Below are 72089 nucleotides of genomic sequence, written 5' to 3' on the forward strand. Positions count from 1 at the left end.
CCCTCTGAGACAGGTCCTGAGGGTAGGGCTACCCTCTCCACTCAGTGTGAGCAGGCAGGTCTATGTCACCCCCCAGACTGGGGCCCCCTCATGAGCGGACCACAGAGGGTGAGCAAAAGAAACAGCCAGAGGGCTTCCCTGGTGGTGCAGTGGTTGAGAGTCCGCCTGCCGATGCAGGGGACGCGGGTTCGTGCCCCGGTCCGGGAGGATCCCGCATGCCGCGGAGCGGCTGGGCCCGTGAGCCATGGCCGCTGAGCCTGCGTGTCCGGAGCCTGTGCTCCGCAAAGGGAGAGGCCACAACAGTGAGAGGCCCGCGTACTGCAAAAAAAAAAAAAGAAACAGCCAGAGAAGTGGACACTGAGAATAGGGCTCATTTTATTGGGAAAACAGAAGGTTGGGTCCTTGGTCCCAAAATGGGACCTGGGAGAGGCAAAAGCCAGGTGTTTAAGTCAAGTTCATTTTGACATGCCTGCCTCCATCACCCCCAAAGGGGGGCAGCGCCAATTACAAACACCAGACCCCCAGGGGGTCTCTGGTTTTCCCCAGTCTCTGGGCAAATGCCCAGGGGATTTTACCAATAGATGTCTGCTTCTGGGATCAAGGAACATGAGGGAAATGTCTCTTTCTCTCCCAGGATGGCAGCACACTCAGAACCCATCAATTCCTGCCTCTGCCCCTCCATTGTGCAGAGGCCCAGAGAGGGACAGAGCCCTGCCCAGGGGCACACAGTCAGCAAGTGGAGGATGGAGAGTCAAACCCACATGCCCTGTCTCCTGGCTTGGGACTCATTCCAAGAGGAGATTCTAGAAGATGAGCCCCATCAGATGGATGTCACCTGCACCAACACCCGCCAAGCAACCAACCCCATGACTCAAACATGCAAGCCAAAAGGCCCAGGCCAGTGCCACCCGGGGACCTTTCTTCCCTCCCAGGTTGTGCCCCAATCTCGGGTCCCTGGGCGGGCAGCCCCGGTGAGGACAAAAGGGGACAGCTATGTAGAAGGTACTTGGAGAGAAGACATCCTCTTGAAATTTGCTTCTCTGATGCATGCTGTCCCCGCTTCTGAAACTCGAGGAGATGGTTAAAAAGTAAAGTTCTTTGCTCCTGACCCACCTACAGCACTTAAGAGACGGGGGTCAGAGCAGGTATAAGGTGTCACGTTAGATGACATTAAAAAGCTCCATTTGTTGAGCACTTACTATGCACCAGGTATAGTGTTACCAAACCAGGTCCCTCTGCCTGACACTCCTTCACCCACTCCGCAGAGTAACTGCCCTGTGCCAGTTGCAGTGTCAGCTGCCGAGGACACTTGTGTGACCCAAACAGACAGGTCCTTCGCTCATAGCCTCTTTGTAAATCTTCACAACTTCTTACCAGATAAGCATCGTCATCCACGATGGAGGAAATGGGCTCAAAGAGGGAAGTGACTTTCCCAAAGTCACAGAGCAAAGACATGGCAGGCAGTCAAAAAAAAATACTGAACAAGCAGGTCTTCCAAGGCAGGGAGAAACTGGAAGGGAGAGCGACCTGCCAAAGTCACAGCAGTTTCTTGGATGGCCGGCCTGTGCCCCTGCTGCCAAGGTGATGAGGCACAGAGCCTGGCAGAGGGATGCTCAGTTCACACCTGTCAGCCGGACACAAGGGTCTCCCTAGTACCACCAGTGTAATCACAGAGTGTCCTCTTGGGAGCCAGGAGGAGGAAAGCCGAGGAAGTGCACTCGACAGACCCAAAACAGCATCCTAGCTGGCCCAGCCATGGACAAGCCGTGTAGCCTTGGGCAAGTCATTCCCTTCTCTGAGCCTCAGTTTCCTCATCTGTAAAATAGGGGTAATAATGCCTACTTCACAGTCATGCTGTGAAGATGAAATGTTACCCCATGTAAACTGCCTAGAACAATGAAGGGCCTTGCATGCTGTATTACCTGTTATGCTTACACTGGCCTCGCACTGAGGTCTGTGCCTGGGAAGAGCTGCGCACAGGTGGGGCTCATGAAGGTGGTGCTCATGGAGCCAGAACCGGAGCGACCCCCAAGCCTAGCGCTCCGCTCCGTCAGGAAGGCACCTCACCAGCCCCTCTCTGGCCCCCATTTTGAATTTCCAAGCTGCCCGCCACCAGAGCCACACAGCCTGCTATTCTAGCCCCTGCTAGAGAGTCCTGACCCTCTCCTGTCACTCCCCCCAACACCCAGCTCTATGTGCTCAGTGCCCAGAAATGACATAAAGGAAGACATGATGATGAGAATATGAACGATAAGAGAAAGGAGTGTGTGTGTGTGTGTGTGTGTGCGAGTGTGAATGCTGGTGCCAGGATCCGGGGGGATCACTTCCTAGGTGTTTTGGAGCCTCCAAGCTGGCTCCCAGCCTGGATCTGCAATAGCTGCCAGGCTGGAAGGCACGCCGAGGCCAGGCTGAGGAGCTGCTGCTGCTGACAGAGGGGCTGGTCTTTGGGTGGAGGCCCAGCAGGGGCCCAGCCTGGACTGTTGTTCCTTGAAGTCCTCTCAGGACATAGTGACCCCTCTCCATCTTGGGGAACGTTTCAAGTTCCAAGCCAAACAAACCTCCTTAGACAGCAGCTTCTGGCACCCCCATTATTATTACAGGGGGCCTACTATGTGCCAGGCAACATCTCTATCCTTCAGAGAGAGTGCTTGGAAGTGAAGGGACTTGCCTAAGATCACACTGCTAGCAAGTGGTCAATAATCCGGCAAAATCAGGACACTTACTAGAAACTGAGCATCGTATTAGAGACTGACTCATTCCCTCGTCTTAAATCTAGGAGGAAACAGAAGCTCAGAGAGGGCAAATCCCTTGCTGAGGTCACACAGCCAGCCGGTTAGCATCACAGCTGAGATTTGAATCCATTGTTGGGGCTTCCCAGGCCATGCAGAAGATTGAACTTGAGGGCTCTGGTTTACTCCCATCACCCTCCTGCCCTCCCCACCCAACCTCTTACATTACACTTGACATTATCCACCACTCTCTCCCCCTGGGAACGCCCTCCTCCGGTTTCCATGGCAGCACATTCTCCCCCATCCTCCTCCTGCTTCTCTGGCAGCTTCTCACTCTCCATGGTGGCTCCTGAGCTTAAGATGCAGGGGGATCCCCAGTCTGGGTCCCCCATCTCTTCTCTTCATCACTACCTCTGAAAGCTCATCTCCTTTTCCATCTAGGTCTCTAGCTCTGACCTTACACTGCAGCTCCACTTTTAAGTAATAGAGGCTACTTACCACGTGCTAAGAACTTATGTGCTGGGCCCTATGCATACATTAATTCATTAAATCCTCACAACAATCCCATGAAGGAAGTCCATTCTACGGATGAGGAAACTGAGGCACAGAGAGGGAAAGCCAAGATCTGACTCCAGCCTTAATTAACCACTACTTCTATTACAAGAAGAGATATGAAATTGTAGGACATTTTGAAACCAGAGGCAAAAACTTTCCTCCCACCTCTTGAAAAGAGAGGAGTGGAAATTTTGGAGGAAACCAGACCTACCCCACCGCTTTGAGAGCTCTGTGATGATCCAGAACTACACTGCCAACTTGGAGCTTTAACATGCATCATGCACAATACACTTTGAAACGTGAAGATTTGGAGGGCTCCAGGAGGAACAAAAGTTCATGGAAAATTGCCCCTTTCCCTCAGATTTTTCCATTTAAGTTTTAAGTCTTCAAAAACCTCATCCCAGGATGCCAGCTACTAAGGCTCTTCCACTTCAACAATGCCTGGAATTCACTGGAAACTTGGACCCTGGAGTTCCACTGACTTGAGTTCTGCCACCACCAACGAACGGGCTCCGTGACTTAGGGGTAAGTGGCTTGACCTCTCTGAGCCTGACTACTTGTCTAAAATAAGGGCAATGCTGGGGCTTCCCTGGTAGCACAGTGGTTAAGAATCTGCCTGCCAATGCAGGGGACATGGGTTCAAGCCCTGGTCCAGGAAGTTCCCACATGCTGCGGAGCAACTAAGCCCGTGCGCCACAACTACCGAGCCTGCACTGTAGAGCCCAAGAGCCACAACTACTGAGCCCACGCACCGCATCTACTGAAGACTGCACTCTCTAGATCCCATGCTCCACAACAAGAGAAACCACCGCAATGAGAAGCCCGCACACCGAAACGAAGAGTAGCCCCCGCTCGCCGCAACTAGAGAAAGCCTGCGTGCAGCAACGAAGACCCAACACAGCCAAAAATAATAAATAAAAATGAAATAAAATAAAATAAGGGCGATACACTTGCCCACTGGGCTGTCATGAAGATCAGAGGGATAATGTGCATCAAGTACGTGGCATGGGGCCTGGCACACAGAAGCATTCGGCTAAGCCCCACACTCTGGCTACACACAACTTCTTGGGTTTGCCAAGCACTTGAACATTTCCAGCTTTTGCACACGCTGTTCTCTCTTCTCGGTGGTCAACTCCTAGTCATCTTTGAAGGCCCTCTGACCCTTTCCACCTCTTCCAGAATTCCTACAAATATAGGTTTCAGTAAAAAGCTGGGAAAGGCACCTCCCTGTGACACCCCCGCCCTCCCTGTCACGGAATGCATCACACTGAGATGCAAAGATCTGTTTATGCTCTTGTCTGAGCATGGGCTTGAACTTTCTGAGGGCAGGGCCGTATCTGACTCATTTCCGAGTCCCAGTGCCCAGTGTGCACATGAAGTAGTCAGCCCCTGATGACTCCAAGACAAATTTATATATAAGAAGTGGTAAAAAACAAACAACCAACAACAAAAAAAAACAGGCAGATCTGTTACAGCCACAGGAAACGGCAGTGAGTGGATCCAGAGCAGCCTCGAGACAGGCCTGTCCTAGAAGGGATTGAAGGGGACACAGTCTTTACATGGAGAAGAAACAGCCCTGGCTCCTATATCACCTCCTTCAGGAGTCTTCCCCCGTTCCTAAATTGTCCCCTTTCTATGACATCTCCACAAGGCACTAGCAGGAGGGGTCCCAAGTGATAACAAGTGTCCAGGAGTGTGTCCCCTGCCTTGCTGACACCCCGCCATTCAGACACAGAGATCTCTATAGTCCAAGGATCCATTTGGATGGTGAAGGTGGTCTAGGTGGGCTGGGACCCCAGGCCTTGGTAGCTTAGCAGCCTGGAGCTGAGTGCTGGTCATGGTCCCACATCTTCCAGGGTCCTAGTAGAGCCATTTCCTGAGGGAAGAAAATTCCCAGGTCTGGGGCTTCCTGAGAAGGGGGCTATGCTTTGCCCACTAAGGGCATCCCTACCCCTAATGTGTCCAAAGCCCACCTTGGTGCCTAAGTGCCAAAGCCCCTGAATGCTAGCTCAGCCCCTGCTAGAGTGACAGCCTCCCAGACAGCAGAAAGGCTTTTGTTCCAAGGAAATGACTGTCAAAGGGAGAAGAGGTATATCGTTTCTTTTTTTTTCTTTTTCTGTTTGAGACAAAGACGTCAATTTCTTTCCATCTGTCCCAAAAAGGGAAGAAAATTAAATTTGTTTTTACAAAGATGTCAGCACACTGCTTCAGTAGGGATTCAGGGGTGTGTGATAGAGACAGTGCTGGGGAGAGAGGGGAGAGAGGTGGGGAGGTGGGGAGATGAAGCATGGGGGAGGCACAGGGAACAGGCCAGACCCTGATACTGGGGGGAAGCAAAGACCTGGCAGTGGCTGAATAAAATGCCAAACAAACAAAGAGAAAAACTTCTATGCCTAGCTCTGGTGGACCTCGCCCTTCGCAGCTTGAAGGGGACAGCTCGAGCAGGTGGGGGACCTGGGGACGCACACTGATGCTGGCACTGCAGTTATAAAAATCTTCTTCCCCCGAGTTCCTTCAAAGTCAGGTCCCGGGGAGGGGATGTGGTTCCAGTTCACTGGACATGTTGGGTGCAGCCAGATGTTGGGAGGAGGGAGAGAGGATTTCCTGGAGGTTCTTATCAAGGCGCCAGAGACTGAGAGAAGGAAAATTCCACCCTGGTGCTTCAGATGCCCCCACCCAGTCCCAGGTGCCATCTACATTCACGGAGCTCTAACTAGTGTGGACATCTGTCCTCCAGCACCTGGGCCAGAGAAGCCAGGGCCGTGGGGATCCGCAAAGCATCTGCTCTCCAACTTGAGGACCTAACCTCAAAGCAGAAGCCCCCTCTCTCTGCCACCCCCACCAGCCCTTGGCACAGAGGCCGACCGGCAACTCTGGTTTTGGATCCGCAGGCCCTCCCTACTCCTTCCTGTTGGGACCCTACCCCATCTGAGGCTACCCTATCCTGGAGCCTCTGTCCTTGCTGCACTGTCTCATCCCAAGCCTCACAGGGACACAGTGCTGGAGACACTACTTCGATGCGGGGCATCTCTGCCCATTCCAGAGAAACGACTGTCAAGGAGAGAAAAGGTAGGGTGTTTCTATTTTCTCTTTGTTTATAAAGATGCCGAGTTGGACCTGGAGCTCGGCAAGCCCCGCCTCTTTCCGGAACTCGGGTTAGTACTCTACCGCAAATTGAGGCCCCATGCCCTGCACACAGGCCCTATCTCGTGGCCCAATCTGGAGCTGTAGACGCAGCCTCGCTGTCCTGTCCTTCGACTCACCCCCAGAAGGGGCCCCTCCCCATCACACAGAGGCCCAATCTTGAAGCTCAATTCCACCGTCCTCACCACTTTCCCTCCTTGGTCCTGGGCCCGGTCTCAGGCCAGACCCCAATTCCTGCAAGCCCAGCTGCAATTAGAACCCGTGGCTGTCTCGAGGTTGAGGCCCCGCCCCCCGCGCGGGGGCCCCGTTTAGCCGCCCAATCCTACAGCAACAGGTCCCACTCCCCTAGGCTCGCTAGCTTCCCCAGCCCAACCCAAAGCCTTTGACCTTGAGCTCAGCCTAGAGGCACCGCCCCACCATCCTTCCCCCCCACCCCGCCCCCACCCCGCCTTCCCCAGACCAGAGGTCCACCCCACTGCAGGGGCCCCATCTCCAGACCAGCGGCCCCCTTCCGCCCCACTCCGCGTCGTGGCCCCCGCCCCCATTAGAACTCGGCATGACCGCCGCCGGGTCACTCCGGAGGGCTGCGCGGCGGGCCGGCCCGGCGGGGTCAGGCGGCGGCACCACCGCCGGGACCGTCGGACAGGGTGCAGGCGGTGACCCGATCGCGGGCCGTAGCTTCGCGGGCGCGGCCGAAGCTGCCGGGTTCCGGGCGGCCGCAGGGCGTGCGGCAGAGCTGGCGGAAGCAGCGCTTGAAGTTCTCGTCAAGGAAGGCGTAGAGCACGGGGTTGAGGCTGCTGTTGGCGTAACCGAGCGCGATGCACAGGTGCAGCGCGGCCACCACGAGCGGGTCGCGGCGGTCGATGTCCACCAGCGTCCAGACGATGACGAAGATGTGGATGGGGGCCCAGCACACCACGAAGGCGCCCACCACCACCAGCACCATGCGCGTGATGCGCCGCAGACTGCGGTCCTTCTCCTTGGAGCCAGAGAGCAGGCGCACGCTGCGCAGGCGCAGCAGCATGAGGCCGTAGCAGACGGTGATGACGAGGATGGGCACAACGAAGGCGAAGAGGAACACGCAGATCTTGGTCACCGTGTCCCAGTACCAGCTGGGGCTGGGGAACTGGAGCATGCACACCACTGCCCCGTCTGGGCCGGGGAAACAAGGAAAGACAGTGGGTGAGGGGCTCGTGGGCCTAAGGACCTTGTCTCCCTGCTCACCCACCCTTCTCGGCTTAGTCAAGCCCCACTGCCTCCTCCTGGCCTTTTCTCAAGGTGATTCTTCTACCTGGAATGTCCTCCATCACTTCTGCACTTGGTGAACTCCTACTCATCCTTCAAGACCTCAGCAGGATTGGCCCTAACCTAGGAGGTCTGCTTTCTATATTCTCTCCCAGTCCCTTTATCAGCCTCTATGTACATGGGCAGCAGTGATATAATGATAATGATATAATTTAGCCCAAGCCCACTAAATGACGGTCATTATGATAACTGAAAATACCCCCACACATTTCCAAAGTAGCTCCAATGGGGAAAATATTGCGAGGATTGACTTAGAGAGCATGAGTTAAGAGCAGGACTCAGGCCCTGCTGTGTGATGTGGCCTTGGGCAAATTATTGAACCTCTATCAGAGCTCCCATAAAGTGGGACTAACAACAATACCTAAACTCATAGGGTTGTTGTGAGGATTAAATGGGCCACGGCATGGAAAGCATTTAGCACGGTGGGGTTCAAGCGCTTGGTACACTCACAGGGCCGAGGAGCAGAAACGTGTGGGAGTCCGGGGGTCAGAACTAGGGCCAAGGAGGCAGATGTCAGCTTAATGTCAAGAACTTTCTGACTGCCACACTTGTCCAAAGATAAGAGGGGCACCTAGGATGGAATGAGCTCCCTGTTCCAGGAGTGTGGGCTTGGGCTGGATGAGCACCTCAGGGGATGTTATGGGATTCAGATACAGGGCTGAGGCTGACCCAGGGGACTTCCAGGACCTCTTGGGATTCTGGAATCTGAGGACCCACCCAGTGGACTTGGAGCCTGAGAGTTGTAAGAAAAGGGCTGGGATCCACAGACAGAGTGGGTCCACAGGACATCAGGCTGGCAGGACCCCCACCAATGACTGAACCCAAGGACTTCATTGTACAGATGGCAGAAGCAGGCCCAGAGAGGAACAGCACTTGTCCAAGGTCACACAGCAAGTGGCTTACAGAACTGAGTGCCAGTGACACACACTGGGGGAGTGTATGTGTGTGTGTAAAAGAGTGTGTGTGGGGGGGTTGGGGATGAGGGGGCCCATCTGGCCTGGCCCCAGCAGGGCTGCAGTTAATGGCCTGTAAACTGAAGGCTGACAGTGAGGAACGGGGCCCAGCTGGTGAGTCAAGTCTAATCACACAGAGACTATATAAGGCACCAGGAGCTCTACCCTTGTGAGAGCGGAGGGTGGCCAAGAAACCTCCCACCAAGCCTGTTCCCTCTCCTACCACAACACAAACCTTCACCCCAGCAGCCAAAAGGAGCAACAGATATGGGGGCAGGAACCTTGGGTTCTAGGCCGATTCTACCAAATGTCTGGCTTTGTGACCCTAAGTAAACCACCTGACCTCTCTGATTCTGTTTTCTTTCGGTCCTGTGGAAGTAGGAGTCCCTGCCTTGTCTATCTCACAGGCTTAATCATTCTGATAGCTGCTACTTATTGGGCCTTGACAATGAGCCAGGGCTTGTCCTAAGTCTTTTACACATATAACCTCATTTAATCTTTTCAACACTCCATGATAGAGTGTGGCTCAGATAGGTTAGTGACCAGTGTCTTTGGCACCCTGCTAAACTACTTTTCCAACTTACATCAAGTAGGGATCATGTGACCAGCCATCACTAGGAAGTGATGTGCCCTGACATTTAAAAGTGGTTGTGCTTTCTCACCACTCCCATATTCATCTGCTGGCCAGATGCCAGCACACTGCTTCCAAAACCATCATTTGGAGCCTGGATCCCTGAATGACTGTGTGGAATAGAGCCCCTCCTCCGCTTACTCACATTGGATTGTGATTTGAGTGAGAAACTTCTACCGTGTTAAGCCTTGGAGCTTTGGAGATTGTTACAGCGGCCATCCTGACTGATACAGGCGGTTACTCTACTAATTACCATCTTACTCTGAGAAAATGCACCTGACATTCTGTGCAGGCCATTCTCTAGGCCTTGCTTTGGTCATCTGGGTCAACGGGGTGGAAGGGAATTTGGGACGGGATTGCAGATCTTGTGGCCCGCACTGCTCACTGGTCAGTGACACCCTCACCCCACCGGCTATCCATCCATCTCCCTAAAGGCCAGTCATCCACACATCTAGCCATCTGTAATCCCATTTATAAAGTTCCTTTGGCCAGCTACCCATATGACCACCGACCAGTCATTCATCCTCACAGCAGTCCACCATTCACGTTCCCATTGGTTGCCTATTCACAGTCCCACTGGCCAGCCATCCACACTTTCATTGATCGGCAATCCATACTTCCATTGGTGAGCCACTTACACCCACCCTGGTAAGTGGCCTGCAAACCCACGGAGGCCCGTGAGCTGCCTCCCGTGGTCAGTGAGCTGTACCAAGGCTCCCTCCCTCACTCACCCCGGGGGCGGGTCGCGGCCATGACCATGATGGGCACCCCAACAACCGAGGCCAGGACCCAGATGCAGATGTTGATCAGCTTGGCCTTGGCAGGTGTGCGCAAGTCCAGGGCCTTGACAGGGTGGCAGACGGCAATATAGCGGTCGACACTCATCATGGTGAGCGTGAAGATGCTGGTGAACATGTTGTAGTAGTCAATGGAGAGCACAGCCTTGCAGAGCAGTTCCCCAAAGGGCCACGTCTCCATCAGGTACTTGGCACTCTGGAAGGGCAGTGTGCTGGTGGCCAGGGCGTCTGCCAAGGCCAGGTTGAAGATGTAGATGTTGGTGGCCGTCTTCATCTTAGTGTACCTTAAAAGGAAGTGCATTTGTAATCTTTCCATTTCACAGATTTCAGTTTCACATGAAACTCAGGGAGGGGAAATGACTTGCCAAAGATCACACAAAAGGTCAGGGGCAGAAGTGGGACTGGAACCCTGAACTAGCAGATTCAGCATCGCTCCTTTCCACTATAACAGATGCAAAAGGAGTTCTCTGGCAGGGGGTAGCTTTGGCAGGAGGTATTGGAGGAAAAACCCTCATCTTCCCAGGGGTTCTAAGCAATATGGTTAAAGATAAAGCTGGGCTTCAGAGGAAAACAGGTCTAGGTCCTAATTCTGCCTCTACTGTTTATTAGCTGAGTGACTCTAGACTAGTAACTTGAATTCTCTAAGCCTCAGTGTCCATAACTGTAAAAAAAGGGTGATACTTTTACCAACCTCATAGGGTTGTTATAAAATTTAATGAGATGATACAGCATTTAGCACTGAGCTCAAAGCATGGTAAGTGCTCGGTATGTGATAGCTGTTATTATTCCTCATATATAAGAGTGAAGCTGGGGGCTAGACCAGAGTGCCCTGACCCTCTGGCCTCTGCCACTGATCTGGCCTTTTGGGAATATGACTAGCCAGCTCCAAGGAAGCCGGGGCAAACTGGCTGGGGCCTTACACTGCCCGGATATTCTCCATGGTAGACCAGGGCTCCCAGTCTATGGTCCCATCCAGACCATCTTATCCCCAGGTAGCTGGACTCACCCAGCTGTGGGGAAGGGGGAGCAGGTGACAAGAGTCACACATCTGACCCAGGGCGTGAGCCCAAGTGTCCAAGCCAGATGTCTGCAACAAGCTGGGCACCCAGAGTTCTGCAACGTCCCTCCATGCTCTACGCTGCCGCCCAGCTGCCTGCACTACAGCTGACCCCTTGTCGGGCCAACATGTATAATCACAACGCCTCTGTACCAGGGCCTGGGCTGGGCACCGGATAGCCTGGAGGAGGCTAAATACACTGAAATAGACGATCCCCATGCAGTGTGATCATCACAGAAACACATGCACACTGAGGCAGGGGTAAGGATGCCTTTCATGCCCCTGGAATGATCTGAGAAACTCAGGGAAGGGTTGCATGAGCAACTCCTCAAATTTCAGAGCAGGAAGAGCCCTGAGAGATTGAGGGGAAGTGATTTTGCTACCGTGTGGTCCAAGGACTCCCAAAGGAATTACCGGAAGAGCCTGTGAGAAGTGCAAATTCTTGGACCCCACCCCAGACCTTCTCAATATTTTTTTTTGGAGGGGGGCCATGCGCGGCATGTGGGATCTTTGCTCCCCGACCAGGAATCGAACCCATGCCCCCTGCATTGGAAGCGCAGAGTATTAACCACTGGACCACCAGGGAAGTCCCCTTCTCAATCTTAATCTCTGGAATTCAGGCCTGGGAATCTTTATCTTTAACAAGACGCCACACACACACACACACACACACACACACACACATATACACACACGATTCTCACGGAGTTTAGTTTGAGAAAAAATATGTAGCCTAAAGCCCACACGGGGGAGAGATGGGAAACTGACCCAAGGTCACAGAGCGACAGCGGCAGAACCAAGGTGAGAACTTGGACCTCCCGGCTCCCAGACAGTGCTCTCTCCACCCTCCACCAAGGGTGGAAGCACGCTGTGTGCCTCTACTCCTCCGGGCCGGAATCCCCCTGACACCATGCCGAGCCCGGGGCACCCAGGATAAGCACACCCAGTGTGTTCTGAATGACTGAACAAACTCATATCAGCTAAGGCTGTTCCTTCATGAAGTGACTGATTTTTTCTGGTTAAAAAAAAAATTGACTCCTTCACGGTCCTCCGGGGCCAGCATCTGTCCCACTCCCTCCCAACATAACTGTCTGCCCTGGGCTGGAGAAGCAGAAAGTTTTGCTCGGAGGCAGCAGAACTGCAAGTCTCGGGAAGTCCGCCTTCAGCGGGTGCAGGAACAGCTGTGTGGGAGGCCGCCTCAATCCCGCAGCTGACTTGTCTAATTTCACTTCTTCTGCGCAGAACAATCAGAGGCTGTTCTTTGCCTGCTATTTTGATTTGGAAAGGATCCTTCAATTCCCAGAGGGGGCTGGGACGCTGGGAAGTGGGTGATGAAGCTGCTGTAGCTGGTCCGGGCAGGGCTGAGGCATAGCCGACTCTGGCAGGCGGGGCCCCAGCAGAGGGAGAGGGAGGCCTCCCGTCACAGGCCCCCCCACCACTCCCACAGCTCACCCGTCCTCTTCACCTCCTCAGACAAATCCTGCCACTCTCTGGCTCTCAGCCCCATAGGGGCCCCCCAGAGTTCCTCCACATTCCACAAACTGGCCCTGACCACCTCTTGGGTCCCAGCTCCCAGAACCTTCCCCCGATGGACGTGCCCCCCAGCCCCCATCCCAGCCTCTCTGCTGTTCCTTGGACACATCAAGCCCATCCCACCTCAGGGCCTCCAGACTGCTGCTCGCTCAGCCTGGAGCCCTCATCCTCCAAATTTTGCCTGGCTTGTTCCTTCACTTAATTCAGGACTCTATTCAAATATCTCCTCCTCAGAGAAGCTGCCCTACCCTCTCTATCTTAAGTACCCTCTCTTCCCTCTCTTTACGCTGCTTCATTCTTTACAGCACGAACCACCACGCTGAAGGCAGGGCACTTTGCCCATCTCGTTCGCTGCTGTATCGTCAGGCCTGCTAATGGTACCTGGCCAATAGCAGGCTCTCAGTAGACATTTGTGGTACAGATGTCTTAGTCCAAGCCTCCTCAGTTCTCACGGGAACCATCACAGCAGGCTCCCTGCCCCACACTTCATCCTCCACATGAAAAGGTAGATTTTCGCAGGCACATTCGACTCTACCGCTTACAATCCTTCCATGGCTCCCCACTGCCATCTGGATAAAAACCAAACTCCTCACACTGGCATTCCATCTGGGTAGCCTCCTTTCCCACTGTGCCTGCCCATCACATCCAGCCACATCTGTGGTTCCCTCAGATGCTCGTTCATTCTAGCAAGCCCTCCCTCCTAAGAGACAGCCACTGTGATGGTTTGGCAGGAATCCTTCCAAGCCGCATAGATGTGGCTCCTGCCAATGTAATACAATTACCTAGTGTTACAGTACTATAATGGAAACACTTGCCCCTCTGCCCTACCCCATCCTCACTTCTCTGTCCTGCTCACCAGAGGCAACCGCTTTTAATGTTTTAAATTATTTTTCTAGTGATTATCTCCAGAATTCTAAATAATATGCTTAAATGTCTATTTCTTGATGTACCTATTTTAGACAGTATCTGTTGAAGTTTGTATTCGGCCAAGCCAGGCTCTGCAGCAGTAACAGACAATCCCAAAATCTCAGTGGCTTAATACACAAAAAAGCTTTAGTTCTTACCCTTGCAGAATCCATTCAGTGTCTCCAGCACAACCATATTCCATGAGGCATTTCCAGCCTGCTTCAACCTTGTGGCTCTGCTATCTTAACCCAAGGCCTCCTTGGTCACCACAGAGGGAGAAGTGACAGCCACAGGGTCATCGAAGCTTCATTCTAGCTGCAAGACAGTACTTTCACCTGAAGCTGACTGACCAGAACTAGTCATATGGCCCCACCCAATTGCAAGGGGCTGAGAAGTAGTCTTTCATGTGCCCAGAAGGAGGGAGAACCAAATATTAGTGAACACTGCTAAGATCCTCCACAACTCTCTAAATATAGTAGATGAGGATTAACTCTCTTACACTACACAACTCCCTCTCTCCATCCTCCCAATATAGTTCTACCACAATTTAAAAATTTTTAGTTAAATTGATATTCAAGGTTTACTTTTTTTCAGGGTTTATACTTTTTTTTTCTTTTAAGCTTTTTTTTTTTAAATTTTTATTTTAGGCTGTGTTGGGTCTTCGTTGCTGTGTGCAGGCTTTCTCTAGTGTCGGCGAGTGGGGGCTGCTCTTCCTTGCAGTGCACAGGCTTCTCATTATGGTGGCTTCTCTTGTTGCGGAGCACGGGCTCTAGGCGTGTGGGCTTCAGTAGTTGTGGCTCACGGGCTCAGTAGTTGTGGCTCGCGGGCTCTAGAGTGCAGGCTCAGTAGTTGTGGCGCACAGGCTTAGTTGCTCTGCGGCATGTGGGATCTTCCCCGACCAGGGCTTGAACCCATGTCCCCTGCATTGACAGGTGTATTCTTAAACACTGAGCCACCAGGGAAGCCCCACAAGGTGTACATTCTTATGACTTTGTAGATACTGTCCACTGAGCCAAATGGTATACTATAGTTACATTTATTTTCTAGTACTGATTTTTGTTTTTCCTGGAGTTAATAATTGCTTCTTTTTTTCATTTGCTTAGTTCTGGGTACATATTGATAAATCTCTTCAAACACTCCAGCAGATCCATAAAATGCTTTTTCCATGCAGTCACATAATCTATCAGTTCCTTTTGTTTTTCTAGTGAATCCACTTCCTGGAACTTCCCTCCTCCCCTTTCAATCTGGGACTGGTTGCTTTCTAGACAAGCTGCACACCTGTTTCCTGGGTTACAAGTCTTTTTATCTTGGTTTATGCCCTTATTTTAGTGGAGCATATCCTCTAGTCACTTCCTAAGAAAGGGCACATAGGAAGTAAAAATTTTACACCCTTGCATGTCTGAAAATGTCTTTCTTCTATCCTCACTTCTGATTTCATTCATTCTACATAAAAGAGTAGATTGGAAATCATTTTCCCTCAGAAAATTAAAGGCATGGCTCCCTCATCTTCTAGTTTCTAGTGTTGTCACCGAGGTATCTGAAACGATTCTGATTCCTGATGTTTTGTATGTAATCTGTCCTCCCCAACCCTGAACTTTTTAGGACCTTCTTTTTATTCCCAGTATTCTGACATTTGTGAAGATGTGCCTTAGGATGGTTCTTTTTCATTTTTATTAGGTCTTCTCAGTCTCAGGTTTATGCCCTTCAGTATACAATGTCCTCTCATCATTTCTTTGATCACTTCCTCCCCTCTGCTTTCTCTGGAATCCCTGGACAATCTGGTAGTTAGATATTGGGTCCCCTGGATTGATCATCTAATTTTCTTATCTTTTTTATTTTCCATCTTTTTGGTACACCTTCTGGGAAATTTCCTTTTCATTACCTCTCAACCTTTCTACTGATTTTTTTAAACTTTGTTTTGTCTCTCATGTTTTATTTTCCCAGTGTACTTTCTTCTCTTATTGTTCCTTTTTATATAGCATTTATAGCATCTTATTTCGTGGATATAATATCTTCTCTACTCTCTCTGAGGATACTAATAATTTTTGTTTTGTATTTTCTTCTGCTCTCTGCATTGTCTATCTGCTTCGAACATTTTTCTTTATTTGTCTGCTTTGGCTTCCCTCTTTTATCCTGGAGACTTCCTTCAAATATCCGGTGATATGTGACTAAAGGTTGGTCTTTGAGTGAAGCACTAATTAACTAACTGATAGCTCTTGGGGTGGGGGGCTATCAACTGGTGTGCTTCATTCTACGGGGATTGAATGAAGATCTGGCTTTTACACTAGGAATATTTAAATATCAGTGTCTGTAGGTCTCTTCTTTGGGGCCTTCAGAAGAGAATCCTCCCATTTCCTGCCTGGGGAGCACACTTCTGGCTGTCAGGATTCTGGTAGCAGAGCTGGAGAAGGGGTCTGGGAAACCTCCATTTTTTCCTTTGGTACCTCACTCTGACCCTTTCTGTGTCTACTGGTCCCAAGTTCAGTTCCTCCAGGTTAACTTCTCCAAGGAAAAAACCCTGACCTCCTGCAGAGTGGAGGGGTGGCCACCTGGATATGCAGGGTACAAGGGATGGGGGACTAAGGGTCTCACTGCTCTCTCTATAGGTAATCAATTCCCTGCCCCTGTTTTCAGCCCCACATCTCACCCCTTCTTAGCCTGTTCCTCCTCTCTGAATTGCTTTTCATCATCCAAATATGTGTTGCCATACCTTAAAGAACATAAACTGAGACACAAGAGATGAAGTGATTTTGCCCAAGGTCACATGGCCATTAAGTGGCAGAGCTGGTATTTAACTCAGGAAGTCTAGTGCCAACACCTGGTAATGACTTTGCTATTCTGCCCTTCCATGATTTTTACCTTCCTTCCTCCTCCACTTTCTTCGTCCCCCATATTTCAAAAAGTCAAGGAATGTGAGCTTATTATAAGCTGAGGTTTGTTCACTCATCCAACAGGTATTAATCGAGCAGCTGGTATGTGCCAGGCACTGAGTAACGGATATAGGAGTAAAGATGGCAGTCTGACTTCTTGAAATTTATGGTCTCAGGGAGGGGGCAGACACTGAACAAATTGCTGCACTTTTTAGGCAGGGGAGTGATGTGGTTTGATTTACGCGTGTTTCTCAAAAGATCATTCTGACTCTACTGTGTGGAGGCTAGTTGTAGGGCAGAGCAAGAATGGGTGAGAGAATGAATTTCCTAGGAAGATAAATTATTTATTTCCCCACATCTCAAAATCCTACTGTTGGTCTCTAATTCCTTTTTTCTTTTTCCTATTTCAAAAAGTTGTAGATATGACATTGGACCCTTATATTATACCATATTTAAAAATCAACTCAAAATGGATATAAGACCTAAATGTAAGAGCTAAAACAATAAAACTCTTAGAAGAAAACATAGAGGGAAAGTTTCATGACACTGGATTTGGCAGTGACTTCTGGAATATGATACCAAAAGCACAGGCAACAAAAGAAAAAATAGATAAACTGGACTACATCAAAAGTCAAAGCTCTTGGGGCTTCCCTGGTGGTGCAGTGGTTAAGAATCCACCTGCCAATGCAGGGGACATGGGTTCGAGCCCTGGTCCAGGAAGATCCCACATGCCACAGAGCAACTAAGCCCGTGCGCCACAACTACTGAGCCCGCATGCCACAACTACTGAAGCCCATGCACCTAGAGCCCATGCTCCGCCACAAGAAAAGCCACCACAATGAGAAGCCTGCGCACCTCAACGAAGAGTAGCCCCCACTCACTGCAACCAGAGAAAAGCCACGTGCAGCAACAAAGACCCAACGCAGCCAAAAAATAAAATAAAATAATAAAATAAAATAAATAAATTTATTAAAATAAAAAAGTCAAAGTTCTTATGCATCAAAGGACACTATCAACAGAGTGAAAAGGCCATCCACAGAATGGGAGAAAATATTTGCAAATTACATATCTGATAAGGGGTTAATATCTAGAATATATAAAGAACTCCTACAACTCAACAATAAAAAAGCAAACAACTAGATTTGAAATATGGGTAAAGGATTGGAACAGACATTTCTCTAAAGATATTCAAATGACCAGTAAGCACATGAAAAGATACTCAACATCGGGCTTCCCTGGTGGCGCAGTGGTTAAGAATCCACCTGCCAATGCAGGGGACACGGGTTCAAGCCCTGGTCCGGGAAGTTCTCACATGCCACAGAGCAACGAAGCCCGTGCGGCACAACTACTGAGCCTGCGCTCTAGAGCCCGCAAGCCACAACTACGGAAGCCCGCGTGCCTAGAGCCCATGCTCCGCGACAAGAGAAGCCACCACAATGAGAAGCCCGCGCACTGCAACGGAGTAGCCCCCGCTCGCCAAAACTAGAGAAAGCCTGTGAGCAGCAACGAAGACCCACCACAGTCAAAAATAAATAAATAAAATTAATTAATTTTAAAAAATCATATTAAAAAACTATTTAAAAAAAGATACTCAACATCATTAATCATTAGAGAAATGCAAATCAAAACCACAATGAGATACCACTTAGGATGGCTACTATTAAAAAAAAAACAAAAACAGAAAATAACAATTGTTGACGAGGATGTGAAGAAATTAGAACCCTTGTGCACTGTTGGGGGAATGTAAAATGGTGCAGCCGCTGTGAAAAATAGCATGGCAATTCCTCAAAAAATTGAAAATAGAATTGCTATATGGTCCAGCAATTCCACTTCCAGGTATATATCCAAAAGAATTAAAAGTAGGGTCTTGAAGAGATATCTGTACACCCATGTTCAAAGTAGCATCATTCACAATAACCAAAAGGTACCCATTGACGAATGAACGGATAAACAAAATGTGGTCTATACATGCAATGGAACATTATTCAGCCTTAAAAAGGAAGGAAATTCTGACACACGCTACAACATAGGTGAGCCTTAAGGACATTGGGCTAAGTGAAATAAGCCACCCACAAAAAGACAAAAACCTCTATGATTCCACTCACATGAGGTACTTAGTCAGTCATAGCAGCAGAAAGTAGAATGGTGGCTGCCAGGGGCTGGGGGAAAAGGGAAATGGGGAGTCATTATTTAATGGGTACAGAGCCTCAGTTTGAGAAGATGAAAAAGAATGTTCTGGAGATGGATGGTGGCGATGGCTGCACAGCAATGTGAATGTACTTAACGTCAGTGAACCGTACACTTAAAAACAGTTAAAACGGTAAAGTTTATGTTATGTGTATTGTACCGCTATCAAAAAAGAAGCTGTGGCTATAATCAAGTGCTCGCACTGTGTCTGCTTTCTAAGCTAGAGAGTTTGGTGAGGGAGTCCTTTAGCGCCATTTGGATCTTAGCTCAGCATACTTAGCTGTGTGATCTTGAATATATTACTTCACCTCTCTGAAGCTGTTTCCCTCATTGGTAATTTCAGTGTACTCATGCTTTTTAGGAGCCAACACATGTGAAAGTGTCTAGCTTACTAGCCAGCACACAAACAAGAATTAGCAACCCTTTTGCGTTTATTTCCCCTGATAATTTTTGCTTTTTTTTCTCATAGAATTCAATCCTCTGTGGATTGGACCTAACCCTGGGGGTGAACTCTACTGCCTCTGCAATGCCTTGGGAAGCTCTTTGGTTTTCTTCTAGATCAAAATCCCCTTTAAGCTCATCTTGAATTCCATAGCTGCTGGGGAATTTGCTCCCAACCATCCTTTTCAGACCCCACGGAGGCTACCCTTATATGAAGCACCAAGTGGCCAACCATGTTGGTTTCAGAGCCCTAAATCCAGTCCGTCATCTGTCAAACAGGCCCCCCTGGCAGGAAAGAACACAACCACCTCTATGCATTTTCCTTCAATTTGATGGTGACTGGGCATGTTCTCTGACTGACGTACAACCTAGGCCACATTGAATCCACACACGCTGCTGGATCTCTGGAGAGCTGGGCTTCTCAACCGACAAGGAAGCTCCTAGTAAGAATTTCCTCCCCCAGGCAAAGCCAGGGCAGCGTGCTGACATCTTAATGCCTGGCGCCCAGAAGAAGGTTGAAATGGTCTCTCCTTTCTAACAGTCCCTGTTAGACCAGGGACTGGTCTAACAGCTTTGGGCGGGTCGTTTGTTTTCTTTAAGCAATATTCTCTGTCTTTTCTTTCATGTACCAGGCACTATGCCAAAAGCAGTGAATGCATGATTTCATTTCATCGTCACTGCAACCCTGAGTGTTAAGACCATGCATGGAACGTCCCCATTCTACAGAGGAGCTAAGTTAGACGGCTCATACAAAGACACGCGGCTAGGAAGTGACAATGGCAGCATTCAAACTCAGACTTGGTTTCCAGAGCCCACACTTATAACCACTCGAGTCTGTACGTCACTGTTCACTGTCTCCCCACCACCTGCCACCTGCGCTAGCTTATCACACGTTGGCCATGGGGAGGGGGCCAGTCTGGAGGCTGGGACCAAAGGGAGGGAACTGGTCCAGAGGTGGGCTGCCTCCAGAGCCTTTGCCTGTTTTCACACATTCCTCAACCCCGCGAGGGTTTGGAGAAAATCTGCTCACAGCCCAGGCAGGGTGGGGGAGAGACAGACTTATAAACAACAGAACAATGTCACAGGCACCGTGACAGGGCTCAGTGGGGCAAGGAGGAGAGGTCAATTCAGAACAAAACGTACACCTCTGGTCACAAGGGGGTGGCAACCAGTATTGTGGTACAACAACCACGTGCCAGGTCTTTCTCAGGCATGATTTTATGTACTTCTTACACCTGTTTTGTTTTTTTAATGGATAATAAACAGTTGTTGGACATTGACTCTTTGCCAGGCACTGGGAAAGCATTTTACATCATTTAATCTTCCTAGCACCCCTACAGGGTAGACAGTATTTATCATTCCCGATTTGTAGAGAGCAGTAAAGGAACTTGTCCACGGTTGCAGTCAGAGGCTGAGCAGAGATTCAAACCCTGTGCTCTTCCCCGAGACCCTGGTGCCTTCCTCTGGACTTCAGTTTCAGCTTCTCCCCTGAGGACCCAAATTGTGCGCCCCTCATGTATTCTCTCCTTTTTTTTTTTTTTTTGCGGTACGCAGGCCTCTCACTGTTGTGGCCTCTCCCGTTGCGGAGCACAGGCTCTGGACGCGCAGGCTCAGCGGCCATGGCTCACGGGCTCAGCCGCTCCGCGGCACGTGGGATCTTCCCGGACCGGGGCACGAACCCGTGTCCCCTGCATCGGCAGGCAGACTCTCAACCACTGCGCCACCAGGGAAGCCCACGTATTCTCTTTGACAAGGAAAACATAAGGTACCGAAGGCATGGCATTGTCTTGGTCACCACTATGTGCCTGGGACTTCCAGCAGCGCCCAGCTCAGAGCAGGAGCTCAAAACACATCTGTTAGGGAATTCCCTGGTGGTCCAGTGGTTAGGACTAGGCACTTTCACTGCTGGGGCCCAGGTTCAATCCTTGGTTGGGGAACTAAGATCCTACAGGCGCAGCCAAAAAACCAAAAAAACAGAAAACAAACAAAAAAACCCACATCTGTTGAGTGGATGAACATCGACATGTCTGTCCTCCACACTAGACTGGGACGTCCTGCAGGCAGGAACCGTGTCCCCTTCATGCTGTGCAGAGGGGACATAGTGGTTACTGGAGGACTCCCTGTGGGACAGAGAGTCAGGAGCCCTGATTCTTGGAAGTAACCAGCCACAGACCCAAGAGCTTTGGGACAAATTAGGACAGCTCTTCCTCCCGCCTCCCCCCTCTCTCCCTTCCTCCCCTCCTCCCTTCTATCCTTAACCTGGACCAACCCAGGTCCCCTGAAGGACACCTGGGCCTGACCCTGTCTGCCCTGAATCTGCAGTGACTCAGCTCTGCCACTGCAAAGGGAAATGTTGTCAGATCATTTACCCAAAGCAGCTAATTTGTTTTTAACTAAACTGAGGGGTATTTTTTTTTCCCTTAGGCACAAGAGCTCATGGGAGTCAAAGCCAGGGCAAGAGACCTAAAAACAATAACAGCAACAGCAACAAGCTAAGAGCACCAACCCTCTGTCTGACCGACCTTATGGCACCTTAGGAACCAAATTAAACAAAATGCTTGAGCCTAGATCAAAACTCATTTGGTCCCAAACAGCGTGGACTGCTGGAGCATTTAGAGTTAATTTTATTCCCCAATGCTTTGTGAGATCTCAGAAATAACATCTGCTCACTATAAAAGGTCCAAACAATACAGAATCACTTCATAAAGAAAATTTAAAAACCAACATCAATAGTACAGACTATCATTAACAGACAACAGGCAAACACACAGGCCCTGTTTTATATAAATGGGATCTGGTTCTAACATTATTAAATAACCTGTTTCTTTCTTCTCAAAAATATGCTGTGACCATCTTTCTATATCCGCAGATACAAATTAATATAATTTTTGGTGACCGACTGTTATTCTAGTCTAGAGGTCAACAGGCTTTTTCTGTAAAGAGCCAGAGAGTAAATATTTTAGGCTTGGGAGGCCTAAATATTTGGTAGGCCTAGATGCATATTCTTCTGTTTCTTGCTTTTGTTCTTTTTTTTTTTTTACAAGCCTTTAAAAGTGTAAAAACCATCTTTAGCCCAAGGACCATACAAAAACAGACTACAGGCTAGAGCTAGTCTCACTTATAGACACTAAAGCTCCTGAATACAGTTACTTAATAAATCCCCCTTTAAAAGACATGTAGGTTGTCTCTGCCTTTTTGTTATTATAAATAATAGTGTGATAAACATCTTTGTGTACACGGATATCTGATGGTTTCCTTGGGGAAAATTCCTAGAATCTCAGAGATAGAAGGAAACTTCACAGTGAGGGCATTCCCTCTGTGGCACTCCAGACAAATGGCTACGCAGCTTCTGCTTGAGTATATCCAGAGACGGAGAACTCACCACCTGTAGGCACAGTCCATCCTATTGTTGGGACCACTCACAGGATAACAAGTTCTTTGTTTTATTTGAGCTGAAAACTGCCTCCTTCTCACCTGGCACCATTTTTCCTGGTTCTGCTCACAGAATCACAGAATCTAAACCTAACCCTTCTCCCTTCCACGTCTTGGAAAATAAAGATATTAACAGTACACAGGGGCTTCCCTGGTGGCACAGTGGTTGAGAATCCGTCTGCCATTGCAGGGGACACGGGTTCGATCCCTGGTCCGGGAAGATCCCACATGCCACGGAGCAGCTAAGCCCGTGCGCCACAACTACCTAGCCTGTGCTCTAGAGCCCGTGAGCCACAACTACTGAGCCCGTGTGCCGCAACTACTGAAGCCCACGCTCCTAGAGCCCGTGCTCCACGAGAGAAGCCACCGCAATGAGAAGCCTGTAAACTGCAACAAGACCCAATGCAGCCAAAAATAAATAAATAAAATAAATAAATTTATTTAAAAAAAAAAACTGTACACACTTCACCTAGCTATGATGAGAACTGAGTTAGTACAAGTGCTCAGTATGTGTTAGGGGTTCTGGCCAGTTGGTGAGCTGCCTTCTCAAGCCGTGTAGTCATTCCTTGGAGCCCTCATCTCGGTTGGTCCTCATGCATTCAAGAGTGTGATTATCTGAGTAAAGATGATACCACAGGACTTCCCTGGTGGCGAAGTGGTTAAGAATCCGCCTGCCAATGCAGGGGACATGGGTTCGAGCCCTGGTCCGGGAAGATCCCACATGCGGTGGAGCAACTAAGCCCGGGCTCCACAACTACTGAGTCCATGTGCCACAACTACTGAAGCCCGTGCGCCACAACTGCTGAAGCCCACGCGCCTAGAGCCTGTGCTCTGCAACAAGAGAAGCCACTGCAGTGAGAAGCCACACACCTTAACGAAGAGCAGCCCCCGCTCGCCACAACTAGATAAAGCCTGTGCACAACAACAAAAACCCAACGCAGCCAAAAATTAAATTAATAAATAAATAAATTTATAAAAAAAAAAAAAAAAGATGATACCACCCTCTAGGTTAAGGGAGGGCCCAAGATGATGCATGTAAATCACATCACAGGCACTCAGGCCAGGCCTTGTCCCATCTCTCCAGGCAAGTAAGGAAGGCCAAATCCATTTTCTGTGGGATCTATAACCTCGAAGTCATTAATGTAGACACATGTCACAATAGGAAGCGTGGCCTCTGTGGACAAGTTTTCAGGTTTCCGCCCTGTGGCTGGCTGTATTCACCATACCCAGATGTGGCATGGGGGGTGGCAGGGAGGGTTCTTTTTTTTTTTCAGATGTGGTTTTTGTGTATTTATTACCTCACTGACATCACTGCTGGCGGAACACCAGCTTAAGCCACACCCCCTGTCACTCATGGTCCCCAGACTGGCCTCCCTAGCTCACAACTTTGTTCCTCTCCTACTTTTTTTTTTATTTGCACCAAGCGGCAAGCAGGATCTTAGTTCTCTGACCAGGGATCAAACTGGCACCCCCTGCAGTGGAAGCACAGAGTCTTAACCACTGGACCACCAGGGAAGTACCCCTCTCTTTTCTACTTCTAAGCTGTTCCAGAAATTCCCCCTCCCTGCACCTCCAGCAGATAACTGTCACCACCAAGGCTTTAATAACTGTAGTGGGTTGAATGGTGGCCCCTAAAAGACAAGTCCACGTCCCAACCACCAGAACCTGTGAACGTGGTCTTATTTGGAAAAAGGATCTTTATATATGTAATTAAGTTAAGGATCTTGAGACCACCCTGGATTATATGGGTGGGCCCTAACTCTAATGACAAGTGTCTTTGTAAGAGACACACAGCACACAGGGAGAAGAGACGGCCATGTGAAGATGGAAGCAGAGATTAGAGATAAGAGCGATGCAGTCACAAGCCAAGGACTGCTCCAAGGACTGCTGGCGCCACCAGAAGCTGAAGAGGAAAGGAAGGATTTGCCCCAAGGGCCTTCAGAGGGAGTGCAGCCCTGAATACACTATTTGGACTTCTGGCCTCCAGAACTGTAAGAGGGTAAAATTCTGTTGTCTTAAGCCATTAAGTTCGCGCTAATGTGTTACAGCAGCTCTAGGAAACTGACACAGTAAAAGCGCAGCCAAGGAGAAGCATGGACTTTGGCACCAGACACACCTAGATTTAAGCCCCAGCTCTACCTCTCACTGTATGACCTTGGGTGAATTCTAACTTCTCTGAGCCTCAGTATGCTCCTCTGTGAAGTGGGTATAAGCATCCTACTTCTGGAGGGTGTCGTGAGTGTGGAATGAACTCATGCCTACGATGTCCCTAGCACACTGCCTGGCACACTCATATCATAGTGGCTTCTCTTCTTGTCCAGATGAGGAAAATGAGCCCAGAATGACCTGTGATGAGCTGCCCTGAGGTCCCAGGCTCCTGACTCCTTTCCTGGCCCTTGGTAACCTACTACCATTGGGGTGGGACACAGAGTCCTGTGCTGGAACTTCAATACTAGAAGAGGCTCTGATCTAACACTGAGTTCAAACCTCCTCTCCCACTTTACAGATAGGGAAACTGAGGCCTGGAGAGGGAAAGACAATTGTGCAATGTTACACAGGGTATCGGTTTCCCTGACTTCTGAGAGCCCAAGGTCTTTCTACTTCTCCAAGCTGCCCTCCCAGGAGCTAAGTCTCAGATGAGGATTCAAGGTGGCTGAGGCCAAAAAGAAACAGGGGCTCCTATCCAAGGCTTCAGAATTCCTGACAAGGCCCTGGCCTACATTCTATGTCCCTGTGTCCAGTGATTAACCAATGTAGGGTGGGTCCATGGATGGAACTGTTCCCATTACCGTCATCATGTTTGCCACCATCTCCATCACAGCAGCTACACTGACTCAGTGCTTACACAGGCCTGATGTATTCTATTGGGTCCTACCATGACATTTACATAGATTATCTCATTCAATCACTCCAGCAACCTTATGAAATTGCTACTATTATCATCTTCATACAGAGGAGGAAAGTGAGCCTTGGAGAGCGTACTGGGTTGAACAGTTGCCCTCAAAATGCATGTCTACTTAGAACCTCAGAATGTGACCTTATTTGGAATTAGGGTCTTTGCGGATATAATTCATTAAGATGTGGTCATACTAGATTAGGGTGGGCCCTAAATCCAATATGATGCAGAGACACACACAGAGGGACATGGCCATGTGAAAACAGAGGCAAAAATTGGAGTGATACAGCTGCAAGCTCAAGGGATGCCAAGGATTGCCGGCAACCACCAGAAGCTTGGCGAGGAAGGACTCTTCCCCAGAGCCTTCAGAGGGAGCATGGCCCTGTTGATTTCTGACTTCTTCGGCCTCCTGAACTATAAAGAAAACATTTCTGTTGTTTTAAACCACCTAGTTTATGGTAATTTGTTATGACAGCCCTAGGAAACTGATACAGAGGGGTTAATCATCTTGCCAGCCATGGCCTAAAACACAAAAGCAATGTCTGTTAAAATTGCTCCACTCCACAGCTCTCTCAACATAACAACTTTTTTCATCAGGAATACAGATTGTTGGCACTGAAAGGAAAGATGGCTGATGAGAGTATTTACTGAGCATTTACTATGTGCCAGCTGCCCTGCTAAGGGCCATATGGGTGTTCACTATCCCACTGAATCTACACAACCATCACAGGAGGTAAGCATTACTCTCCCCATTTTACAGGTGAGCAATGTTGAGGCTCAGAGGGATGAAGTAACTTACCCAAAGTCCCGCAGCTGGGAGTGGCAGGGCCTAGGTTAGGCCTGGGTTGACTCCAGAACCCAGAGTCCTGACTTCTACCCCATCTTCTCCCTATCTGTCAAGTTCAAGCCCTTTGTTTTACAAATGAGGAAACCAAGGCAGAGCTACAGCAGTGATCCCAAAGGCTCTGCCCACGCTAGGGGATAAGCAGTTTAAATAAAACTGGGTCCAGCTGGGGCTCCCTCTATTTGTAGACAAAGAGTGGCTGCTCTTCTGGCTGGCAGAACAAGCAGGGCTGGGCAGCAAGCGCTGGGAGCTACAACCCTGCCCACCATTCCATGGGAGTGGCGAGAGGCCAGAAATGAATTAGCCATCTCAGTTTTGGCAAACCCTGAGGAAGGAAAGTGTTTAATTATAACGAGGCCCAGCGAGTGTGTCACCAAGAGAAGATTAAGGACTGGAACATGGCTATACAGAGCTCCTGAGCCGCACATGAGCGGGGAGGCCGACCAGGGCGCGCTCAGCAATAAACAGGGCAGACACCTTGTTCGGTTCAGTTCAAGAACCACAACATGCTCATGGGATGCAGGGAAGAGAAGTTCTTCTCCATCACCCCGGCTCTGCTTCCGGCATAAGGATGGCTGGACCAGGGCGTGGGGCAGCCAGACACAACGGAAGCCCTGGAAAAGCAGATTTCCTTAAGTGTGGCATGTCGGCCCATGGGTCTCTGGAAATAGGACATGTCCCTCCTACAAACATGTACTGACATGCTGCATGAGTGTCAGACCCTAGGCTGGGGTTCCAGCTACAAACAAAGGATGCTCGCTCTACCCCACACCCCCTCATTCGGGGAGAGAGAGAGAGAAATGAGCGATCAGCCTTTTGAAAAGTGTATGGTCTCTGATGGGGGACACATAGGACACTGTGGGAACACAGAGGAGGCATCAAAGAAGGCTCCCTGGAGGAAAGACTTACTAAGCCGAAAAGTAAGGGGTTTCTCTAGAGGAAACAGAGGCCTGAGGTTCATACATGTCTGCTTTCCCTCTTGTAGTTGGGGGATTTTTATTATAGATCCCAAGAACCCCACAGAGGGAATTTCATTAACAAAGTGCCAACTAGATATTTAAGAAACACTCAGTGATGCCTCCTTAGAGTCAGGGATTGGGCTAGGAAACAGGAAAGAAGATGAAGGGGATACAGTTCCTGCCCTCCAGGAGCCACCAGTCTAAAATGGAAGTCAAACACAGGAACAAGCAATTACACTACAACTAGAAAACACCCATTTCAAGACCATCAATGTTTGTGTGTATCTCCCCTCTTACTACATGACAGGCACTGGATGAAAGTACTTGATTTACATCATTGCACTTAATCCTCACAACAAATGACGGTAGTAAGCACTATCACTGCATTTGGCAGACAAGGGGACTCTGAGGCTCAGAGAGGCAGATAAACTTGCCCAAAGTCACACAGCCTATAGGTTATAGGACCAGGACTCAAGCCCAGGTCTGTCGGACCCTGTGATGGTAATTCATTTTATGTGTCAAAGTGGCTGGGCTATAGTACCCAGTTATTTAATCAAACACTAATCGAGGTGTTGCTGTGAAGGGATGTTGTAGATGTCATTAACATCTGCAATCAGTTGACTTGAAGGAGATTATCCATGATAATGAGGGTCTGCCTTAAGAGCAAAACTGAGGTTTCCCAGAAGAAGAAATTCCTCCTGCCTGAGAGTTGCCAGCCTGCCAGCCCGCCCTACAAATTTCAGACTTGCCTAGCCAGACCCCACAATCGCATCAGCCAATTCCTCAAAATATATCTTACTGGTCTTTTTTCTTTTCTGGTAGGACCTTGACGGATACAGACCCGAAAGCCATGCTCTAGGCTAAGGATGGTGCCAGGAAGCCGCACCATCTCCTCACCCGGAAAAGGACAATGACAACTGCCACCACGCTGGGTTGTTTCAGGGGTCCAGTGTGATGAGAGGCAGCGTGATCCAATGGAGAGGGCAGGCCCTGCAATCACTTTCTAACCTTGGTGTCCTTGGGCAAAAGTCTTATATCCCTGAGCCTCAGCTTCTTCATCTGTAAAATAGGCAGATGGTTCCTACCTCACAGAAGTGTCGTGAAGATTAAGTGAGATTTTGCATGGACGGTCTCCTGTATGGAGCATGGTAATAGGGCCAAAACGGATGCTTGGGACTTCCCTGGTGGCGCAGTGGTTAAGAATCCGCCTGCCAGTGCAGGGGACACAGGTTCGAGCCCTGGTTCAGGAAGATCCCACATGCCACGGAGCAACTAAGCCCGTGCGCCACAACTACTGAGCCTGTACTCTAGAGCCTGCGAGCCACAGCTACTGAGCCCACATGCCACAGCTACTGAAGCCCAACATATTGTATGATTTCATTTATATTAAATGTCCAGGTTTGGCAAATCTACAGAGACAGAAAGTAGATTGGTGGTTACCCAGGCCTGGGGTAGGGTGTGGTAAGTGAGTGACTATTTGTGGTTATGGGGTTTCTTTTTGAGGTGATGAAAATGTACTAAAATTGGTTGTGATGATGGTTACACAACTCTGTTGCTATACTTTAAATGGGTGAATTGTATGGTATGTGAATTATATCTCAATAAAACTTTTATATTTAAAAAAGGTAAAAAAAAAAAAAACCTACTGAAGCCCATGTGCCTAGAGCCCGTGCTCCGCAATAAGAGAAGCCACCACAATGAGAAGCCCTCACACCACAGCGAAGAGTAGCCCCCCCTCTCCTCAACTAGAGAAAGCCCGTACAGCAACGAAGACCCAATGCAGCCAAAAATAAATACATAAATAAATAAATGTATTAAAAAAAAGGAAAAAACGCACGCTCATTTTTGCCACAGTTGTAATTGGTGAATTCTTAATTACTTTGAGTACTTACCATTGCCAAGTAAATGTTCCAATCCCATAATTCCATGTAAAAAATTGCCCTCAAGTTTTTCATTCTTAGTGGCCTCATATGGATGCTACAGTTTGCCTAATCTGTACCCTCCCACCCCGCCCCACGCCTCACCCACGAGGGCCACTCCTTGAGGACAATGGGCAAGGCAGGCCCCATGCAGACCGCTTCACACACATTCTCTCCTTTGACTCACACCCACCGGGAAAAGTGGGTATCAATACATTCCCATTTCGTTCACAGAAGAAACCTATAGCCCAAAGAGAAGAGGTGCTTGTCCAGAAGCACAGCGTGGACAGAACCACGGTCTAAAGTCATGTGTTCTGAAAAGCCCAGGCTTCCCACCTCTAGGCCTTTGGCCATGCTGGGCATCACTTATACTTCCTTCTGCCTGACACACAATAGAGTTTCACTTTTGTTTTATTAATTAATAATTCAGTATTTTATTTTATTTATTTTTTTATATTTTGCAGTACGCGGGCCTCTCACTGTTGTGGCCTCTCCCGCTGCGGAGCACAGGCTCAGCGGCCATGGCTCACGGGCCCAGCTGCTCCGCAGCATGTGGGATCTTCCCGGACTGGGGCACGAACCCGTGTCCTCTGCCTCGGCAGGCGGACTCTCAACCACTGCGCCACCAGGGAAGCCCAATAATTCAGTATTTTAATAACGATAAATCAGTCCTGCTCCATGGCCTCTCCCAATCCCTGGGTGTATGACAAAGTCATTTTTCCACATTTGGGATCAGAGGGTATCATGAGTTTGACTTTCCTCACGGACGTTCCTTCTTGGACACTGCATGAGTGAGTTCCGGGAATCAAGGCGCCTCAGTTCAAGGCTGATTCTGCCATTTACCCAAGGCTGATTCTGCCCTCAGCAGGTGAATTATCACCTCTGAGCCTCAGTGGCCTCATCTGTCAAATGGAGAGAAACATGGTACCAAGCTCAAAGAATTGGGAGAATTAAATGAGATCATTTATGTGAGGCGCTCGGCACAGAGCTGCCCACCTTGTCAGCCCTCAAGAAAGGTCAGCAGTGCTATTTTTGGTGTTAAGTCCGACAAGTCAATATGCCATTCTTTGCTGTTGACCTCTCTCGTACCTGGGATGACCAGGCCTGAGCCTGTGGAGGAAGCGTCTTGTGGCCACCTGCCCCTCCCAGCAGGACAGCCCTCTGACCACGTGTGGGTTCTGCTCCCTCTTCACTGGGAGGAATGGAAAATCACTAGATGTGGGGCATTTCCTAGCACTTCAGGAAGATGAGTTTTTGTAACCAAGGGAAACAAATTACCTCCATCTGTCCTGCAGGGGCATCTGGCCTGGCCGGCAGAAGCAGTTTCTTTCCCTTGGCTTAATCCTTGCCCCTGTTCCCAAGTCCTAGGCAACCAGCCAAAAGTCATCATTATCACCAACAATTTCCTGTTATGGGCCAGGCCCTGTGCTAAGGCCATACATCATCTCCCTTAACTTTTGCCCTCACTGTTCCCCCTGCTAAAACACTTCCTCCTAGCAACTGACCTCTGCTCAATTGTCTCCTCCTCCCCAACCTCCCCACCTACATCTGCAGCCCCGCCACTCTGTCACCATGCCTGTTTCAGCTGATTTCATTGCCTATAGGCCTTACATCTATTTCTTTATTGTCTATCTTTTCCCCACTGGAATGTCAGCTCCATGAGGACAGGGACTGTGTCTTGATCATTGTTGCATACCTAGCACCTAGAACTCTGCCTGATACTTAGGAAGAGTTGCTGAATGTATGTTTACCTGCAATGTAGGTGTTTTTCTATCATCCCTATTTCACAGATAAGAAAACAGGCTCTGTGAGGTGAGCCTAAGGGTGGAAAGCCAGCAAGAAGCAGACCTGGATTGGAACCCAATCTCTGAAGGATATGGCTGCTTCACTAGCTGCTGGCCTTGCCCCAGGGAACTTGGGTTCGTTGGGCCTCTTAGGTGTTGTCAGTGGCCCCCAAGCTGGACTGCCTTGTGTAGGAACTAACGTCTCATGCTCCCAGCTACTCCTATTCCCAGCCACCCTTTGGCTCTCCCTTAGCCCAGGTAATCCCAAGCATGGAAACAGATGCAAGAGAAGGCAAGGGGATAGGAAAGGCAAGTTCCAGTCCTGCCTTGGCCACTGACTCAAAAAACACAGAATTTCTCCAGGCCTCAGTTTACTCATTTGTAAATCAGAGGGGCTAAACTTGATATACAAGATGGCAGAGGTCAGGGCAATGGTTAAAAGTGCGAGCTCTACTATTTACAATAGCCAGCCAAGACATAGAAACAACCTAAACATCCATCGACAGATGAATGGATAAAGAAGACATGGTACATAAATACAATGGAATACTACTCAGCCATAAAAAAGAATGAAATAATGCCACTTGCAGAAACATGGGTGCAGCTAGAGATTATCATACTAAGTGAAGTAAACCAGAGAGAGAAAGACAAATACTATATGATATCACTTATATGTAGAATCTAAAATATGACACAGGGCTCCCCTGGTGGCACAGTGGTTGAGAGTCCGCCTGCAGATGCAGGGAACACGGGTTCATGCCCCGGTCCGGGAAGATCCCACATGCCACGGAGTGGCTGGGCCCATGAGCCATGGCTGCTGTGCTCCGCAACAGGAGAGGCCACAACAGTGAGAGGCCCACGTACCGCAAAAAAAAAAACAAAAATAAAATATGACAAATGAACCCATCTATGAAACAGACTCACATGATACTATACATAGAAAATCCTGAAGATACCACCAGAAAACTACTAGAGCTAATCAATGAATTTGGTAAAGTTGCAGGATATAAAATTAATGCACAGAAATCTCTTGTATTCCTATACACTAACAATGAAAGATCAGAAAGAGAAATTAAAGAAACAATCCCATTCACCACTGCAACAAAAAGAATAAAATATCTAGGAATAAACCTACATAAGGAGGTAAAAGACCTGTACTCAGAAAGCTATAAGACACTGATAAGGGCTTCCCTGGTGGTGCAGTGGTTGAGAGTCTGCCTGCCGATGCAGGGGACATGGGTTCGTGCCCCGGTCCGGGAAGATCCCACATGCCGCAGAGCGGCTGGGCCCGTGAGCCATGGCCACTGAGCCTGCGCGTCCGGAGCCTGTGCTCCACATGGGAGAGGCCACAACAGTGATAGGCCCGTGTACTGCAAAAAAAAAAAAAAAAAAAAAAGACACCAATAAAAGAAATCAAAGATGACACAAACAGATGGAGAGATATACCATGTTCATGGATTGGAAGAATCAATATTGTGAAAATGACTATACTACCCAAAGCAATCTACAGATTTGATACACTCCCTATCAAATTACCATGGCATTTTTTACAAAACTAGAACAAAAAATCTTAAAATTTGTATGGAGACACAAAAGACCCCAAATAGCCAAAGCAATCTTGAGAAAAAAAAAATAGAGCTGGAGGAATCAGACTCCCTGACTTCAGACTATACTACAAAGCTACAGTAATCAAGACAATATGGTACTGGCACAAAAACAGAAATATAGATCAATGGAACAGGATAGAAAGCCCAGAAACAACCTAAACGTCCATCGACAGATGAATGGATCATGCACCTATGGTCAACCAATCTATGACAAAGGAGGCAAGTATATACAATGGAGAAAAGAGTCTCTTCAATAAGTGGCGCTGAGAAAACTGGACAGCTACATGTAAAAGAATGAAATTAGAACAGTCCCTAACACAATACACAAAAATAAACTCAAAATGGATTAAAGACCTAAATGTAAGACCGAACACTATAAAACTCTTAGAGGAAAACATAGGAAGAGGACTCTTTGACATAAACCACAGCAAGATCTTTTTTGATCCACCTCCTAGAGTAATGGAAATAAAAACAAAAATAAACAAATAGGACCTATTGAAACTTAAAAGCTTTTGCACAGCAAAGGAAACCATAAACAAGATGAAAAGACAACCCTCAGAATGGGAGAAAATATCTGCAAATGAATCGAAGGACAAAGGATTAATCTCCAAAATATATAAACAGCTCATGCAGCTCAAAATTAAAAAAAAAAAAAACAACCTAATCAAAAAATGGGCAGAAGACCTAAATAGATATTTCTCCAAAGAAGACATACAGATGGCCAAGGAGCACATGAAAAGCTGCTCAACATCACTAATTATTAGAGAAATGCAAATCAAAACTACAATGAGGTATCACCTCACACCCGTTAGAATGGGCATCATCAGAAAATCTACAAACAACAAATGCTGGAGAGGGTGTGGAGAAAAGGGAACCCTCTTGCACTGTTGGTGGGAATGTAAATTGATATAGCCACTATGGAGAACAGTATGGAGGTTCCTTAAAGAACTAAAAATAGAATTACCATATGACCCAGCAATCCCACTACTGGGCATTTACCCAGAGAAGACCATAATTCAAAAAGACACATGCACCCCAAAGTTCACTGCAGCACTATTTACAATCGCCAGGTCATGGAAGCAACCTAAATGCCCATCAACAGACGAATGGATAAAGAAGATGTGGTACATATATACAATGGATTATTACTCAGCCACATAAAGGAACAAAATTGGGTCATTTGTTGAGACATGGATGCATCTAGAAACTGTCATACAGAGTGAAGTAAGTCAGAAAGAGAAAAACAAATATCGTATATTAATGCATACATGTGGAATCTAGAAAAATGGTACAGACGAACTAGTTTACAAGGCAGAAATAGAGACACAGATATAAAGAACAAACATATGGATACCAAGGGAGGAAAGTGGGGGTGGGGGTGGGGGGTGGGATGAATTGGGAGATTGGGATTGACATGTATACACTGATGTGTATAAAATAGAGAACTAATAAGAATATGCTGTATAGCACAGGGAACTCCACTTTGCTGTACAGTAAAAACTAACACAACATTGTAAAACAACTATACCACCCCCCCCGCCAAAAAAAAAGAACAGACTCACAGACATAAAGAACAGACTTGTGGTTGCCAAGGAGGAGGGGGGTGGAGGAGGGATGGATTGGGAGTTTGGGATTAGCAGATGCAAACTATTATATATAGAATGGATAAACAACAAGGTCCTACTGTATAGTACCGGGAACTACATTCAATATCCTGAGATAAACCATAATGGAAAAGAATATTAAAAAGAATGTATATATATGTATAACTGAATCACTTTGCTGGACAGCAGAAATTAACACAACATTTTAAATCGACTATACTTCAATTAAAAAGAAAAAAAGTGCAGGCTCTGCGATCAGAATAACCTGACTTCAATCCGACTCCAGGACTTTGAGCATGTTATATCAAACATTCTCTGAGCCTCGAGTTTCCTCATCTAGAAAATAAGGGCAACTGCACTCACCTAATAGAGGTCTATGAGGATTAAATAGGATAATATGTATACATCTCTAAGCAGAGTGCCTGGCACAAAATAAATGTGCAATGAAGAGAATAATGACCCGTGATTCAAAATTCTACGCCCTGGTGAAAAGGTTACTTCGGCAGGGGAGGGGAGTGAGGCCATTTCTACCTCTCCCTGTGTCATGTTTATTGAATGGGACTCTTTGACCTCACAGGACTCTGAAGTTTGAGTTCCTTCCACTTATCAAGAAAGACTTGGGAAGCTACAGAAGAAAAAATTCTTGCTGCACACACCCACCCCGGCCAGAGACAAAGCTGCTGATTTCTGCAGCTGAACTGGGAGCTCTAAATCAATAGAACACAACGCAGACACCCCACCCCACCCGATGCCTCCCAGATGGTACTGGGGCCTCTGCAGCCTGCAAGATGATAAATTGCTAATTTAAGCTGGGCTTTCTGCTCTACGCCACGATTATCCCTCTTCCTGTGCATATTATGATGTCTGGGTAGCCAATTAGATTTCGAGGTCCCAGGACTCCGAGGTTAATGAAATCATGCCTTGCCCTTGCACAGCCCCCGTCCTCTAAAGTTCAGGCATCATCCGCCAGGAAGGGGAGAAGGGAAATCTGAGATCACAGAATCTGAGAAGCATTCTTCCTCCAGTCTCAGCTGTGGGGAAAGGAGCCTGAAATTATGTATGTCTACCTTTTCTCCACCCAAATCTCCATCGCCAAACCTCCACACAGTGGTTTGCCAGTGCCCTCTTGCATAGCTTCAGGGACAGGAAACTCCCTATATTACACAGCAGCCCATACCTTCCTGAAGAGCTCTGACTGTTAGAAACTTTCTTCTAGAAATAATATGAGACGTGCACAAACATATGGGTTCAAGAACGTTCACAGACATATTATTTAGACTGGCATGATATGAGAAACGATGTAAGTCTCCCCATATAGAAGACATTCATACAATGCAGTTGTCAAAAATCATGTCTTCAAAGAATGTTTGATAACATGAGAATACACTCATAATGGTATGTGAAAAGGCAGCTTACAAAATATTATATATGATGTGATCATTATTTCAATGTAGTATGATATAGATGTCATTAAAACACACACACACACACATACAAACAAACACAGAGCGAGAGACACAGAAAGAGATGGGAAGGAAATACACCAAAACGACAAAGTTTTTCTCTTTATGGTAAGATTATGGGTAATGTTTGTCGCTGCCTAATCGTCTCAGTATTTTCTGAAATAACTACAGTGTTACTTGTGGTGATTTATGATACTGTGTTTATTGTAAAAAAAAAATGTCTAGTATTGAGCTGACAAAGTTTCCCTGTAGCATCCACCCAATAATTCTAGTTCCTCTGGGGCTTGATAAATGTCGATCAAATGAGTGAGAAGCAAGTCTCACTCCTCTTCTAAACAGACATAATAATAGAAAATATTTATAGAATACTTACCAAGTTCCTGGCTCTGTGCTGAAGTCCTTCACATAAACTTCATGAACTTCTCATCACCACCCTATGAGGGTATTGCTACTCCCATTTCACAGATGAGAAAACTGAGGCTCAGAGAGGTTATGTATGTATCTCCCAAGCTCACTCTCTTAGTAAATGTGATCCCAGGTCAGTCTGGCTATGATGTCCAGACTCCCAAGTGCTGTCACCCCACACAGAGGCCTCGGAGGTTTGCAGACAGCAATCTGCCCTCCTCCCCAGCCCTGGTCCTCCCTCCTCTAACTAGACAGCCCCAGCTCTCGCCTCCATTCCCCATGTGTCCCATGGATGGCAGCGGCAGAGTGGATGTGGAGGGGTTTGGGAGTCAGAAAGACCTGGGTGTGCCTCCTTCTGGCTGTGAGAGGCTCCCTCGGAGCCTTCCCGCCCTCATCTCTCATACCCTCGCAGGCCTGTCACGCAGCTTGGAGGAGCCTCTGGCACGTGGCAGGAGCGCGGGAGTGACTCCTCTGGATTCTCCCCGGTGTGTCTGTGAGTCACACATGTTCCCAGGGAATGAACCCAAGACCTGGGAAGCTAGGCCCTGGGGCAGGGCCAGGAGGCTCGGGGACACCATCCAGGGCTGCTGCCCTCCCCACTTGCCTCGCCAGAGCTCATCTGGCCCAGCCTCCTGCCTTTTGCAGGTCCCACAGCGCTCCGGCTTAGAAAGGAACAACCAAGGCCAGGGTTTCAGGGGCCTGTCCCAGGTCACCCAGCTCTCTTCCATCACCCTGAGCTGACCCCTTCCAATCCACCCCAAGCCCACCCACAGCAAATTCGTCCTCTTGAACTCCATTCTGCACAGACTGCTCCAAAGTCCTCTTCCCCATGGCCTGTGACCAAAAGCTCCTTCATTTCCCAGCATGGCTGCCTTACCATGAGCCCCAAGAACCTGTCTAGCACAACTCGAGCCACAGCACGGCCTCTGGCCCCTAACACAGCCACGCTGGGCCGGACTCCAGGCCCCTCCTCCGCCCTCCCTCCCCACCCCCCCTCACCAGAGTGACTCCCTCCAATTCCCTGGGGCTGGTCCATGGAGTTCCTCTAATATTTGCACCCTCCCCCAGGAATTCTGGAAGGCCGGTGGGTGCATCACTGGCCCCAGGGCCTGGCCGCAGCTCAACGCACAGCATGCGCTGCTGACAACCACGGTGAGGAGGACACCTGTCCGCAAGGCCCCCCCGCTTTGGTCCTTATGGCCTCTGCAGCCTCACAGCCAGCCCAGCCCCTGGCTCTCTCCATTCTGCCACGGTGAACCTCCCTGCCCTCTGCAGCTCTGCCATGCGATCATCTACTGAAGCTTTCTTTGCTTGCGCTGTTCCCTCTGCCTGGAACGTTCTACCCCCCTCTCCGTGGAGCCAACTACTGCTCCCCCTTCACGACTCAGCACAGACACCTGCTCTGGCTGGGTCAGGTGCCCCCCTGGACTCCCTCAGCTCCAGGAAGCTGCAATTGTCCCTGGAGCTGTAACTAACTAGGGGGTCCTGGGGGTACATCAGAAGCCAGAGGCCATGCTGAGGCTTAAGCTGAGAGTCTGGTCAGTGGGAGCTGAGGCTGGACGGGCCTGCCACGGGTCAGCATCAGCAAAGGCTTGTTGAATGAGTGAACATGCAGACGATGCAGGAAACAGGAAAGGACCCAAGGTGGAAAGTGTAGACAATCAGCTCTGCCTGCCTGGAGCAGCTGCAGGGGTGCCTGTTAATCTCGGCATTTGACACATACTGAAGGCCTACTATGTGCCAGGTGCTGTGCTATGACCTTCACATTCATGATCTCACTTAATGCTCCCAATAACCTATCCTGATCACCCCAATTTTGCAAATGCAGAAATGGGTCTCAGGGGAGTTAAGCTGTTTGCCCAAAGCCACAACACTGGGACATGGTCGAGCGGGGATGGAGACCAGCATGACCTGACCCCCAGCCATGAACCTTCACCACTGCACTGTGTCACCTCACTGGGATCTCTCCTGGCCCAGGAGCCCTGCGTCCGCAGATCCCAATCAGGACAAGAGAGGGGAGGGAGACAAGAAGGCAAGGGCTTCACGCTGTGTCCCCAAGAGCAGGACGGGGACTCAGAGCTCTCACCCTGAGCACTTGTCCCAGCAACCCCTGGCACCTCGGTAGTAGACAGAGGGGACACCCAGAACCCTTACTCACCTGTCACGGCCCCGCCCCACACCAGGCTGCCAGGCCCAGCCTCCCCCCCCCACCCCCCCGCTCTGTGCTGCGGTCACCTGGGATGGGAGGGAAAACACGATGCTCTACCAACGTCGTCTTGTCATCTTTAAGATGAAGGTGCCTCTGAGGCAGGTGCTACGATCCACATTTTATAAATAGAGAAACTGCGGTGCAGAGTGGCCATCCACCCTGCTAAGGATCTTAGCAGGTGGCAGAGCTGACATTTGATACAAGAGTCAGAAGAGACGCCAGCCCAGGAAGAGCTCAAGGGGCAGAGAAACGCATAGTCTGAAACAGAGTCATGAAGAGGCAGGCCCGGCTGGTAAGAGGCAGGGAGGCCCGGCGGGGGTGATGGGGGTGGTGAGAGACACAGCAAGGTGCAAACCTGCCGAAACCAGGGTCAGGGAGAGGTGGAGGCCGGGGTCAGGGCAGGCGGACAAGAGACCAGGTGGAGAAGCATTGACTCCAATCTCCTACTGGATTCAGGACAGGCAAACTAGGAAGCCCTGAGCCACGTAGAGGGAAGATGGGATCACCCATCGGAGATGCAGGGGTCCTTAAGCCCTTCACACTCCACCCTGCCTAGAGGGCTGCCAATGGGGACTCTGAGATGCCAGCCCTGCTCAGGGTACGACTGCACCCAGAAGGAGGGGTTGTTGGGTGTCTGCTCTAAAGACCCACCAAGTCAGCACCCTGGCTGAACTCACCCTGCAGGAGTAGGGAGTGTCTGCCTGGGGACCACACATCCCCAAAACTCCTGCTCACACTTCACAGAACCCTCAGGAACCACAGGCTGTTTGCTCAGAGCGCAATTCCCAGAGGCCCCTCTCATGTATCCAGAAGGATGAGTGGGCTTCTCAGGCGGGTCCGTGGATCAAGGAGAGGGTCAGAGTTGCGGGGGGGAGGAGGGAATGGAGAGTGCTTTGTGCTCTGGGATTCTGAGATGCCCATGCTCTGTTTTTTCAGCCCCTCATCCATGTCAGGCTTCCCGTCACAGGCTCTTCCCTCACCTTTTTACTTAGTTACCCCCTCCTCATCCTTCAGCTCCTCAGAGGCCTTCCCTAAACTTCCAGACCAGGCGAGACCCTCCCCGCTTCGGGGGCTCCCACAGCTCCCTCATACTCTTCCACGGCCCTCACCACGGCTACAAACTTAAATCCATTGGCTGGCTGGCTGATGAATGTCTATTTCTCCCAGACCTGAGCTCCATGAGGGCAGGGACGGGAGATTTTCTCCCCCACCATCATATCTCAGCATCTAGCACAGCGCATCCATAGGATTTTTCTTGAATGAGTTAATTCTTTTCATTCCTTCACATAGAGACCCTCCCTGTTCTCAAAGGACTTAAAAGGCTCAGACACAACGTGTTATTTAATCCTCGCCACAACCCCAGATGCATTGCTGTTACTTCCACTTTACGGGTGAAGAAATGAACTTCCGAAAGGTGAAGTCATTAGTCCAAATACACAGCAAGTAAGTGGCTTTGAATCAGGATTTGCCCGTTGATGCATCTGACTTCAGAGCCCCAGCTCTGCCACTACACCTCCCTGCTTTTCTGCCTCAGTGGTTCTCTGGATCTTCCTTTGCAAACCTTCCCCTGCTCCCCAGATAGGTTCAGCTCAGGACTGACAGGCAGAATTCATTCATTCAATCACTCATTCATTCAACCAGTCAACTGAGTCACTTATTGGTGGGGCTGGGCTCTGCATGGGGTGTCAGGGAACCACAGATACACCAGAGGCTTTTCTCCATCCTGGCTCCTCTCCCTGCACTACTCTTGGGACTTTACCAGGAGAAGCCAAGCCCCAGGCAGCTGCCCTGTCCCTAGCCTCCCTTTCAGTGGGGAAGGACTAAGTGCAGGGGCCCGTCATTCCCCTCCCCAAGGACGGCAGCCTAAAATACGTGTGCTGAGAAATGTGTAGGCTCATCGTCCTTTTGTCTCCATCATTCTCTGAGAATCCTAGGACAAGAGGAGGGACAGGATCCTGTCCCCGCCTTCCATGCAATTCTTTGTCCCCTATCCCAGGCAGCTCCGGAAAAAGTTCTGGACAAGACCAGGGTTCTACTCTGGGTCTGGAGCCAGCTGTGGGACCTAAGGGGGACAGGCCACCTTGCCTCCCTCTGAACTGCAGATTCCTCACCTGTAGAATGGAGGTGACAATGAAGGGGATGCTAATACCTATCCCACAGGGTTGTAGGTGAGGATTAAATCAGTCGGGCCCAGAGATACAGTGATCACATAGATGGTTGGCCCAGGAAATATCTTAGCAACACAGGGACCTGAGGGGCCAGCTATGCTGCTTCCAAGATGCATTTGACAATGAGATTTTGGGAAGCTTGGTTGGAGTACCCTAGCAGGCAGAGCCCAGGGCCTGCCCTGAGTGGACCCTCAGAAGTGAGAGGCCCTCCCCTGGCTCAGTGGTAGAGCGGGAGCTGTGCTCGTCAGCCCACCAGCCAGAGGCCCCAGGAAAGAGACTGGAGATGGAACCGAACACACTGACACTCAGCTTTCCCCAGATCAGAGCACTTAGAGCCCCCCTAGAGAGCGCAAGTGCCAGGAACCTGGGACTCCCTGAATCAGAGCTACTCCCAGGCCCACCTTAGGACAAGCGCCCCCTCACTCTCCTCTGTCGTAGGCACTGGATTCTGAAGAATCTGGAAAGTTGTTCATCCGCATCATACACAAAGCTTCCACTTATTGGGTCCAGGCACCACGCCAGCTGCATTACATACGCTCGCTCAGTGACACCTCACAAAAACCCTGTCGAGGAAGCTTCTACTATTCCCCCATCCTATAGATGAAGAAACTGAGGCTCAAAGAGACTAAGTGTTTTACCCAAGTCACAGAGCCAGTTCGTGGCTGGGATTAACACTCAGGTTGACCCAAGTCTACAGGCCACACTACTTCCGAAGGTAAAGTGGGGAGCATCACCGACAAAAATGCAAAGCAAAGATCAATCCTGCCTGTGCTTGGGGGAACTTTCCCACTGTGGCTGGTGATGAGTCACTGAAAGCACAGGACGTTCTTGTGCCCTCCACTCTTCCTGGGGGAGCAAAGCTTCCCCTGGAGTCATCGACGCCAAAGCTCCCTCAACACCCACACACCAACGCAACTCTCCTGTATACTGCACCCTGCCCGGCAGAGACCCCATACTCTGGAATTCATACTCCCAACTGAGGAGATTGGGTCTCTATCCCTCAGACAGGGAAACTGAGGCAGATGGGGCAGATGGTGGGGCAGGGGGAATGGGCCCCCAATGTGATAGGCATCAGTGACTGCACCAAGACCACAGTTCACATCTCCCACCTCAGAATCCACAATCTGCCCTGTGCCTTCTGCCCGGCTTGGTGACACCAGAGCCCAGAGATGTTCAGGGTTGTACTCTTGGTCAACCACCGTGGATGACCCATTTCCAACTAACAGTAAATACCCGGGCATCTTTGTTGTTATAAGGATAGGAGTTTCCTTTCAATTCTTTTTGCCAGTGTCTGCACTGACAGAGCTGGGTCAGGAAGGCTCCTTTTGGACAAGCCAGTGATGTTTTAGACTCTCTGAGAAGGTCCCCGCACTGAACATAGATACCAAGAAGCGAACTTCACTTCCTCAGATGCAAGTACAAACTCCACTCCAGCCCAAACAAATCACTTTTGTCTTTTCCAGAAAACAAAAGGCTGTTAGAGGAGAGGAGGAGAAGGTGAGAGGGAGCATTTGTGAGGAGGATCTGAGGTCTCTCTGAATCACGTCCAGAGCCATGGACTAGAGGGCCACTGGGGAAGGAAGCAGAGAGCGACTAGCTGGCCCACTGTACCCAGGAACCATGGCTACTCCTTAACAAACGCACACACAGGTGCATAAACACAAGTGTCCAAAGCCACTCTGGATGCTCTCCTCCTCCGAGGGTTTCAGGGGTCTGACAAGAAACAAGTCACACTGTCACGTGCTCCTACAGAGAGAATCACAAACTGACAGTGTGAGACAAGCACACACACCAACACTGGGACCCCAGCAGAAGATCCCCAAGTGTGACTTGGTAAGTGCCCCCTCAGCATGATGCAGTCAGCCCACACACTGCTGTCTCCCCAGAGGCCCATGGCACTTCCGGCATCTCTGCCCACCCCTACCAGGTTTTTGGAGGTCCAAACACACATCTGTACTGTCACAAACAAAATCACGCACTCACAAACTGTGACAGACACACAACTGTCGCCAAACTGTCCCACATAGATTGATAGAGAAATAGGGGATGCCAACAGATGATCAAATGTTATTAGTTAAACGCGGGAGCGCGCACACACACACACACACACACGCACGCACGCACGCACGCGCGCGCGCCAGCGTCCCCCTCGAGATGGAAGTGGCCTTTCCGCTGAGCCCCGGGCGCCCCCTTCAGGAAGTGCGGAGGCCCCGGGAGTGCGGGGTCTGAGGTCAGGGTCCCAGGTCCGTAGTCCCCACCCCACCCCGGGGCATAGCCCGACGCACCAGCCCGCAGCGCACTCACCGGACGATGCCGAACATGACGAGCACGTTGCCCAGCAGCCCCACGGCGCACACTGCCGAGTAGAGCGCGGTGATGGCGATAGCCAGGGCGAGGGACGAGGCGCTCCGTGCTGCCGGCGGCCCCGACGCATTGGCGCCCGCGCTGGGGAAGGCGTCCGACGCGTTGGCGAGGAGCAAGGACCGCAGCTCGGCGTCGGGGGAGGGGGCCGGTTCCATGGCGGCCAGGCGGCCGGCGCCGCGTCCCTGCCCGCCGTGCGCCCTGGGCGCAGAAACCCGGTGCGAGCGGCGCGCCAAGGGACGAGGCCGCGGCCCCGACGCCGCCGGCTGCTGCGCCCCGACAGCCCGGCTATCTCCGCGCCCCCTCCGCCCGCCTCGCCGCCCGCACCGGCCCGGCCCCCAGCTCCCGCCCGCTCTCCGAGCCCGGACCGCTCTGAGCCAGGAGCCGCTGCGGGCTCCTCGGACGCGCCCGCCGCGCGCACCACGTGGCCCGGAGGCGGCAGCCAGTCTGCGCCCGCTACCGGGGGCCGGGCATTGCACCACCAACTTGGAGTGGAGCCAGGGAAGCTACCCACTCTCTCCCTGGGGATGTTCTGCCGGCTCGGTTGCGCCCCCACCCCAGCTGGGACTCACTTCTGCATCCTCTGCCGCTTGGGGATTGGAAGGACCTCCATATGAATCCCACCTCCCACTCCTGCACTAACAGAGTGACCTTGAGCAAGTCACTTAACCTCTCTCACCTTCATTTTTCTCTTCTGAAAAATGAGGATAATCGCACCACCTCCTTCAGAGGGTTGTTGGGGAGATTAGTAAGATGATGCGGGTAAAGAACTTAGCTCAGTGCCGGGTACACAGTAAATGCTCCGTAACTAACCATTACTACCCATGGCTTTCTTTTACTCCATTCATTTGCTCAACAGATCTTTTTTGGGTGCCGAATATAAGAACCAGGTACTACTGGGGAGCCACTAGTGCATAAAACCAGATGCGGCCCCTGCCTCCTTACAGCCCACTGGAGGAGACAGACATCAATCCCAGGACCATACTGATGAAGATACAGTTACACACGGAGGAAAAGTGAAAGAAAGCAAGGCATTCCTGTGGCAGGACCTACAAAACCCAGGGGTCAGGACAGCTTCCCTGAGGAAATGACACCTAAGGTAAGATGTGAAGTGTGAGGAGGGACTGACTTAGGGAAAAACTAGGGAAGAGCATATCAGACAAAGAAGCCACATGTGCAAAGACCCTGTGGTCAGAGGGATTTAAAGGCCAGGAAGAGGAGAAGGCAGAAAGGGAGTGTGGGGAGAAGGGGATGAGGTGGTGGGCAGGGTCTCAAAGACCACCTTACAGATCACTCTGGCTGCTGTAGGTGCAAATGGAAGGGGGCTATTTCTGACACCTTCTCCCTAACCTGACCAGCCCAGACCCAGAGCCATCCTCCTTCTTGGGACTCCTGTCCTTCCCGGAACATTCTCCCTACTGTTCCAGCACTGTGCTGAGCCCTTTATCCATGCAGCAACACTTTGGCGTAGATTCTATTATTAGTGTCCCCAGTTTACAGACGAGAAGACTAGACTAAATTATCCCATATGGTAATTATTTCTGTCCAAGTTTGTTTTCTCCTTCGGAAGACCAGACCTGATTGATCCCTGGACCCAGTGGAAGGCTGGGGTCATAGTGGGTGCTCAGGAAAAACTTGTTGGATGAATAAAAGTCCCAAGGGGAATGGAATGGGACAATATTGGGGCTCCTGGGCTCTGGGGTGACACTCTTGGCCCTGTGAGTGGCTAGACAAGGACCCCTCATTCACATCACTCTCTGGCTTGAGTCATCTGTCTATGTGCAAGGCTCTTACCCTTTCCCAGAGAGAACAAAGACAGAGTTCCCAAGTTCACCCTCTGTCCATTCTCTTTGCCCCTCCCAGCTGCTGTCCAAGCCCCTCTACAAGCTACAGCAGACTCCCCACCCCAAGGCTGTCCCACCCAATCATCTAAGGACTCGTCAGACTGGTGATTTTTGCTCTGTGGTCACATATGCTGCCAAAACTCTCTCCCTTGTCCCAAAGGGGCTGCTATCCACAGAGACTCTTCTGGTGCCAGGGGAGAGACATTGAGACAGGAAGAAGGAGGGCTATTTTACTAGAGTCCTGGCCCCCTCCCAACCCCTCCAACAAGCCAAAGTTTTTCCAACTTCAGGACATTTGCGTATTCTGTTTCTTCCACTTGGAAGGCTCGGCCATTTCCTCAGGCTAAGTGCTATTCATCCTTCAAGTTTCAGCTTAAATACCACTTCCTCCATGAAAGCTTCACTGACTGCCCCCACACACACACACACACACGCAATTAGACCAGGTGTCCTTGTTATTCTCATAGCGTCCCGTACCTCTTCCTTACAGAATTCCCCACATATTTATCTGGGCAATCATTGGATTTGTGCGCATCACGTCTACAATAGGTCTTGTGCACTTCCGTACCTCCACCTTAGTGCTTGATGCGTGGTTGACTAGAAAGCTCAGTTCCAACTTTGGTGAGCTGCCATTCTGATGAGGGAGACACAGCATTTATAGCTTCATATAGGACCTAAGAATTCTTTTAAGCAACTAAAACCCTTTGCATCAACTCTGCAATCACATCTTATTTGGAACTGAAGTGCAGATCTTCCTCAATTACAATGGGGTTACGTCCCAATAAACCTAACGTCAGTTGAAAATATCATGGTAAATCAAAAATGCATTTAATACACCCAACCTAACGAACATCATAGCTTAGCCTACCTTAAACATGCTCAGGACACTTCCATTAGCCCACAGTCAGGCAAAACCATCTAACATCAAGTCTGTTTTATAAGCAAGTGTTGACTATCTCATATAATTTATTGGATACTGTACTGAAAACCAGCACGGTTGTGTGGGTGCGGGATGTTGAAACTGGTTATTTGCTGTTGGGATTGCCTGTCTGACTGGGAGCTGCGGCTCGCTGCCGCTGCCCAGCATCACAGGAGAGAACCATACCGCATATCACAAGCCTGGAAAGGATCAAAATTCAAAGTATGGTTTCTACTGAACGTGTACCAGCTTTGCACTATTGTAAAGTCAAAAGATCATAAATCGAACCACCGTAAATCAGGGACCATCTATACTAGCTCCCCGCTCCACCACCCCCCACCCTTGGCTTCTGGCTGTCACCAAGCAAGTCTGTCCTCACCCCTTGGCGTTGCATTTGGGGCCCTCCCCAGTCTGGTCCTAACCAGGGTTTATTGCCACCCTCTTCTGACTCCACTCCTAACCCCACCCTAATCGCATACCCCAGCCATACTGGGCTGAAGAGAATTTTTTTTCATTGTATTTTTTTCATTGTATTTACATTTCATTGTATTTTTGAGTCCTTCCTGGGTAAGGAAATGCTATGGTGGAAAGCCATAGCTATGGTGGAGGCAAATGACAGAAAAAGAGTTTCCCTTAACTTCTCTGAGCCTTAGTTTTATCATCCATAAAGTAGAGAAGGGCAGGATTTGGGTGAGGATCTGGTGAAACGACAGATGCTCTTCCAACTGAGAAAGGGCTGCATGAGCACGAGTTACGAAACCAGGAGCATGAGTAAGACCATTGCTCTCTTAAAGGAGCTCGCAATCAAGAAGCTGTGACAGATATGTAAATGACCAAGTAAAGAGCGACATAATTGCTAAGAAAGCACACGTGCTGTCATGGGCTGTGCCTTTTCAGAGTTTGCTTGCCGAAAGGCAGCAGTCTGCAGCCTGGAAGAGGTTTCTCACCAGAACCCAACCCTGCTGGCACCCTGAGACGTCCAGCCTCCAGAACTGTGAGAAATAAATGTCTGTTGTTGATAAGCCACTCAGTTATGGTACTTTGTTATAGCAGCCCCAAATGACTAAGGAGCTGAATTCCTCTCCCCACCCAGGACATTGGAAGGACACATGGAAACTTGAAAGGCATCTAAAGGGGTTTCCCCAATGGCCTCCCAAAATGAATACTTTGAAGAGATCAACCCTTACCCGAATGTGAGTGTTCTAGTCTATTTATCTTTATTTTTAATTTTTTTTTTTTTTTGCGGTACGTGGGCCTCTCACTGCTGTGGCCTCTCCCGTTGCGGAGCACAGGCTCTGGACGCGCAGGCTCAGCGGCCATGGCTCACGGGCCCAGCCGCTCCGCGGCATGTGGGATCCTCCCGGACCGGGGCACGAACCCGTGTACCCTGCATCGGCAGGTAGACTCTCAACCACTGCGCCACCAGGGAAGCCCCTAGTCTATTTATCTTTAAAAGACAGTCTCATTTCTGTGGTCACAACTCATAAATAATCCTGTTGGTTACCATTTAGAGAGAACTTGCTGTGTGCCACACGCGGGGCCAAGTGTTCTGTGGCTTATCTCATTTAATTCTCGGCAGCTCTAGAGGTGTGAGGTCTTTCTACTGTTATTCCGTTTTGCAGAGGTTAGGTTAACGTGCCTACGCCACAGCAGGGATGCCAAGCCAGGTCTCTGTGACCTGCCCAAAAGCCACTCCTGACAACCACACTACTGCCTCTCAGAGCAGATCCTAGAAAGTCATCACCCCAAAACACACCAGAACCCATGGCTGCTGTCTCTGTTCAGCAGTTTCCCCGTGTGGAGGGCAATGAGTCACGTGAACTCAGGGGATTCTTGAGTCCGTCCCTGCTCTTGGTGGAGCAGAGAAGATGCAGCCCTCCATGCCTGGGCTGCCAAACGATTCCATTTTCCTCGACCCCATCCTTGACTTCAGATTAGAACAAAAACAAAAATGGATGGGGAATCCTGGGCCAACCCAGGGCATCAGAAGGCGTCAGTGGTAGAGAAACAGAAATTTTCTGAAGGAGTCGGAGCAGAAAGGAACTCCCCGGGGAAGCTATTAACAAGTTAGTACGTGGGACTGTGGCTCCCACCTGCCAAAGAGACACTGCCTGATGGAAATAGTGTGGCTGCCTCTAAGTGAGTGAGTGAGCGAGCAGCTCCCCTGGGTTGCCTTTAGTCTGGCTCCATCTGCAAGCCCCAGGAGGAGGAAGGACCTTAGCAAGAACCATAAAATAATAACCACTTGCATTTGCAAAGTACTTTTGACTTTCCGGAGCACTTTGAAATTGATGACTTCATATTATCTTGACCCCATCTGGATAATGGGAAGGTCAGGTTTCATTATCTTCATTTTATAGCTAGGATGACAGATAGCTAGAGAGCCTGGGTGAGATGATTTCATAGCAAGCCAGCGAAGGAAATAGCGTTGGGACCTTCCGTCTAGTTGCCCAAATCAGAAGCCTGAGGGTCACTCTTGACCTCTCTCTTCCCTCCTCCAAACCCCCACCTCTAGGTAATCACCAAGTCCTGTGCATTCTTCCTAATAACCCGTGAATCCTGCCATTGTTCTTTGTTTTTACTACTGTCTGCCTAGTCTATGCATCATCATTTCTTGCTGAAATTATTGAAATAGACTCTGAAATTGAGCCCCTGCTTCCAGGCTCACCGCCTGCAAGCAGAAACGTGGCTGCAGGATTCTTCACACGTGCACCTCTCTCTGCCTTGCTAGCCTCTTGTACCACCTTCCCCTTCACACGCTATGTTCCAGCCAAAATAAACTCCTTATGGTTCTCCAAATAACCTGCTTCTCTCACATCTGTGTTCGTCTAAGTAGTTAAGAGTGGGGCTTTGGCATCAGACTGGTTGGATTGAAAATCCCAGCTCAGCAACTCACTAGTTGCACGTCCTTGGGCAAGTTCCTTAACTTCTGAAAGTTTCATGCAGTGGGGACAGCAAAAGCACCTGCTTCATGGAACCTGGCATGTAGGCAGTGCTCAATATGTTAGCTATTACTGTGATGATGGCGCCTCTGCCTGGAATACTCTACTTCAGGCTCCCAAGCCCCTTTGTCACCTAACCTACTCCTACACCCCCACCCCGTCTCAACTGAGATATTGCTTTCTTCCCTCCTCCCTCAGATTAATTTCTATCACATATCGTCCGCTCTCTTGGGGCTCATCTTCCTCCCAGAAGCATAGTCAGGTCCTGAGTTCCTAGAAAACTATTCCACCCAGATGTTGCCGGGAGGCCTGGGTCTGTCAGGAAGAGGAGGGAATGGAGCTGGAGAGAGAGGGTGACCAAGGCAGGATACAGTTTGATTCTTTGAGAAGGGAAGGACAGAGGAGGTCGTAGGTTCCTTGAGTGAAGATTTTAATGGTTAGTAAGAGCCTGGAAATTTTCTTTTTCTTTTTGGCCACGCTGCGGCTTCGTGGGGATCTTAGTTCCCCAGCCAGGGATTGAACTCAGGCCCCTGGCAGTGGAAGTGCAGAGTCCTAACCACTGGACCACCAGGGAATTCCCATGGGCCTGGAAATTTTGCAATAAGTTCAGGGTCAAGAGAGCAGAGATAGAGTCTCTTGCTTTCGAAGGGACCCCTGGGGCTTGGACAAAAGCACCTCAGAAGGAACCTGAATGGACCAAATGCCAAAGGCTTTGCCCCATGTTTCCTAGATCAGGCAAACCTCAGGCAGAAGGACTAGATGACCCCCTGGACTGCCCTCCAGTGACTGACACTGGATTTTCCCACAACCCTAGTGGATGGGGGCAGAGGTAGAGTTCATTTTATTTATTTATTTTTAATTGTTTTTTTTGCATCTGAGTGTCATGGAGGAAATGCATATGCCTGTTAGAGGAACCATCATGAGGCCCAGACCAGGCATCAACAAAAGACAGATGAAAATTACCCTCTTCAGAAGAAGAAAGGTGACCTGGAGAAATTGAAGCTGCAAAACCTCCCTCCTCCTCCTTGTGCCTGGGATTAACCCCCTGTCCAGACACTGTCAAGTCTGCCCACAAGCCATGTCCTCCCTTTATTTCCTGCAACCCGTAACCTGATCAGGAGGTAGGGGTATTCCCTTGATCTGGGGTAAGGGAGCCCTTTCCCTGCCTCAGGGGATGAATTGGCCTAAATGAATCATGGTAATCTGTGGTAGATCGCAAAACGGTCACAATTCTTCGTTACTCTCTGCATCTATGCAGCTCTCCCCATCAAGCAATGGAATCTATTTCACCACCCGTGTACCTGGCCCAGCTTGTGACTTGCTTTGCCCATAAGAATACGATGGAAATGACAGTGTACCAGTCGAGTCCAGGCCACAGGAGGCCTTGCCCTCTTCCACCCAATTTCTTGGAACCCTATCACTGCCATGGAAACAAGCTTGGGCTAACCTGCTGGATGAGACACCTAGTCACTCCATCACCCCAGTTGGCAACCAGCCAACACCAGACATGTGAGGAAGTAAGGCCGTCCTAGACCGGGCAACTCCCAGCCAACCCAACAGCTGACCTCAGGCCCAGGAGGAAGCCCAGCCAAGATCAGCCAGGCCTTGCTCAGATCAGCAGAACTATTCAGTGATCCACAGACTCATAGCAACAATGAATGCTTATTTCCAGTCCCTAGGTTTTGGTGTGATCTGTTAAGCAGGAGCCATCATGATACATAACTTCCTACATCAGTGATTGGTCTGGGGATGGATATGTAACCAATGAGATGTTTAGGGAAGTCTGCTTGATATCATTTTTTCCAGAATAAAAAGTAAAGCCGCATCAGAAGAAAACTGTTTGCCCAAACCCCTTGATGCCCGGAGCTATAGCAGCCATCCTGCAATTACAAATCAATAAACATAAGAATGAAAAACCAGTAGGTGAGGTTGTCAGTAGAAAGATAGAATAAGCCTGGGTATTTGGTGATGTTGTTGAACTCTAAGTATCCCGGCTCTGGACTTCAAGACCTTTTGTTTAAGCCACTCCTAGTCATGGCTTTTTGGTTACTTGTAGCTTAAAGCATTCCTAAAGGAGGTACCAGTGTGTGGGTAACATCCAAGAAGAATGACACAAGAATAAGTAGACATGGTTTATTGGCATGACTACAACTTTGTTTGGAGACTGGGAGGTGGAGCTCTCTAAGAGTATGGGTTTGAAACTGGGTTGGCCACATGCTAGTTATGTGATTCTGGATAAGTTTCTCAACTTCACAAAGCCTCACTTTCCTCACCTATTAATAGGAAATGATAATAATACATATTTTATAGGATTATAAAGGAGAAAATTGGGGTAATACAAACACAGAACTTGTTGCAGTGCCTGACACATTCAATAAGCTCTTTTTTAATATTTATTTTATTTTATTTTATTTCATTTATTTATTTTTGGCTGCATTGGGTCTTAGTTGCTGTGCATGGGCTTTCTCTAGTTTCAGTGAGCGGGGTCTACTCTTCGTTGCAGTGCACGGGTTTCTCACTGCAGTGGCTTCTCTTGTTGTGGAGCACGGGCTCTAGGTGCGCAGGCTTCAGTAGTTGTGGCTCGTGGACTCTAGAGCACAGGCTCAGTAGTTGTGGCATGTGGGCTTAGTTGTTCCGTGGCATGTGGGATCTTCCCAGACCAGGGATTGAACCCGTGTGCCCTGCGATGGCAGGCTGATTCTTAACCACTGTGCCACCAGGGATGTCCTCAATAAGCTCTTGTCTTAGCTAGTGCCATTCTTACAATAATCATGCCTAATATTAATAACAAGAACCCATGTTTGTATCAAACTTCCTTTCTCAATCTTGTGAGGCAAAGTGGTCCCAGATTTAGATGTATCCATCCCTGGCATTTAGCCAGTGTTGGGTAAGTGTGCTGGGGCCTGCCTGGAGTTCATCCCCAAGTGTCAAATTGCAGGATGTGTTTGTTTAGAGTGGGGGGTGATGAGGGGAGGGATTAGAAGGGACTTGAGGGACTTCCCTGGTGGTCCAGTGGTTAAGACTCCACACTCCCAATGCAAGGGGCCTGGGTTCGATCCCTGGTCTGGGAACTAAGATCCCGCATGCTGCGCAGTGTGGCGAAAAAAAAAAAAAGACTTTGCCTTCCAATGCAAGGGGTGCCATCCCTGGTCGGGGAGCTGAGATCCCACGTGCCTCTCGGCCAAAACACCAAAACATAAACAGAAGCAATATTGTAACAAATTCAATAAAGACTTTAAAAATGGTCCACGTCAAAAAACAATCTTTAAAAGAAAAGGGGGGTTGGGCTTGAAAGATGAGTGAGCGGCAGCAGGGAAGGAACAGTGGCTGGGAGGAGAGTACGGGACAGGCTCAGAGCTCCCCAGCTCAGTGCCAACTACCTCTGCGTGAATAGAGGCCTCGGTGCTACAGGCAGAAGGCGAGGGGCCTCAGAGGCCCGGGGCCCCAGCAGCCCAGCCCAGCAAGCGTTGCACAGTGGGGAGAAGGGCCTTCCGCGGACAGTGCACACTACCTCCCCGCCTGCCTCCACAGGATGGTGGAAGTGAACGTGCTCCATCTGTCTCCTGTTTTTTTCTATCAGGCTGTCATTTTCCTTCTACAAAAAGTAGTTCTTCCCTTTCCTTTCTCTACTTTTTCTTCTCCGCTCATTCCCTTCAGTTCCCCTTCCCACCACTCACCTCCTCCTGCCCCGAATTTGGATTCCCATTCCCTCCACTGGATCCCTAATGCCACCCGCTCCCATCTCTCCTCCTTGTCTAACCTCAGTAATTACTCTCCAGTAGCACTGACGTTGCAGTTCTCTCACCTCCACACTCCACACTTGACGGTATTAGAAATTGCTTTCAGTTGACCTCATCAGATGCGTATTCCCCACCGGCAAGTCCCTGGCCTCCTTCTTCCCCTTTCCACCCATTCCTGTCCTCCCCCCAAAGCCTGGGCAGGACTCTGAACCAGAGGAGGACACTGGGGGACTAGACTGAGTGCCGACAGTCTCAGCCCTTGTGGAGAGATCCTGCCTTCAGGGGCATCTCTCCCCCTCCTGCAAAGGGCCCTGGGGCTCAGGGTGCTGACCTCCCAGGGCCATTTTGGCGGTGAGGCAGGGTGGTGTGGTGAACAAACACAACATTAGGAGCCCTGAGACTAGCATTCTGTCACCAGATATACAGAACTGTAGGACTGGGGAAAAAAAACTTAGGCATCGTCTCATCCAACCCTCCCTTCGTTTACAGAAAAAGATGCTGAGGTCCAGGGGCTTCCCTGGTGGCACAGTGGTTGAGAGTCTGCCTGCCGATGCAGGGGACACGGGTTCAAGCCCTGGTCTGGGAAGATCCCACATGCCGCGGAGCGACTGCGCCCATGAGCCACAACTACTGAGCCTGCACGTCTGGAGCCTGTGCTCCTCAACAAGAGAGGCTGCGATAGTGAGAGGCCCGCGTCACCGCGATGAAGAGTGGCCCCCACTCGCCGCAACTAGAGAAAGTCCTCGCACAGAAACGAAGACCCAACACAGAAATTAATTAATTTAAAAAAAAAGATGCTGAGGTCCAGTGTGGTGAAGGGACTTACACGCAGCAAATTAGTAGCAAAGTCAAGACCAGAACCTATGTCTCCTGAGTCATGTAACAATGTGCTTTCTCCCACACCAGGCAGGGTGACCTTGGGCAACTGCATCTCTTCACATACCAGGCACTTTGGAAGCACTTTTATGTATATGATGTGGTTTAACCCTTCGCCTAACTCTTTCAGGGAAGAAATGTCATGATCCTCAGTTTACAGATGAGGAATCCAAGGCTCAGAGCACTTCAGGAACTTGCCCAATGTCATGCAGGGGCTGGATTGCAACCCAGGTCTCTCTGACTCCAGAGACCCTCCTGGCCACGGCACAAAACCTCTTTGTGAAACATTAAGCACCCTGGGCCTCAGTTTCCTCACCTGTTAAATGGACGAGTTGAACTTCATGGCCCTAAGACCCACCTGCGAGGCATCAAAAAGAACTCCAAGGAGAGGCAGGCTGTTTGCTAGTTGCCCACATTCGTGGGAGAATTTGCTTCAAAACAGCTAGCCCCCAGGTTTACACTGAGAGGAGCCCAGGGATGGTGCCATGGCAACCACAGCGGCTCCAGGGAGCCGAATTCGCCTGACTTGGCCAGACTGGCAAACTGAGTGACCTGAGGCCTGCCCTACTGGAGAGGGTCAAGGGAGAGGCACGGCTAGCCCAAAGGACTTGAATCAGACCACAGGTTGTCCAGGGGAGGGGTCAGCAGCCTACACTCTGCCCCAGAGATCCTGCCAGGGCAGAGAGCGCATGGATTTGTAGCCTGAAAATAAGGTTCTATGGCCAGATCCGTGACATATAAATTTGGGGATCTTGGGCAAATCACTTATTCTCTCTAAGCCTCAAGTTTTTTTTTCCCACCTAGCACATAGAGTATGCACAAAATAAATAGCAGCTACTATTATTAATACTAATATTCAAATTTTGAAGAGTTGGATGCCCATCAGCTAATGAACTTGAAAATGCTTTATAGAGAATTTCCTAGTGGTCCAGTGATAAGACTCTGTGCCCTCACTGCAGAGGGCCCAGGTTCACATAACTAAGATCCCACATGACACACAGCTCGGCCAAAAAAAAAAAAAGCTTTATATAGGGCAGCACTGCACAAGTGCAAGATATTATTATTACCCAGTAAGAATATTCACACTCCCCTGGCTGTGTAGGACCCTTTATTGCATATAATAACTGAACCAAGCACTTTCCATATAAAAGCCACATTAGACACTATGTTTGGGGAGAAGTACAAAGACTTCTCAAAGTACCTGAATCTTTACAGGCTAGAAGGTGACATTATAAGGGAGGAGTAAGTGTTATGAGCAAGGGTCAGATGGAAGTGTTGGGAGTTGAGAGACAGAGACCATAGCTTGAGTTGGGAAAGGCTTTCCTGGGGATGTAGCAAAGTAGGGAGGCCACATCCTCACTGTACCCCGGACTGCAGACACCCCTGTTAAGCATACACTTCCTGAGTTATAGTTGTTTACAGCCATTGTCTCTCTGGTTGCAAGTAACAGAAACCCACTGCAGCTAACTTAAGCCGACATAGGAGATTTATTGTACGGGAACGGGGTGTCAGAGAATACATAGTCAGGGATGTAGACTGGCTCTGAAAAGACCTGGGACCAAGAATAGAATCCCAGGAACTCAATCTCTGTTTCTCACCTCGCCCCATTCTTCTCTATCTACAGACCAGCTTCTTCTGCAGCTCCAGCCAAAGTGATGGGTCTGACCACCCGCAGCTCCTAAATTCTCAGGTTTAACACTCAGCCTGGAACCCAGCAAATAGGGCAACCAACCATCCCGGGACTCTCTTAGTTTTTCCACGGCAACCTCTCAGTCCTGGGAAAATCAGGAGGGTTAGTCACCCTGACGATAGCTGCTCAAGACATACTAAGTTCATAAAGGTTCTAGTGCCAGCTACAAGCAAGGGTAGTGTCTGAACCCCTATTCAGTGGTCCTGAGGGAAGGAAACCTGATTGGTCCTGCTTAAGTCAGGTGACCTCCCCCCCCACTCAATCAGCCATAACCGCAGAGTACAAATATGGCTGCCAGGGGTGAGGTCATTGGTTGCTGGTCCGGATAGATCTCCCGGAGGGTGTCAGCTGTCATTTCTGTCTTCCCTCCAAATAAGGAACTCTTTAGGGGAAAGGACCATACCCTATTTATCTTTGTATTCCCAGAGCCTAGCACATGTCTGACAGAAACTACATAATAGGTACAAGATTTTTCTTTACACTTAACTGTTCCTTCTACCTAGAATGTTCTTCCCCCACTCCCCACGTGGCTGGGGTCTCACCTCAAACAGCAGCCCTGAGCTCCAATCTAAATTACATTCCTCCCCCACATCACTATCTTTCACGCCAGCCTCTTGCAAACAGTTATTACTTCCTGGTTTTCTTCCCAGCGCTTATCACCACCTGAAATTATCTTCTTCAGTTTGCTGGCTGGAGTTGTGTCTGTTTTCCCAATACTAGCATGTGCACTCCAGAAGGGCAGACACCTTATCTCTCCGTTCATCACTGTGTCTCCAGTGCTAAGTCCCACTACATGCCCTGTTGTAGGTGCTTAAGAAATTTTTGTTGAATAAATAGATGGATAAAATGTAGAGGAGGGGGAGGTACATTCCAGGTGTGATAACAGCACCAGGTGAAACACAACAGAGAGAATTAACTGCAGGGTCTGTACCTTGAACAGGAAGTAGCTTAGTCTGGCTGGAGAGTAGGGAGCGCAAAGGGAAGCATGCAAGGATTTAATGAGTAGGTTAGTGGGTTAGGGTCAGATCTTCACACCAGAGTGTTCAGCTCTTAGCTTATTCATGCCTGCAGGAGATTTTAGGCGAGGCTCTCCTTTTTGTAAAAGAATAAGTTCTTGGTTGCTTCAGGTCACATAGGTAGTGGCAATTTCTATCAAAAGAGACATTTTGTAATAATGTCAGACAGGAGCATTTTGTAATGATGCCAGACATGAGCAAAGACCTTTGTGGAATGTAAAATGCTTGCAGGAGAATGTCTTCTGTGCTCTGACAACAGCCCTAGGAACCACACAAGGCTGGCTCTGGTCACCATTCCAAGACGCCTTGTGGTAGGGTGGAAAGAACAGCTGCCTGCATTGAGTTCTGAAGACCTGGGCCTTCTTTTTGCCAGCTGTGTGACCCTGGCAAGACTCTCACCCTCCTGAAGTTCATTCGTTCATTCACTCTGCCACTCATTCAACAAATAGTTATCATGTGTATATCGTGATGGTTAATTTTATGTGTCAACTAGGCAGGGCACAGTTAAAAGATATTTGGTCAAACTTTATTCCAGATGTTTCTCTGAGGGTGTTTTTGGATGAGATTAACATTTAAGTTGGCAGACTTTGGGTAAAGTAGATTGCTCTCCATAATGTGAGTGGGTCTCATCCAATCAGTTGAAGGACTGAACTGAACAGAAGACTAACCTCCCCTAAGCAAAAAATGAATTCTCCAACTTGACAGACTTCAGACTCGAACTGCTCTTCCCTGGGTCTCCAGCCTGCCAGCCCAGCCCAAGGGTTTCGACTTGCCAGCCCTCATAATCACCTGAGCTAATTCCTTAAAATAACTATTTCTCTCTACATATACACATCCTGTTGACTCCATTTCTCTGAAGAAACAGCCTATTCTGTGCTTAGTTCTGAAGGTAGAGCAGTGAGCAAAATGCACAGCCTGTGACCTCACTGAGTTTACATTCTGAAGGGAAGATGAAACTAATGAGAAACAAAAGGGACTTCCCTGGTGGCACAGTGGTTAAGACCCCACACCCCCAATGCAGGGGGCCTGGGTTCAATCCCTGGTCAGGAAACTAGATCCTACATGCCTGCCACAACTAAGAGTTCACATGCCACAATTAAGGAGCCCACAAGCCGCAACTAAGGAGCCCCGCCTGCCGCAACTAGGACCCGGTGCAACCAAATATAAATAAATAAATAAATATTTTAAAAAAGAAACGCAATATTAAGCACATTAATTAGAGATGTTTACAAGTGTGTACAACCCCAGGGCATAGCTCTCCCTGCCCAGGTGAAGAGCTGGGTAGAGCAGCTTTTAGGCAACAGGCAAGACTCATTTCAGTTTCCTCTTTTGTAAAATGGAGGAAAGACTATCAGTTCCGTTGTCATAGAGGATGTATAGAATGAGCTCATTTTTGTTAAAAAAAAAAAAAAAGAGAGAGATGTGTCTAGCAGGATGGAAAGAATTGTCATCTTAACAGATGGCAGCAGGTTCCTTGGGGAGAGAATTGTCTCTCTTTAAGATCACACTTTGATAAACCACTTGAGGAGGAAAGTGTGCACCCAAGGGCATTAACTCTCAGACCAGCCTGTGAGAGAGATGCATTAAGAACAACATGAGGGAGGGACTTCCCTGGTGGCGCAGTGGTTAAGAATCCACCTGCCAGTGCAGGGGACACGGGTTCAAGCCCTGGTCCAGGAATATCCCACATGTCACGGAGCAACTAAGCCCATGCGCCACAACTCCTGAGCCTGCGCTCTAGGGCCCGCATGCTGCAACTACTGAGCCTGCGCGCCTGGAGCCCGTGCTCCGCAACAAGAGAAGCCACCACAATGAGAAGCCCGTGCACCGCAACGAAGAGTAGCCCCCGCTCGCCACAACTAGAGAAAGCCCACGCGCAGCAACGAAGACCCAACGCAGCCAAAAATTAAATAAATAAATAAATAAACAAATTTATTTTTAAAAAAACAAGAACAACATGAACTGTGGAAGGAACAAGGAAAGGAAGGAGGGTGGGATGGGCGCCCTGAGAGAGGATCCAAGGACTTTTCTTAACAGCTTGTCAACACTCGATTTTATTTGTATTTTTTTAAATATTTATTTATTTGGCTGCACTGGGTCTTAGCTACAGCACGCAGAATCTTCGTTACCACGTGTGGGATCTTCATTGCGGCATGTGGGATCTATGCGGAATCTTTGGTTGCAGCATGCAGGATCTTAAGTTGCGACATGTGAACTCTTAGTTGTGGTATGCATGTGGGATCTAGTTCCCTGACCAGGGATTGAACCCAGGACCCCTGCATTGGGAGCACAGAGTCCTAGCCACTGGACACCAGGGAAGTTCCCAACATTCAATTTTAAATGGTTGTATTCCCCATGATTGTCCTTCCTACCTTAGTAATGTTTGCAATATGTATATACCTGGCTTCTTATGAAGGGAGTGTTTCTGGAAATGGAGGAAAGGAGCTGAATTCCAGGTCTCAGTCACCATCTGGTCCTGTTGCCCCAGGAGTTACACACGAGAACAGCCAAAAGGATACAGAGCAGAGACTAAGAATTCCGGTGGAGGGCTTCCCTCATGGCGCAGTGGTTAAGGATCCACCTGCCAATGCAGGCGACACGGGTTCAAGCCCTGGTCCAGGAAGATCCCACATGCAGGGGAGCAACTAAACCCGCAAGCCACAGCTACTGAGCCGGTGCGCCTAGAGCCCGTGCTCCGCAACAAGAGAAGCCACCGCAATGAGAAGCCCATGCACCGCAACGAAGAATAGCCCCCGCTCGCCGCAACTAGAGAAAGCCCGGGCGCAGCAACGAAGACCCAATGCAGCCAAAAATAAATAAATACATTAAAAATAATAATAATAATAAAAGAATTTCGGTGGAGTTGGCAAGGTAGGATCCAGATGTGACTGGGCTCATGTAGGCTCCCTGGGGTAACTCAGTTCTGAGGAGGGAATTGGAATTTCCAATGGGCATGGGAGGAAGGGTTCAAGCCCACCTTATCTTCATCTTAAGACCCCAGCTGACTTCTGGGTCACCTGGATATGAAAGCATAAGAAAACAAAGTGTGAAAATCTTGCCACCAAAATGCTAACGGTGGCTATATCTGGATGATGGAAGGATGCCATGATCTTGTTTACTTTATAGATAAATGATGATAGATAGATAGATGATAGAGAGACGATAGATAGATAGATAGATAATCTTTATGCAGCTGTGTAAATCTTTTATAATAAGCAGAAAAAATCCAACAAAGCTATTTTCCTTTTCTTAGAAATCAGTACAACTCCTGCTGCCAGTCCTGCTGAAGTGGCCGAGATGCCAGTAGGGGACATGGAGAGGGGCTGGGAGGATGTAGGCTGGGTGCCCTTCCTCCACCGCACTTGGAAACAAGACTCATCTTGCTCTTCAAGTGTCTGCGAAAACGAACACAGAGCTCCCAAGGAGCCTCGCAAGTTGCCCATCTCTCCCTTCTCTCTTTCCACAGTGAGAGTGAGAGGGACCTGACCATGCTGCTCTCCAGAGGGCTGGCTCCTGGCCCTTTGCCTGCATCCCGGAAAAGGCCTCCTCTGTCTGCAGCCTCCAGTGCCCTCCTGAAGCCCCCAGCCCTTTACCACCGGCCCTGCTGTCAGGGAGAGCTGCGGCCAGAGGAAGCCAGGCCTCTCCCACCTGTCTCCTGGAGACCCCACCCGGACCCCGCCCTGGTTCCTCTCTGCAGCCCAGACTCTTCCTCACCTGCTTCCACTAGCCCCCTCATCAGATTATGGTCCAGGTAGAATCTGCAGAGGGGCTGGAGATTTGAAAGGGAAACACAGGTTAGAAGAACCTAAAGGCCAAGGTACATTTAGTGAATGGTCCAAGTGAGAGAAATTGTTATCAAGATGGTAACAGTTGTCACCTGAGAGTCCCGTTTTCCGATATGCCTGGCTCCCCTTCACTTTTTTTCTTTTTAAATATATTTTATTTATTTATTTCTGGCTATGTTGGGTCTTGGTTGCTGCGCGCGGGGTTTCTCTAGTTGCAGTGAGCAGGGGCTACTCTTCATTGCGGTGCGCAGGTTTCTCATTGTGGTGGCTTCTCTTGCTGCGGAGCGGGGGCTGTAGGCGCGTGGGCTCAGTAGTTGTGGTTCGTGGGCTCTAGAGTGCAGGCTCAGTAGTTGTGGTGCACGGGCTTAGCTGCTCCGTGGCATGTGGGATCTTCCAGGATCAGGGCTCGAACCCGTGTCCCCTGCATTGGCAGGTGGACTCTTTACCACTGCGCCAGCAGGGAAGCCCTCCCCTTCCCTTTAATATCACATCCAAATTGTTCCATCTCTCCTTCTGAACAACTGCAAGAACTCCAGTCTTCTCGCCGATATTTCTGTAGAGGAGGTACTTAATAATAATAACAATACCAACAACAATAAAAATAATGTCCTGTGTTTGTTGGGTCCTTATTAGGTCAAACCATATGAATTTACCTCTCAACAATATTTGAACACAAAACAGCAATTTCATATGGTTGAATTGAAGCATACATGACACGCGTTATACATACGGCACAGCAGTCCCCGCTTGTCCTTGGGAGGTACGTTCCAATACCCCCAGTGGATGCTTGAAACTGAGGATAGTACCAAACCAGATATATACTATGTTTTCTCCTATATATACATACTTATGATAAAGTTTAATTTATGAATTAGGCATAGTGGGACTTCCCTGGCGGTCCAGTGGTTAAGAGTCTGCCTTCCAGTGCAGGGGACGCAGATTCAATCCCAGGTCAGGGAACTAAGATCCCACATGCCGCGGGGCAACTGAACCCGCCTCCCGCAACTACAGAGAAACCCTCGGGCCATAACCAGAGAAGCCCGCCCACCGCAATTAGAGAGAAGCCCGCAAAAAAGAGCCCGTGCAGCCAAAACAAACAAACAAAAAAGTAAACAAATTAGGCATAGTAAGAAATTAACAGTGGTAAAGAATCCACCTTCCAATGCAAGGGACGCAGGTTCAATCCCTGGTCAGGGAACTAAGATCCCACACTCTGCGGGGCAACTAAGCCCACACGCCACAACTACTGAGCTCGCACACCTCAACTAGAGCCCGCGTGCCGCAAACTACAGAGCCCACACGCCCTGGTGCCTGCGCGCCACAACTAGAGAGAGAAAACCCGCACGCCACTAGAGAGAAGCCCAAGCACTGCAACTAGAGGGAAGCCAGCACGCCGCAAAGAGACTGCGTGCCATAAGGAAAAAAAGATCCCGCATGCCTCAACAAAGATCCTGTGTGCCGCAAGTAAGACCCGACGCAGCCAAAAAAAATAAGGAAAATAAATTAAATAAATATTTTTTAAAAAAAATTAACAACATTAACGCATGTATGTGGAACCTAGAAAAATGACACAGATGAACCGGTTTGCAGGGCAGAAATTGAGACACAGATGTAGAGAACAAACGTATGGACACCAAGCGGGGAAAGCCGCGGGGCAGGGGGGGCGGGGGGAGGGGATGGTGATGTGATGAATTGGGAGACTGGGATTGACAGGTATACACTGATGTGTATAAAATTGATGACTAAGAAGAACGTGCTGTATAAAATAACAAAATAAAATTCAAAAACAAACCAACAAAAAAAAATTAACAACAATAATAGAACAATTATAATGACATTTTGCAATAAAAGTTAGGTGAATGTGGTCTATCTCAAAATATCTTATTGTACAAATTTAATGCTTTTTTTCATCTTAACTAAACACTTATCTTGCATTGTGACCACAACTTTTGCAGTGTGAGGTGCAACAGCAAAGGTAGCACAAATTTGGGGACTTTCCTGGTGGTCCAGTGGTTAAGACTCCACGCTCCCAATGCAGGGGGGCCAGGTATGATATCTGGTCAGGGAACTAGAGCCCGCAAGCATGCCGCAACTAAAAGAGCCAGCATGCCGCATGCGGCAACGAAGATCCCGCGTGCTGCAGCTAACACCCGACTCAGCCAAATAAATAAATAAATATATATATTTTTTTAAAAAGGTAGCAGCACATGGGCTTCCCTGGTGGCACAGTGGTTGAGAGTCTGCCTGCCGATGCAGGGGACGCGGTTTAATGCCCCGGTCCGGGAAGATCCCGCATGCCGCGGAGCGGCTGGGCCCGTGAGCCATGGCCGCTGAGCCTCCGCATCCGGAGCCTGTGCTCCGCAACGGGAGAGGCCACAACAGTGAGAGGCCCGCGTACCGCAAAAAAAATAAAATAAATAAATAAATAAATGTAGCACAAATTCCTTTTTCCTTCTTCACAATTTCATGGATAGAAGATTCGTTCTTACTGTAGGTCTTAGCAACCTCAGCATACGATTTTTTTTTCTTTCCTTAAGTTTAGAACTTTCAACTTTCACTTAAAATCAGCACTTTATGGCTTCTCTTCAGCATATCTGAAGTGCCAGCATCACAACTCTTGAGCTTTGGGGCCATTGTTAAGTAAAATAAGGGTTACTTAACACAAGCACCGGGACACCTCGACAGTCAATCTGATAACCGAGGCAGCTACCGAGTGAGCAACGGGCAGGATGCGCTGGACAAAGGGATGATTCACGAGTAGGACAGAGCTGGACCGCACGAGATTTCATCATGCAACTCAGAACAGTGCACAATTTACGACTTATGAATTGTTTATTCTGGAATTTTCCATTTAATATTTTCAGACCATGATTGACCATGGGTAACTGAAACCTCAGAAAATGAAACCACGGTTGAGGGGGGACTGCTGTATCTCATTTAATCCCCATGACAGTCCTGTGAGGTAGGGACTGTTTTTCTCATTTAACAAAGAGTAAAATGGAGGCTCAAGGAGGTTAGTTAAATTGCTCAAGGTCACACAGCTTGTAAGGTACACCCAGGAATCAAAACCCGGCTCTCTGAAACCAAACCATAGTCACATGTCTTGTTTCCATGTAGTCAGCACAGCAGCTCTGGTTGCTTCCTGATCATTCCAGGCTGCCTTGTAATCACTTTTTCAGGCTGCTGCCACCCTCCCAATCGCCTCCACCCAGAGAGAGCCTCTGTTCTTCCCTTCATCCCGCAAGGCAACACCAACCCCAGGCTAGTTGTGGCGCTAACAAGCCTTGCTGACGGCTTGTATAAGTCATGAGGAAATAGCAATTCAGTCAATGAAAACTGGAGACTGATGTCCTACCAGAAAACTCAAATGAGGGGCATCTTCAGGCTTCTCAGCCATGCCCCTCTGGTCCCTCAGCCTCCCCTCCAGCCCCTGCCACGTTAGTGTGGCCTTCCCTGCTCAGATTAAGCCCTTCCGTCCCTGCCCTTTCTTTTCTGTGTCCAAACTGTGCCCCACACCCATTTCTTGGGTCCTCCAGAGAAAGATCCAGAACAGCATCTATAACCACACAAAAGCAAACAACAGCAACAACAAAACAACCAGCCAGAAGACTCGCCCTTTATCTCCTGGTGCAAAGTATTTAGCCCTTTTGGTCTCAGCTTCTCTCTCCCCATTCATCCTGAGACTCGCTTGGCACCATGGGAGGCCAAGTAGGAATATTGTCCCAGAAAAGGTAGTCTTCAGCAGACCATGCTTTCTTTTCCAGTGATCTTTGAGAACAAAAGAAAAGATCTTCAGATGCAATGGTTTTGTGTAGCATCTTGTCTGTCATGTTTTGTAAATACTGGAGCTTTGACCAATTTGACTTAGAGATGGAATGTAACTTTGCTTATGAAAATTGCTGTTAAACTGCTTAAGGTATCCTAATTTTCTGTGAGCACACTAAAAGCGAAAAGTAAATGTGAATGTGACTGAAACGTTAAATAAATGAATAAATATATAAGGTAGTCTTCCACCAAGAAGAAATGAAATCTGGCAGCTTTTTTTTTTCTTGTTGAATATACATAACATAAAATTTACCATTCCAGGCAGCTTTTTAAAAATAGCAATTTTCCCCATCCCTGCTATGTTATGAATAATGTGGGCAAAGTCTGAGGAGAATGTGAGTGACAGAGGGTGGGAAGGGGGCATCGTTTTGCCAGGCAAGTGGCCCCAAGTGCCCAGCCACAAGTGGCAGGCACTTTTCCCTGGTGCCCCCTGAGTTACTGCTCTGCCTGCCTGGTGGCCTCTCTGCTGGGAGTAACAGGGGATGAGGCTGTGAAGGTGGGTTGAGGCCCTGCTATCGAGGCCTGAAATGCTACTTAGTTAATGACGTGTTATATTTCTAATCCATGGGGAGCCACTGAAGGTTCTTGGGCATTTTCAGAACCACGCTTTACTAAGGTTCATTCAGGGTGAAGTTGAAGAATAGCAGGGGAAGATTCCCAGGGTAGGGGGACTTCCCTGGTGGTCCAGTGGTTAAGACTGCACGTTCACAATGCAGGGGGCCCAGGTTTGATCCCTGGTCAGGGAACTAGATCCTGCATGCCGCAACTAAAGGAGCATGCATGCCGCAATGAAGATCCTGCGTGCCACAACTAAGACCTGGCGCAGCCAAATAAATATTAGGGAAAAAAAAAAAGATTGCCAGGGTGGGGAGATGAGTTAAGAGATAGCAAGGGGTAGCTGGGTCCAGGTTCTAATGATACAGGATAAGGAGGACCCTCCAAGGACTACACCCTCGGTGGAAGAGGAGATGAGGAAAAATCTCTCCTCTGGCACAGGAAAACAAGGAAATGTGTATGCCTCGGCCTGCGTTAGAGTAGGAAGGTGGGTATTTCCCTGAGAATTTATAATCCAAGCGTAGGTTTGTTTGTTTGGTTTTTGGTTTTTTTGGACGCACCACGTGACTTGTGGGATCTTAGTTCTCCAACGAGGGATTGAACCTGGGCCCTCGGCAGTGAAAGCACGGAGTCCTAATCACTAGACCGCCAGGGAATTCCCCAAACCCATGTTTATAGTTTGACTTTACACTACTCACATGATCTTGGAATCACAAGCTGAAGAATTAACATAAAATGTGTCCTGGGCCCCTAAGGATACTCTGGAGGGACACTCCTTCATCCCAGGCCTGTACAGCCTGGGGGCAGTGCTAGACTTCCCCTGGAGGGTGAAGGGGTCCCTAGAGGGACTTCCAAGGAGCAGAAGGATGGCTCAAGCCTTCCGTCAGGGCCTCCTGCTAATTTAATGGTCTCGCACTGGGCACTGTCTTTGGGGATCAGACTGAAGGCTGCAGGGCCTGTGCTCAGCAATCTCCCCAGCTTGAGAGGCAAAGGAGGCCTCAACCCCAGGGGCCAGGAACCCCTCATGAAGAGTCCTGGACTTGTTCTGGAGGAGATGCCAAGGACGAGGAAATAGGCCTCTGTAGGGTCTCACTGGAAGACACACGAAAGGAGGAGTTTTAAATCACCCACGGAATACGCAATGCAAACTGAATACATGCCGCCACAAGGCTATGAAATAACCGAATGACAGGGCTCAGTCAGGGACGGCATCTCAGTAGAGACGTGTCTAGTCAGGGCCTTGAACAGGGCAGAGGAGATGGAGTTTCACTACTGGCTCTGCCTATTCCTGGCCATGTCTTGTCTAGTCCCTTCCCTTCCCCAAGCCTCTGCTTGTCCATCTAAGGTCTCTTCAGATGCTAAGATACTCTGTCAAGCTGGGGGAACAGAAGGGAAGAGCAAAATCCAGAAGGACTCAGCTCTGAGGCAGGGGAAGTTAGGAGGAGTGGGACGCCCAGCGGAGCCGAGGGCAGTGGTGGGCTGGGGCAGGTGGTAGAGAGCTTGGACTTGGGGCCTGTGTTCTCATCCACCTGAAACCCCACATCCTCATGCTCACTCAGTCCCCAACACTGGCCTGACCACACTCCCGAAACTGCCTTCTCCGTGGTTCCCAGTGACCCGGGTACCAAAGCCCTCTCTGGGTCCTCATCCTCTGTCTCTTGGGAGGAGGTGACAGTGTTACGTACTATGTCAGCTGGCCTAGGTCCAGACTTCCTGCTTCACACAGTCCTCTTGTGGGTACTGGGTTATTCTTCCTAAAGTGGAAAGAGAACCCCTTGTTCCCTTGCTCAGAAACCTCCAAGGATCCTTACCGTCTGCTGGTTCAAGTACCAGCTCATCTCCCAGACATGAAAGGCTCTCCACGGCACACCTTCCACCTCCCTTCCCAGCTTTAACTCACTGCTCCCTTGCAACAAACTGTGTCCCCCAAGCATACCTTCACCGTTCTTTCCTACTACCCTGCCTTTGCTCATCCAGTGATTCCCTCCTGGAAACTCCCTTCTCTGCTGGTCAAATTACTTACCATGTCCACACTACCGCTTCCTTGAAAATCTGTCTCAATCGTTCCCAAACGTAACTGTGATAGTTAAACTGCTGAAACAAAGACACCCTCAAATACACAAGCTTGAATGAGCCTCCCTTGATTCCCGCCTGTTTTCTGACCCTAGTTCTCCAGTTCTCCTTTGATTCTGTGAGCTATTTGATAACCTTCCAATACGCTGGTCCTCTGCTTAAGCTGCCCAGAATTGGTTTCTGTTGCTTGCCATCAATAATCGTGACTGATACCCTACCTCCCTCCTAGACTGCTGTCATCAAGTGAGACGCTGTGCACACAGGTGCTTTGTGAACAGGGAAGCCCAGCAGAGATGTGATTTATCATTCCCCTCTGTGTTCCCCTATCTGTTCCCTCCCACCATCCAGCCACCTCTGATAGAAGAGAACCAGCAAAACAACTCTCAATCACATTAGCCAAAGGGAATGAAGGGCCAGAAGAGCTAGCAATGAGGCCAAAAATAGATCGAACACTCATGTTACACTTGATAATTACCTCCCTGACTATGACTTTTGCAATATATAATCCCAAACTGCTTTTTTTCAGAGTAAACAGAGAGTATATAATCTCCACAACCACTTACTGACGATTCTGGACTCCATTTAAGTGCTTTGTTTAGATGCTCTGTTATTGAGCCACCGAGAGAGAAAGTGGCCGTTTCCCCCCTTGCAGTTCCTTCTCCAGGCCATGCAGCCTGCCTTATCCACTTAGCTGGAAGAAATCGCTCCCTTCTCTAAACTCCTCTGGTGCAATTTTTAAAAATATAATTTACATACAGTTTACTGTATGTAAGATTTCCACAAATCTTGGGACTTCCCTGGTGGTCCAGTGGTTAAGACTCCATGCTCTCAGTGCAGCAGGCCCGGGTTCGATCCCTGGTCAGGGAACTAGATCCCGCGTGCCGCAACTGAAGATCCCGCACACGGCAACGAGGAGCCCGCGTGCCTCAGCTAAGACCTGGGGCAGCCAAATAAATAAATTAAATAAATAATTTTTTTAAAAAAAAGAGATTTCCACAAATCTTAAGTGTACTCTTGGATGAATTTTTACATATTTTGCATACGCCCAGGCATCCACTACCCAGATCAATACAGAACATTTCCAGAAAGCTCCCTCATGCCTCTCCCAGCCAGTACCCCAGTGGGAATCATGCTTCTGCTCTCCATCACCAGTTCTAGAACTTCACAAAAATAGAATCATGTGGTATGGACTCTTTTGCTCCTAGCTTCTTTCATTCAACAAGTTTTTGAGTCTCGATTTTTTTTTTAATAACTTTTATCACTTTGCACATGAAAGCTTTCCTTTTTTTTAAGATTTTTTTGACGTGGACCATTTTTAAAGTCTCTATTGAATTTGTTACAGTAATGCTTCTGTTTTATGTTTTGGGTTTTTGGCCATGAGGCACGTGGGATCTTAGCTCCCCAACCAGGGATCGAACCCACACCCTCTGCATTGGAAGGCGAAGTCTTTTTTTTTTTTTTTTAGTATGTATGTATGTATTTATTTTATTTTTGGCTGCGTTGGGTCTTCGTTGCTGCGTGCGGGCTTCCTCTAGTTGTGGAGAGCAGAGGCTACACTTCGTTGCAGTGCACGGGCTTCTCATTGCAGTGGCTTCTCTTGTTGGGGAGCACGGACTCCAGAGTGCAGGCTCAGTAGTTGTGGCGCACGGGCTCTGCATGTGGGATCTTCCTGGACCAGGGATCGAACCCGTGTCCCCTGCATTGGCAGGTGGATTTTTAACCGCTGCACCACCAGGGAAGTCCCTGGAAGGCAAAGTCTTAACCACTGGACCACCAGCGAAGTCCCATGAAAGCTTTCTTATTTATGTTTTCTGTCCTATTCTAGACTTGGGGTGGGGGATCCATTTCAAATGGTTCCCCACACAGGACGCTCCACAAATTAGATGCTCGATAAATAGTTCCCAAATGACCTCACCAATGAGGATCAGACCCACTTTCTCTGTCCCCTTGACTGTCTCCGTCATGATGCTGTGCGCATCTGTTGAGCACCTACGACGTACCAGGCTGAGCCCTTTATACACATGAGCTCCACATAAGCGCTTACAACAACTCTGGATGCGGGTACGACTTGTCCCCATTTTCCGCGTAAGCGCACTGAGACTCAGTGATGTCACGTGACTTCCCCAAGTTCAGCTTACTAAGAAGTGACCCAGAACCCAGACTGCTAACCACTAACTTGCACTGCCTCGCGGTTAGGAAGGAAGCTGACATTAATGGCATGGAGGTCCTCTGTGACAGCTCATGAACTCCTCCCATCAGCCCAGAAGTGCACATATGATTATGCCCATCTTTCCCGCAGGTGGGAAAGCTGAGGGGCAGAAACGTTGAATGACATGTTCACACAACTAGCAAGTGGCCAAGACTGGAAGCTAGAATCCCAATGGAAAGCCCTTGTTCTTTGTCTGACACCCCTGACCGCCTTTCTGTAGGACAAGCTGACTGCATGAAACGCTATAGCAGCAAATCTCTGTGCAGCCTGGGTATTTGCTTTCTTGAACCAGGGTGATGTCAGGGTCAATGGCCTCTTTTATTTTTTATTTATTTATTTATTTATTTTTGCGGTACGCGGGCCTCTCACTGTTGTGGCCTCTCCCGTTGCAGAGCACAGGCTCCGGACGCGCAGGCTCAGCGGCCATGGCTCACGGGCCCAGCCGCTCTGCAGCGTGTGGGATCTTCCCGGACCGGGGCACGAACCCGTGTCCCCTGCATCAGCAGGCGGACTCTCAACCACTGCGCCACCAGGGAAGCCCTCAATGGCCTCTTTTAAAGTATAGCATTGGAGCCTGGTAGACTGGATTGTACAAGGCTGTAACTAGGGTGGCCCGGTCTGTGAGCATTTAAGATGTCATCCTCAAATACTCTAAAAGAGCAGATCCAGGGCATTCCCTGGTGTTCCAGTGGTAAGGCTCCGCACTCTCACTGCCAAGGGCTCAGGTGTGATCCCTGGTCGGGGAACTAAGATTCCACAAGCTGTGCAGCCAATAAATAAGTAAATAAATAAATAATAAAAGAGCAGATCCAAATGAAATGGCCGTGGCCTTTTCTTCATATGTGTTGAGATCATGACGTGAGCCAGGCATAGTGCCAGGCACTGGTGAACACAGCAGACCTGGTTTTTATTCTCATGGAGCCTCTGGTCTAGCAGGGGCAACAGGCATGCATAAAGAAGGCAAGGTCAGAACCCTGGGGTCTATTAACAGGGGTCCTAACTGAGCCTGGAAGCCCCAGGAGAGCTTCAGAGAGGAAATGAGGTTTAATTTTGACCTGAATGATGAACCAGGGTTAGTAGTTGAGGGGAGCAGAACACGTGAGTGTGAGGAGAGAGTTGTGGCAGAGGGACCAGCGTGTGAAAAGAGCCTGAAGCAGGAAGAGGAAGCCCGGGAGGGGTCTTGAGGGCAGAGACATTCACCTTGTTCACACCCAGTCTCCTAGTACCACTCCTAGCACCAGTGAGGCACTCTATAAATACCTGGTTGCCTGAATGAATGATTGAATGAATGCTTAAATGAAATTCCTACTGGCTGAAGTAGAGTGGAGGAAAGTCCAGCATGAGATGGAGCCTGAGAGGTGGGCATCAGCCAGAGCATGCAGGGTCTTGAAGGTCATGGTTAAAGGGCAAGGACTTTATATGAAGGAAATGGAGGGAAAACAACAACGATAAGGACAGCAAAGAAACGAGAGGGTTTGAAGAATGTTGAGTCGTGGCATGATCTATTTGCGTTTTTAAAATGTCACTTTGGCTACTGAGGAGAGAATGGCCTGCAGAGGGAGCAGCTGGAGGTGACGGTAGTGATGTGAATGGAAGGCAGTGGAAAGATTCAGGAGAGAGTGAGGGGGCGGAATGATCAGGACTTGAGTCAAGGATGACTCACACACACACAGGCTTCTGGCTGACTAGACAGGCTGGGTGATGCGGCCCTTCACCATGATAGAGGAATAGGTGGGGAAGATGCGGAGTTTTTATACATGCTGAGATTAAGATGCCCAAGAAACATCCAAACGAAAAAGGCAAGTACGCTGTTGGATGTGTGGGCTAGAGCTCAGAGGAGAGCTACGACGACAACTCCGAGGACGGTTGACATCTAGATGGTAGTTGAAACCACGGGGAAGAATGAGATCACCCAGGGAGAGGATAAAGCAAGAGGAGGCTAGGGCCTAGAGCTCAACCTTAAATGGCTACAGAGAGGAATGGAAGAAACCAGCAGAAGAAACCAAGAAGAGGAGAGAGGCACGTGGTAAACTGGAGAGGATGGGGTCGCACAAGTAGGAAGGAGACTGTTTCGAGAGAGGAGTCCTCTGAACTAAGAATGAGGATTGGAATTCAGTGGGTTTATCAATATGGATGCGATGGATGACATCAGCTCCTATAAAAATATAAGTGATGATTACTATTTTCTCACCCCTAAGGAAGGAGACTATGCTCCAGGGACAAGACTTGGGAATCCTCTAATAAGGAAGGCTCTGGACACCGGGGACCTCACAGGTTAATTGCAATCCTTTCCCCTTTCGGGTCAGGCTTTTCTTGTCTTTAAGGGAAAGAAAAGCTGTCTGTGAAGAGCTTCAGACACAGGGGGAAAGAATCTTAGCAAACACAGTCTTAAAGCATCAGCAAGGACATGTGATTTAGCAAAGAAATCACCACAGTCCCATGATTCATTCATTCAACAACATATTTATTGAGCCTCTACTACTTACCTGACACATAAATCTCAATCCATTGACTATTTCTTGAGCTGCTATGCATTGCATTAATTCCATAAGTCTTTTGTCCTTTCACCAAAAATGTAAACTCTCAGAGCAGAATGTTTTCTTTACCCCTTTATCTCCCACCGAACTGGGATAACCCAGCCATTCTTGGCAATTCACCACTCTCCCAATTTCCCATGAATCCATTCGCTCTACCTAGAATGTCCTCCAACTGCATAAATCCTCCTCATTTTCAAGGCCCAGTTCAGATGTCACTTCCTCCGTGAACTTTTCCTAAATGACTCAAACTTAATCCTCCCTTATCGGGGCTCCTAAGGGCCAGAATAGCACTTGTCTTCCTGTACAGTGTTGATTTCTGTGTGAGGCTTCTGTCTCCCTGGCCCAGCTATCTCTTCTTACAACCCTTAGTGCCTAGTAGAGCTGCTTAGTAAATTTGTCAAAAATCAGCTACCCTCTCCCCTGGTCAAAATAGGGCTCAGCCCCCCAGAATGTGGGCTTGGGCAGAACTGACATCTCAGAAAATGCTCCTTTGGTGCCACCTCCTGGCTAGATGGGGTATGACAGAGCCTGATTTCGGGCTTTCAACTCAAATTCTTTCAGTTCACTCTTTTGTCACTTCTATTCCAGGCTCTAAGTATACTGGTGAGCAAGACATACGCAGTTCCTGGCCTCAAAAAATTTACAATCTAGAGAAGAAGACAATCTTAGAACTAGAGTGTGGTAGGAGCTGTGATCCTGAACGTTTTGAGGCCTCAGGAAAGGGGGCTTCTTTGCCTGTCCCTCAGGCTGGCTGCCATCCGCAGAGGCCATGATTGGGTCATGGTCTAAGCAGGACATTGTCCTCTTCTGGCACTTGGGCTCTTGCTTGGGAAGCACGTCTGTGGCAGGCAGGTCCTCCATATTTCACCCGCCACACACTCCCCCTCACTTTTTTTTTTTTTTAAAGCTTATTGATAACAACAAAGAAAAACAGTATACCACACTGCAAAACAATTCTCTTTTGGTGCCTCTAAATGGCCAGTCCTAGAATCTCTTTTTTTTTTTTTTAATTTATTTTTAAAACATCTTTATTGGAGTATAATTGCTTTACAATGGTGTGTTAGTTTCTGCTTTATAACAAAGTGAATCAGCCATACCTATACCTACATCCCCATATCATGTCTTATATTCTTGAAGCCCTAAGATTAGAATCACAATGTGAGAGCAGGAAGAGGCCTTCATTCATCCATCCCATAATTACTTATTGAGCACTATTAGGTGCCAGGCATTGTGTTAAGTGCTGAGGACATAACAGGGAACAAGAAAGGACATGGTATACACTCTCATGATGTTTATGTTCTCTTTGAGGAGATAGGAAA

At 49.0% G+C, this 72089-nt stretch overlaps 1 protein-coding gene across 1 annotated transcript; it reads right to left on the minus strand.

Moving 5' to 3' along the window:
- Positions 1-353: 353 nt before the first annotated feature.
- On the minus strand, positions 354-42937 carry OPRD1 (opioid receptor delta 1). Its single transcript, XM_022552068.3, has 3 exons — positions 42703-42937; positions 10049-10398; positions 354-7580 (listed from the first exon to the last, which is right to left on the minus strand). The coding sequence occupies exons 1-3, from the start codon at positions 42915-42917 to the stop codon at positions 7039-7041; spliced, it is 1107 nt and encodes a 368-aa protein (XP_022407776.1). The 5' UTR covers positions 42918-42937; the 3' UTR covers positions 354-7038.
- Positions 42938-72089: the final 29152 nt, after the last annotated feature.

The sequence above is a fragment of the Delphinapterus leucas genome, chromosome 1 (genome assembly GCF_059928025.1).
Source record: "Delphinapterus leucas isolate spDelLeu-1000000601 "Yukka" chromosome 1, BTC_Dleu_Yukka2, whole genome shotgun sequence".
NCBI lineage: Eukaryota > Metazoa > Chordata > Mammalia > Artiodactyla > Monodontidae > Delphinapterus > Delphinapterus leucas.

What these genes read in the sequence shown, in the direction of transcription:
- OPRD1 (XM_022552068.3), bottom strand. Translation starts at nt 42,917, where the DNA reads ATGGAACCGGCCCCCTCCCCCGACGCCGAGCTGCGGTCCTTGCTCCTC. An exon ending in GTCATGTTCGGCATCGTCCG is followed by an intron (nt 10,399 to 42,702) that starts GTGAGTGCGCTG and finishes CTTCCTTTTAAG; the next exon opens with GTACACTAAGATGAAGACGG. An exon ending in GGCCGCGACCCGCCCCCGGG is followed by an intron (nt 7,581 to 10,048) that starts GTGAGTGAGGGA and finishes TCCCCGGCCCAG; the next exon opens with ACGGGGCAGTGGTGTGCATG.